A 72,089-nucleotide genomic window follows, 5' to 3' on the forward strand; every position below is an offset into this window, starting at 1 on the left:
TATTTTCAAATAGTTAAAAAAATTATTATATCCAAACCGAATAATTTTATAAGTTCATAAATCATTGACCATCAAATATCATTCTTCAAATATTATTTGAATATTCATAAATTCAATCTTTAGAACTCATAAAGTTTTATCATTATTAGCTACAGTCAATACTATAACCCGTGATAAGGGCTGCATCGACAAATAATTCTCATGATCATTACTACCTATTATAACCCGTTAGTAAGGTCGTATGCGAACTAATTTAAATCAATTTTCGTCATATGAATAAACCAAACAAAAAATAATTATATGCTTGATCTTATTTTCATATATTAAAAATAATGAAATAAAATATTCAATTCTTGCAAGAAATATACATATAAAATGGTTTCAAAACAAGTAAGGTGTGTAAGGATACATACATTTACTTTTAAAAATAGTAAAAGGCCTAATAACAATTATTTCAACATATTATAAACAATCTAGCTTTCTAAAATTTATTTATCACTTGAAACTACACAAAATAATCCAAAATCTCTTAAATCTTGATTTGGACAACTTACACATCACTCGCTAAAATGATTATATCTTGAGATACAAAATTCAAACTTTAGATTCGTTTAATGCTTTGAAAACTATACTTAATAGGCTTTCCATCCATTTAAACCTCAACACCTAAATCAGTGTAGAAAAAGTGAAGAAAGTTTTTAAAATTGCCCTTGGTATTGTTGTTAGGCAATTTGTACAGTCTTTACAACAAAAATTCATATCTATACTTAGGAAATTCGGATCCACTTTCGTTTGATTCTTTTGAAAATATTCTCATGTACCTTTCCAACCATATATAACTCAAATAGTGAAACTTTATAAATTGGTACAAAATCAAAAATAAAGTGACGGGTACAATACATGAAACTTGGTTCTTACAAGCTAATTTTTCTTTTTAATTCATAAGAATTTGGATTTTCCCCATCTAGCCTCTAAACCAAGCATATAATTATGTTTAATTCAGAAATAATTGATCACAACAAGCACAACTTTTGCTAGATCATGAAGAGATGTGAAAACTATGAAACTTTTAGATTTTTCTCATAAATATTAATATAAATTCTTAGCTCAAATTATACAATTAGTTTCTGTAATTTAGCAAAGTGGTGGATTTATTCCTTTTACAATAATTTGTGAAAATTAAGTCCTTATACTTTCTAAAATTGACAATGTTAGTCTAATGTGTTAAAATTTTTTAGTTATCTATATTGATATGATGTTTTGCTATGTTGATGTGATATTTTCTTGCTAATGTGACATTTAATCTGATGACATGGTAATGATGATGTGCCATTTCATAAATGATGCAATAGTAGTGCTAATATGGCGTGACCAAACACTAACATGGATTTTATAAGTGTGAATATGAAAATGTCTAAAGTAAGCTAATGATTTTAAATAGGATTGGAAAAGAAATAGATAAAAAATACAAATAGATTTCTTGGATTTCAGATAGAAAAGAATTAAATTTTTGTGATTCATAATTTAGAGTAGTAAAAAGAATGTTGTGAAATAAATAAAAATGTCATGTCAGTATTAACACATCATTATATCCAATACCATATTAGTAAGAAAATGTTATATCAGCATAAATAATAAAAAATTTTGAACTTATTAGACTGACATCAATTTTTGAAAGTATAAAGGACTCAATTTTTACAAATTATTGTATAGGAACTAAATCCACCACTTTGTTAGAATATAGTGACTAATTAATAATTTAACCTAAATTCTTGCAATATTTTTCTCCAATTAAAAGAATACTTTTACTCACTTGTAATGATAAATTTCAGGTAAAAAATTTGATTTTTTTTATTTTCCAAGCTTGATTTTGAAAATCCTCAAATCTTACGTAAAGAAATTCAGTTCATAGTTTTTATTTTCTCTACCAAAAAGTGGCTGCTTGTTTAAATGAATTATTTTATACTAAATTTAGTTATTTTCTAATAAACCCTAGTATAAGAAAATGGTTTATGCCTAAATATTTATGTAATTATTTTAATAATGACATTATATGTTATTATTCAATTATATATGATTTAATATAATTTAAATATTGGTTGAATAATAAAATATTCATTACAAAATAATTTGGCATTAAGTATTATATTTGTATAAAATCATAATTAATATTTTTAAATATTAAATTTATTAAATAATTAAAATGTTCAATAATTTTTTTAAAGTCATATTATATAATATAAATAATTTAATAATATTAAATTAATTTATATATCATTAAATTATTAATACGGTAGAAAATATACATAAATATTACTTTTTAAACATAACACTAATCTAATTAGATAATATTATTAAATGAATACGGATATCCATAAGAAATAATATAGTTAATATTAAATTATGAATAATTAGATAATTTTAAATATTGTATAATATTAATAAATTATATTTTATTTAATATATATTCATTATATATTAATATTAAAAGTAAATTTATAATTAATTTCAAATGATGAGTAATTGTATAATACTAATAAGTAATATAAAATTATATAATCTTAAATATTATATGATATTAATAAATTATATTTTATTCAATTTATATTAATTATGCTATATATTTTTCATACTTTTTTATATTCTAATATAACATAATAACAACATAATATCTAAAAAATTTCCTAAACTATTTAAGAAAATTCAAATAATTCTTTATACTTTTATTGCATTTAATCAACTACTTATATTTTTATTTTAAGTCAAATAAATTTTTATAATTAATGATTGATTTAGTAAACATAACATTTGTTATGTTATAGCATGTGAAGCTGACGTGATATGTTAACATGTTACAATAGATGATTATATGGTATGCTAACATGTCATCATGAATGATGACATAGTATGCAAATGTGGCATTGTGACTTGGTTATGTGACATTTTAACTTATCACATTAATGTTATTAAGTGTCGAAAAAAATAACAAGTGATATTTTAATTTATAATAATAATTAATTATTAATTATAAAAATTTATTTAATTTAAAGTAAAAATATAAAGATTTAATTGAATATAATAAAAAAATAAAAATTTATTTAATTTTTTTAAATAGTTGAGGGTTTTTTTAACCATTATGTTCATTGTAAATCTTATTTATATATTTTTTTCTCTTTAAGCACTCGTAATAATTAAAGCTAACAAAAAGAAGAGTTGGCAAAGGTTTTTGCAACCTTTTTCCTTATTGGCCAGAAAGGGTTTTTGCACCTTAAACCCATAGCAAGACAAGAAGAAGCCGGAGTTGCTTGGCTTGCCTTCTCATCCACATCGTTACTAGTTCCTTTTCTATTCACCAAGAAGAAGCTGCCATGGCTATGGATAGTGGCGCCGGTGAGCAGTCGCACAAGGCTCACCGCTCTCGCCAGTCGGGCGCCTCCGCTAAAAGGAAAGCCCAAGCCAAAGCCGCAAACAAGAATCAAAACTCTGACCGGAGGCAGCAAAACCCTAAGGTTCCATTGCTTTTCTCCTTTTCACTTCCTATTACTTTGCTGTTTTGCCTTTAGCTAATAATTTTATTTTTTTTAAATTTGAATTTTGAATTAGGCATTCGCTTTTCGTTCCAATGCGAAAGCGAAGCGATTGCAATCACGCGCCGTAGAGAAAGAGCAGCGTAGGCTTCATCTTCCTGTTATCGATCGTTCCTATAGCGAACCGCCTCCCTTTGTAGTTGTCGTGCAGGGCCCCCCTCAGGTACACTTCTTACTTCCGATAAATGGTATATTATTATTCTTTGTTATAATTTGTTGGGAACCGAAGGAAAAATAAAATAAATTATGTTGTTTGGAGCTGAGGAATATTTGAATTTCATTGTGGTTTAGGATATCAAACATGGTTTGTGCTTATAAGAATTAGGCTAAAATAGAGGTTGTTCTGTTTGTTTTTGGAACAATAGTTACCTGTTTCATAGAGTGGAGAAGAAAGTTATAAGAACATAAAGTCCTTTGCTAATACCCTGGAAAAATGAACTATTTACATAAAATTGAGAACAGATATGAAAGGAGATGGAGATGGAGAGGTGCAACTTAATTTTGGTGTGAAAATTAAATGTTGAGGAGGAAAACTGGTACGCCTAATTTCCTTGTTTGGGCTTTCTGGTAGAAGGGATTGCTACTCTAAATTAGAAGTTATTTCATTGTTTTTTAAAGAAGCTTAGATATTTAGGATAACATATTTTCATCCTTGAGTATGTGTTGTATAGACAGTGAAGAAACTTGGGAAAGAGAGATAGAGAAATGGGGGGGGGGGGGGGGGGGGAAGGATGTAGGAGAGAGAAAAACAGAAACTTCTATCCGTTTTGATGGAATTTGCAAGGATAATACTGAAAACGTGGATTTACAATGTTGAATTTGAAATCATTGATCTTTAGGTTACCAAGCAGGGAAATCCTGAAGCTAGAAATGAAATTCAGAAAACCTTGGAAATTATTTGTTCCAAATGCCAATTGATGCCTACTTTTCAGTTGTTTTCAAAGTCAGGAATTTTTTGTGTGTGTGCACAATTAACTCTAGCTGGTACCATCTAGATTTCTTTTCCCAATGATTTTATGGTTAATAATTGTTGAAAGTTTTACTCGGTGGCAGGTTGGAAAGTCTCTGGTAATAAAGTCTCTTGTAAAGCATTACACAAAGCATAATTTACCTGAGGTTCGAGGACCAATTACCATTGTATCAGGTTGATGATTCCCTAAATTTAGTAGTTATTCCTATTTATTATCTGGTTTAGAAAAGTTGCGGAGTTGAGGCTCCTTGTCTGATGTGGAATTGATTGAATATGTTAGGAAAGCAACGGCGGCTGCAGTTTGTTGAGTGTCCAAATGATATCAATGGCATGATTGATGCCGCAAAGTTTGCTGATCTAGCATTGCTTCTCATAGATGGAAGTTACGGCTTTGAAATGGTGAGATATTGAAAATTTTGGTATGCTTCCCACAGCTTTTAAATTTTGGAAGATGATAATCAGCTTTTCTGGAAATTATTATTCTATAAATCTCCTATTTTGAAAATTAGTTTTACATCCTCATGCAAGAACAATCTCCTTTTCCTTTTTTCCTCCATTTGTTTTATTCTGTCATAATCATGAACTTGCTTCCTTAATGATGCTATCTGCACCCTATATGTTCATTTTCCTCCCTGTGCATTTTAAGCATATCAAGTTTTCGATCAATGAGATTTTTAATGCATTTGAATTCCTTTTTATTATCTTGTAGGAAACATTTGAATTCCTTAACATATTGCAAGTTCATGGCTTCCCAAAGGTGATGGGGGTTCTTACTCACCTTGATAAATTTAAGGACGTAAAGAAACTAAAGAAAACAAAACAGCGTCTTAAGCATCGTTTCTGGACAGAAATATATGATGGCGCTAAATTGTTTTATTTATCTGGTCTCATTCATGGGAAGTAAGCATCTTACCTAAGACTTTATTTTGATTACACTTAATGATGAAATTCCATGGTAGCTCATCCTGATAAGTTTATTTGTTGCTTCTCCCCCTTATCTGACAGATATCCAAAGCGTGAAATTCACAATCTTGCAAGATTTATCTCTGTTATGAAGTTCCCTCCTTTGTCGTGGAGAATTTCTCATCCTTATATCTTGGTTGATCGTTTTGAAGATGTTACTCCCCCTGACAGAGTGCAAATGAATAATAAATGTGATAGAAATGTCACACTTTATGGTTATTTGCGGGGTTGTAATTTGAAAAAAGGAACTAAGGTATGTCTTATGAATCTTAAATAACAATCATTACTATGCAGCAGTTTAAGTTGATGGATGCTTTAAAGATTTAAAAGCTTTTGCCTGTGAAGGTCAGAACTAGAGTCTTTCAGTAACTGGTGATCTATTTGCCCTACATGAATGGCCTACGTTATGACCTCAAACTTGATGATGCATATGCTCTAGCCTTCGCCATTTTCTTTTGCAAGAATAATTCAATGATTTTTTAGAATCTTATTTTCTAATCAGTTGTCCTAAGACCATTTCTTTGGTCAATGATATGAATTTGAGCTTCCTATGTGCTCATGTTGGTTACTGTCCACTAATGTGTTTCTCTTTTCCTCATTTCTTTGTTCAATTTTATGTGGGTTATATATCATGTCAACTAAATTGGTGTAAATGAGTATTTTCTTTCAGTTCTTGGTCACCAAACTAGTATTTTGTGTTATAAATTTTATTTAGGCTTTGGGGTGAAATTTAATTCAGGTGAATAATTATTCAAACAATGATTCTTATAGTTGTTAATCTTAAAATACTGCATTTTATAATGCCAGTATTTTAAAATTCATTGGAAGTTTCAAAACCTCTGAAAAGCATCCTAAGAGTGTGTTTGGATGAGGGATTTCATTTGTAGAGAGCATTTCAAAATTCCAAAATAAAGTCATTTTGTTTGGTGAAATTGGAATTTTCAAAATGATTGGAATTTAGATGAGAGAATTTGAAGGCCCAAATTTCTCAAGCGGTGGAATTTGTGAAAGCCCATGGTTTTGTACTAGGTCATCAATATTTATTATGCTTCTTTTTTAATGCAACTTTTTTTTTCTTTTAACTCTAACCATACCAAAACTCATTTTTAATTATATTTCTTGATTTTTTTGTATTATTAGTAATATTTATATATTTATTTTCAAATTTGATGACACTCATAATGCCATTTTTTCCCCTTTTTTTGTTTTCCTATCCCTAACATCATTATTCTTTTATCTTATACACTCAAATTTCATTTAAAAAAATGCTTATTCAAACAATGCAATTATAAATGATTTATTTTAAATTCATGCATTTTAAGAGGCCTTCTTTTGGAAATTTTTCAAGATTTCAAAACTTCTTGTCCAAATACACTCTAAATGAAGCTCTTAGGATGGGTTTGATTTTTGTTTAAACATTATGTAGGCAAATATTCTGCATTGCTGGTAATCTGGCTGTTTTACATACTTGCTTTCATTATGTTTGCTCCATTAAGTAGTTGTAGCAAAGCCCACTACCTATATATGTACCCAGAAAAAAAGTCCACTACCTATAAATTATTACTAAAACAAAGGTAAAGTTTCCATTTTGAAACAAGTATAAAAATAGTCATTACTAGGTAGGACTGCAAATGGATTGTGCCGTTTGGTTGTTTCAGTAGATCTGTTTTAAGGACATTAAAAGTAACATTGACAGCAAATACCTTTTTCCATTTAATCTTTTAAAGTAATATATTGTTATCCTAATCTATGAGAAATGACTTATCGTAATTTTTGCTGTACTTAAGTTTCATATATAATTTGTGATCAGGTCCATATTGCTGGTGTTGGAGACTTTAGTTTAGCTGGTGTTACAGGCCTATCTGATCCTTGTCCTTTACCATCAGCTGCAAAAAAGAAGGGATTGCGTGACAAAGAAAAACTTTTTTATGCCCCCATGTCTGGACTTGGGGACCTGTTGTATGACAAAGATGCGGTCTACATAAACATTAATGACCATTTTGTTCAGTATTCTAAAGTTGATGAAATGGGGGGTACACTACGTAAAGGTTTAAAATCTCTTTCATGTTCTCAGTTTCTGTCTTTTGTTAAAGGTATATTTTGGGTAAATCCCTCACCCATTTCTTTCTGTTTTTATAGGGAAGGAACGAGATGTTGGGGAGGCCTTGGTGAAATCACTGCAGAATATAAAGAACCCAATTGATGAGAAGTTAGAAAAAAGCAAAATTTCCCTATTCAGTCAGAATCCTAATGGCTTGTTGGAAACTGAAGGTGGCAAAAAGGATTGTGACGAATCACCAAAGCATATTCGTGATATAGAGCCTTTGGAGCAATACCAGCCTGGTGAAGAAGATGATGCTGCTCAGTTTGATGAAGAAAGTGCTCACAGTGATCTGGATGGTTCAAAGTCTTCAGATCTTGATGACGAAGGTAGCAATTTTGGTGAAGAAAATGCTGATGCATTAGAGAGACCAGGTCGAGTTATGGAACAGGTTGAATTTCACAATGGTAGGAAAAGGAGAAAGGCAATCTTTGGAAACAGCATTGATCATAGTAGTCTCAAGGTAATTAATGCTGATTCTTATTGTTTGTTCTGAAAGAGCCATAATTTTATTCCACAAGGTGTAACTGGAAGAGTCATATAGCAATATCCTTTCCCTCTCTGCAATGTGTTATTAAGGCTGTATTGGTGGGAAAAGCTTTTGTTTTTTACATTCACTTTATTGCAGGTTGTAGATGAAGAGAATGCAGATGATGAATATGATGATGATGATGAAGATGAAGGTGAAGATGATGGAAGCGATGAAGACACCCAGTCATTTTTAGGTTCAGAGTTTTCAGATGGTGATAACGAGGATCTGAAGTCTGATGGTACTGTTTATTATTTATTAATTTAAGCTTAAATTTGTGTGCTGGTGATTACTTTATTAGCAGCTTCTGCAAAATAATATGGACTCATCCATCACTGATAGCCATGATTCTCTGAGCTTGCATGTAGGAAGTTATGTTAAATATAAAGCAATATAATGAATTTTGGGTAGATAACATCTGAGTTGTCCAAGGGCTAGGCTACCCAACTTGGCCCATAGGCCCTGCCAATTTGGGCTGGAGTTGGGCTTCATTTTTGGGAGTGCCCAACTTGGTCCAAGATTAACTTATTAGTAAATAATAAATTTTTGTTTAATTGTAATTGAAGAATATATTTAAAAATTCTAAAATATTAATATAAAAGACTTTTTCATTATCTTAATAATAAAAAATACTATCTAGATGACGGGCTGGGCGAGGTTCAGGCTTACTTTTTCAGAATGTTGGCTCGATCTGGCCCAGCGCATGGACACCTCTAGATTCACAGTCTATCAATTGTGTAATTTCTAAAGCGGGTATATCATTATGTTAGACTTGTATTTTTGCAAGTTTTTGTTTTTTTTTGAAAGATTTGCTAGTTTTTGTTTTGATTGTAAACTCCTTTTTCACGATGTCCTTCCAGAAGATGGCATGGGAAACATATCAAAGTGGAGAGCATTGTTGGTGGAAAGGACGGCTAAGAAACAAAATATAAATCTTATGCAGCTTGTATATGGAAAATCTGCATCAACATCAAATACTTTTATTAATGAAGTGCAGGATGATAGTGAGAATGAAGAGAGTGATGGTGAATTTTTTAAGCCAAAAGGAGAACAGAAAAAGGTCTGTCCTGGACATAACTTGTGGCATGACTGTTTTTTAATCTTTCAAGTGTTGCATACTAGAGATGCTCAAGTGTGCCATCCCGTTGACCATCATATTTTTACTTATTTTCACCCCTCTCATTGTTATTCTCATTATTTTTTTGGTATTACTGTAGAATTTGAAAGAAGGATTAGACAGTGATAACATCAACACTGAGGACTGTTCCAAATCCACAAATTATTCAGCGCTTAAGAACTGGAAAGAGGAAGAAGTATATGGGAGTGTTCGTGATCGTTTTGTCACTGGTGATTGGTCTAAAGCTGCTCTCAGAAATCAAATGTCAGAAGCTAAAACTGAAGCAGAAGATGATGTGTATGGTGACTTTGAAGATTTAGAAACTGGTGAGAAGTGCGAGAGCCATCAGAAAGAAGATTCCAGTAATGGTGCAATCCAGAACAAAGATGATGCTGCAACTGAGGAGCGGAGGTTAAAAAAGCTAGCTCTCCGTGCAAAATTTGATGCTCAATATCCTTTTCAGTTAAACTATTTTGAATATAGTGTTTTATTTTCTTATTTTATGCTTGCTTGTCTTGATCCCTACCTGTCCCTGGTGGTAAATTCTATTAATTAGAGGGGCTCGGTTTGAATTTGCTTCATTCATCAGCCATTTCTGTCCATGTTCTCATCTGTGCCTGAGATTGTTGCTTCCACTTGTGCATTTCTGTAGACAGCATGATTTTCTTCTTTCCTTATAAGAATAGTTTAATTTTGGTTTCTGTTCAAATGGGATGCATCAGCTGGAAACTGTTTAAAGTTTCTTTTGTGACCTTAACTTAGGTTTACAGATGATGGGTCTGAATCACCAGAAGAAGAAACTGATGCACGACATGGGTTCAAATTTCACCAAAGTCAAGCAAATGACAGTGGTTATTATGACAAGGTAGACTTTGTGGCATTTCTTTTGATCAGATATATAATCTAATATCAGGTTTTAAGCATTAAATTATTCTTGGTTCTTCCAGTTGAAAGAAGAGATTGAACACCAGAAACAAATGAATATAGCAGAACTCAATGATCTTGATGAGGCTACCCGGCTGGAAATTGAGGGATTCTGCACGGGGATGTATCTAAGATTGGAAGTTCATGGTGTTCCTTTCGAGATGGTTGAATATTTTGATCCCTGCCATCCTGTTTTGGTTGGAGGAATTGGTCTTGGTGAGGAAAATGTGGGATACATGCAGGTTAGAATATGCTAAAGATTATTAATATTGTGCCATTGCAATGCTGAATAATTTTCTGCTCTCCTGTTATATATTGGGGTATTTTATTGTTTTCAACTACCTGCTGGGAGATGTTTTACTTTGGAATCTAGAGTTCTATCTTGCATGCATTTCTCATGCCGATATCTTCCACTAGCTTTAGGTGCTTCCTTTATGTGTTCACTAATTCAAATGTCTTTAACATTGTGAGTTATGGTTCCTGCTATGGAATTTGCAAGAAACTAAAGTATGTAGTGGAAGTCTCATGATTGTCTGCCATACCAAGTCATTGGTGCTTCTGGTGGAAGAAAGGTTCTTACCACTTCAGTGACTATCTGAATCTAAAAGAAACAAGTTTTTTGAATTCCAAAATGTGAACACTGAATCAGTTAAAAGCTATTTCTCAGTTTTTAGTGAGGTAATTTTAATTTTATATATATTTCTATTTGGTAAATTTACGCTTTCCCCCTTTTTTCTGTTTTCCACTTACCTTGTGTTTCTTTCTTTCCTTTTATCTGTTTTTTTTCGCTTGGCATTTGACACTCTATGACATCGATTGAGTTTAGGCTTTTCATGTATGACTCTTTCACCTATTGCCGATTGGTTTTATATATAATGCTTAATGTTGTATTAGAGCTCAAGTTGTTTGTGACCCCTTATTATTGTCCATGTATTCAATTCATATCTTTCAGTTGCTTATATGGGGTTTAAAAGTGAGGGGGAGTTAAGTGGTAATATCCCACATTGGTTCTGTTTAGGGTTTGGTGTGGCATTATGTTCAAGTTGGGCCTCTCCCCTATTACCAATTGGTTTTAAACTGGATCTTAACAATTGGTAATTTGTTTTTGGTAGTAGACTTTAAAACTAAAACATTATTGAATAAGTAAAACTTAGATTTGAACTGAAAGGTTGTCAAATCATAGAATTCTACAAGACTTGGTGCATATTTACTTGATAAATTCTTGATTCTATAAAATAACAATTTGGTAGAAATATCCACATTGCACTCTGATTAAGAGATTCTCTTGTAATTCCAATGGTTTTTGTATTTTGTCTTGTTGAAGAAAGTATATGTATTGTAAAAGCTCCTTTTTTTCCCCTTCCAGACAAGGCTAAAACGGCACAGATGGCACAAGAAAGTGCTGAAGACTAGAGATCCAATAATTGTTTCAATTGGATGGAGGCGTTACCAGACCACCCCAGTTTATGCCATTGAGGACCAGAATGGAAGGCATCGCATGCTCAAGTACACTCCAGAACATATGCATTGCCTTGCAATGTTTTGGGGCCCCCTTGCCCCTCCCAAGTCTGGAGTGCTTGCTGTTCAGAGTTTATCAAACAATCAGGTGACTTTTCTCAATTGTACTTTTCATGTTAAGAGCTTTTGCCTCATAAAAATATGGAGCAGGTGGGGGTGATGAAGGGATAACATGTATGGATCTTGATTAAACTTTTTCACTATGGTAGTTAGAATTTCATAGTTCCTATATTGAAAATAGTATTTCAAGTTATTGACATACTTGGACTTGTAAAGGGAGGGTATGAGGATCTGAAAATTAAAACTATATTACCATTTATTTATTTTTTTGGTTCTGACAGATCAGTTGTACACATAGCTACATATTTTTCTTTAACTAAATTACATGCAGCCTTAGAGTCCTTTAATTTGTGTATGGCATGTAAAACTAGAAAGTGAATTTTTAACAAGGGTCCTGATGTTTCTGCTGGTTGCTGAATTGAAAGTGTCAGAACAGAGCTAGTTGTGTTATTGTACTTTCTGGAAATGATAATATATATTGCTAATCTTCTCCTGAAACATAAGATTTGAGTTGGGGAATTTCAAGGTGTTGTCTTTATTTGATGTTTCCATGATTTAGGAGCTTACATAGGCTGCTTAATTCCTGTTTCAGGCAATTCTAATAATTCCAGGTTTCCTCAAAATTGCTACAGCTGTAGTCATGAGTCTTCAATCAGTACTTTTATTAATGTCTTTGAGGTTTTATTAACGTTCCAGGTGTTTAGCAGTCAACCTTTATCTTATTTTCTATCTTAGGTTTTTAAGTTCTAGAATCAATACTACTAAAAGCCCCTACATGTACATCCTGAGAGTCTCTATATGTGCATGTAATCTTTCAATTAGTGGAGAACAAGTGTACTTGGAAAAATTTCAGCAAAGCCTTGAACTATATTTTAATCTTCTTATTTGAGATCCAGCTCTGTTTGGATCTAATTGCAGCCCCATATCATTTCCTTTAAACCCTAGAAAGGCCATCTATAAGATCCCAACTGAACACTCATTATTTAACCATCAAACTTTACCTTTGATACCAAGGTTTATGTTCACGACTCAAAGGTGAAATCCATAGATAAAATTCTTGGCTGTGGCCTAAATGTTGCCCTTTTAATTTGATGCAATCCTCTGCTGCTGTTGGCATAGGAATTTCAGATGTTTAGTCTTCCTAAGAAACAACCTTTTTGATATTCAAGTAATGTTTAAATTTCTTTATTTTTGTTATTTTCATGATGGTAAACCAATCTTTAATAAGCCTAATTGTAGACCTTTACTGAACTACAGTCCACAGTTGACTTGGTAAAGTTGGAGCCTTAAGGCAATTCTAAACCTTTGTTTCTGTCGGGTTCTGTTTCTTCTCCTTCTTTCCTTTATTATCTTATAGTTTTCACTACTCACCAAGTTGCTTTTATTTGGCATGCCAGGCAGCATTTCGCATCATAGCAACAGCATATGTACTTGAGTTTAACCATGCAGCACAGATAGTGAAAAAAATTAAGCTGGTTGGTTGCCCCTGTAAAATATTCAAGAGAACAGCCCTCATCAAGGATATGTTTACTTCAGATCTTGAAGTAGCTCGGTTTGAGGGTGCTGCAGTTCGAACTGTCAGTGGGATCCGTGGGCAGGTGAAAAAGGTATGTTTGTTCATGTAGAAGTTGATATTCTTATGACTATTTGTATTATGTCCTCATAGATTCTTTTAGTTGCATTTACTTTTGATTACACATGCTTGCCTTTTGCGCTAGATTCTTTTAATAAATGAAGAAAGTGAAGGGCAGACAAGTAAGCCAGCCCAGCACTAGTCTTATTTGAGAGTGGCTACTCTAACTTTAAGTTGGTAAAATGTGGAGACATGTCCCGCTATCATAATCCTTCCCAGGATCTTTCTTTGGCAAGACCATAATAAATCAGGGTTTTTTGTTGTCTTTAACACGATCCAAATAGACCTTACTCCTGCTAAAAAGAAAATATGCTGAAAACTAATGGTGTTCATCCTCTCAGGCTGCGAAGGAAGAGATTGGTAATCAGCCCAAGAAAAAGGGAGGGCAACCTAGGGAAGGAATTGCAAGGTGCACCTTTGAGGATCGGATTTTGATGAGTGACATAGTCTTTTTGCGTGCATGGACTCGAGTTGAAGTTCCTCAGTTTTACAATCCATTAACTACTTCATTGCAACCTCGTCAAACAACCTGGCAAGGAATGAAAACTGTAGCAGAATTGAGGAGGGAACACAATCTTCCTATTCCTGTTAACAAGGATTCCCTCTACAAGGTTTTTTTTTTTTTTTTAAATTGTTTCTTATTATTATTAATATGACGCTGGTGATTAGAGCTGGCTATTGGGAGGTTGGGATTTTAGGTTTTGAGTCATTTCAGGTTCAGATTACATTAAATTTATTCCATTGACTTTTTAGTTATTTCTGGGGTATCGGGTTTGGTTTTGGGTGGGTCTTTCAGATTCAGATGAATGTTTGCTACATTTACTTTGCATTTAGATAGCAGTGGAGTTCATGTGCCAGATTTGGGAATGTTGGCTTTTTGAGTAGATAGACTGGAGTTGGGTTGGCTTTTGGACGGGTTTGGTGGGTCATTAAAAGTCAGCTGTTGCTACCTCTACTGGTGATTATGTTGGACCTTAGGTCTTTCTGTCACCTCCTGCCACCTCCCAAAAGAGGTTTCTCTTTGTTTGGAATCTGTTAATGTTTATTGTTTTTGTTGTGCTTATATTTGTGTTTACAGCCAATTGAGAGAAAGCCAAGGAAGTTCAATCCCCTGGTCATTCCTAAGGCATTACAGGCGGATCTTCCATTTGAATCAAAGCCCAAGAATATACCTCATCGGAAACGACCACTTCTTGAAGATAGAAGAGCTGTTGTCATGGAGCCTCATGAACGAAAAGTTCATGCTCTTGTTCAGCAACTTCAATTGATTAGGAATGACAAGGTTTGTGATTCTAGATATTGGCTCAAATATCTTATTTTATCCCTTGTAATTTCAAATAAGTCATTTGCTCAGAGTAAATGTAGAGCTAGGTGTGCATCAGCGATAGGAACAAGTCGATGAGCTCTCAAGGGTTTGCTCACCTGCTTGATTAGGCATTTATTACTGATGTTAATTCCCATGTTGAAAGGTTTTGTATCATCATCATTATTGCGAATTTGCAGATGAAGAAGCGAAGGCTCAAGGAGGGGCAAAAGAGGAAAGAACTGGAGACACAGAGAGCAAAGGATGAGCAGTTATTAAGAAAGCGCCGGAGAGAAGAAAGGCAGGAGAGATACAGGGAGCAGGACAAACTAAAGAAGAAGATCCGGAGGCATGCAGAAGCCTGATTGTTATTATGCAGGAATGTTTTGAGGAACATAATGCTATTGGATCTTGCAGACTAAATTTGATCTTTAATCAGTTTTCTGCACATCAACTATGGCCTTGGTGGTTTCTAACGAGTTGACATTGGTGTGTACTGGTTGATGTGGATGGTTCTTGCTGACTGCACCTTCTGGGTTTTGCCTTCCTGATCATTTCCTTGCAGATAAATCTTGCTACTTACTTAAAAAGGTGGCTTGGTGGGTAGTTGAGTAGCATAAGCTTGTAGGAGGCCTAATATTTCTGATGTAAATCAGGTAGTTCCTGCATATGTGCTAGCCAAATTTTGCCCTAAAAATTTTGATGAGATGTTTGCTTTCACCCTGATTTGTTATAAACATTGCAAAAATGCAGATCATTGGATGCACGCATTTCGATTCTACGTCTGTACCATCTATACACATAGTAGCTTATAAAAAGTTCCTAGTCTTGTGAAATTTAAGAATTGGGATTTATCACATTCATATCAACATAGTGTATATCTTTCTTTCTTGTTTTTACCATTTATTCCACCAAAAGTTACTTGAAAGCGTATTTGTGAAAATATGATTTTAGTTACAAATTTTCAATGTCTATAAGATGTTATTTATTCATTAAAAAATAGAAGAAATTGAACTTGAATATGAAAGGAAAGCTGGGGGGCAATTGGAAGAGTGGTGAATTCAAGTCGGATAATTTTGAGTTTGGATTTACGTAAGCTTCGGGTTATGGTACAGTTATTGTCAATTTAAGTGGTTTTAGATTTCAGCATACAAACATTTGATTTAATAGTAAATGTATGAGTTTTTTATTCAAAAGAGTTGGGTTAAAATCTCTCATTGCAAATGTAACACTCCAAATTTGACATAGTTGATCCTAGGCTGCTAGTTCAGCTAAATTTGGGCTTAGAAGCCTCAAAACTCGATTTTTCATCATTTCCTCTCTGCACCTACATTCTCCACCCATTTTCTCTCAACTCTTACATCCTTCAAACCCATTAGATTCCTTAACAAACCAAGGATTTTGAGTGTTGGAAGTAAGAGTTTTTACCTCCTAAAGGCTTGGTTGATGATTTTCACTTTCTCTCTCTAAAATCCAAACCCTAACTTCCAAGAATGGATTTTGAAGCACTTGGAGTTATTTGAAGTAAATTTGGAGCTTGGGAAATGCTTCTAAAGGTAAAATTAATCGTTTCTACTGATTGATTTTCAATTTAAACAGTTGATAACTTAGATTTTTATTTGGTCTAGCTTGGAGAGATTGGCCCCCTTAAAGTTGACAGGAGATTTGGGATAAATAATTGTGCAATTTAGCTTCTTAGGTATGGGTTTAGCTCATTATTGAAGGATTTGAGCTTATAGGTTGGATTGCTAAAGATTTAATTATTTTTAGAAAAGCTGGTATTTTCGAAAGCCATGATTTAATTAGTCACATAATGTTTTGATGTGTTCTAAAAGGGAAATAGAGTAAGTTGACTCGTTAGCAAGCTATAGGATGATTGGAGGCTGAAGCTAAGCTTGGTAGTGGGAGAACTTCCAATTTGTCATTGTGAGTGGGTTAATTAAGTGCATGTGATGCATAACGCATGGAAAATGCATTGCATTGGTATTATATTATGAATGTAGGCTTAGTTGAATATGCCTAGGCTAGAGAACTATGCATGTATACATGTGTATGTGATTGCCTAGATGGGTGTGCCTAGGCTAGTATATTATTAATGTACATGTTGGTATATTGTTGGTCCTAAGTAAATGTGCTAGAGGGGGGGTGAATAGCACAATTTGACTCTTTCAAAAATTAACTCTAAGTGGGAACAACTGCAAGTGAAAAGAAGGAATGAAAATAAGAACAAAAATAGAGTAGATAACATAACAGAATTTAGAGTGGTTCGGTCCAAGACCTACATCCATTACCTTGATTGTTCAACCAAGGATTTTCTAATCAATCCACTAAGAATGGTGAAATTCACAAGATTTCACCAAGCTTTACAATGGCTTTTACCAGGCATAGCCAAAACCTTTCACAATAGTTTTTATCGGGATCAACTAAAACCCAAAGTGATTTTTCAAAGGCTCAACCACAACCCTTCACAATGATTTTTAATGAGCTCAACCAAAACCCAAAGTGGTTTTTCAAAAGCTCAACCACAACCTACAACAATGATTTTTCTCACGGGATTAACCAAAACCCAACAACTAACTTTTCAAGGTTAAGTTAGAACCTATACACTCAATCAAGCAATCCAAACTTGATCAACCCCTTAGAGTGCCTTGCACACTCTAAGTAATCAAGAAATGAAAAAAAGATGAAGTACAATTGATCACCTAGTTGATCTAAGATGTACAAAGCTAAGCTCAAACACTTTTCAAAGGATAAGAGTGAAATACAAGTGAAAAGAGAAGGTGTTTGGTCTTCTAAGCTCAAAATCACTTTGGATAACTTCTCTCTCTTGTTTTTGACTATTGGAGAGGCTTTAAATACTTGCAAAATCAATTCTGTCCATTGGAGATAGAAACTAGCCGTTTCTAATTGTTATTTTATCTTCTAGTGCTCAATTCAAAATTTCTGGCAGAATGATCTTAGTTGACTAACTGCGCTCTTAGTCGACTACGTCGTTTTTGTCTTCTGATCTTAGTTTCTAGCAGTAAGCACTTAGTCGACTAACTTCCTTCTTAGTCGATTAAGTTGTATCTATCTTGAAGTTTAGATTTCTAGCAGTAGGCTCTTAGTCGACTAACTTAGTTCTTGGTCGACTAAGTCTTCTCTGCCTTTCGATGCTCTTGAGCCCGCCAACTTATAATTTGAATTTTAGCTAACTAATACCCTTCATTATCCAACTAAAAGGCTTCTGTTTTGTTGATCAATTGTAGCTCCCTTATTCATATAATTTTTGATATGTGCCTATGAATGATTTATTTATTCTTGGCATACAATTTTTGTCCTGCACACTCAAGTAGAGATATTAGACATCAATGAAAGAGAATATTTTGCTATCATAAAAAACATTCAGAGTCAACATTCTTTATCTCTTATTTTTGATGATCACAAAACACTCCAAGATTAAGAATGCAATGTCTATGTTCAATATGAATGCTTCAAATCTTTATGCATAATGAGGTGCTCCCCCTTAGTCAATGCATCTACTTTTCTTTACATAATATTCAACAAAACCAAAACTGAGCATCACACACATAAATTAAACATGAAGACCTATTTAACTCTATTTGATTTAGTATTCATTCTCTCTTGTTTTTTTCATCGTTAAACAAGATATTCAAAACTCCTCCTTAATGAGTGCATCAATATTTTTCTTTAATCTTTAAATCAAACTTTAATGAATGAGAATCATAAGCACTCATACACCTAAGTCATACAAGCTTATAGATATAGTTCAATAACTTCAAGAGTCAAGCTTGTGTCAATGTAAGAACAAGTGTATGGGAGTTAAATCATTTCAATAAATTGTCAAGAATTACTCAAATAATGCTTAAGAAAATTTGATCATTTTGTTATAATCAAAACTATAATAATGTTAGAGCTAACAATCTCCCCCTTTTTGATATGACAAAACTATGAGCATAATTTGGATTTGAAATGATTTTAAAATCTCCCCTTCAACATAAGCATAAAATTAAATTTGCTCATAAACCTTCTCCCCCTTTTTGTTTTATCAAAAAGGTTAAGAAGAGTGAGCATTAAACACTTAAGCTCAAGAAATAATGGTTAGCAAAATCCATCAAGAATATAAGCGTTAAGATCATGAATATGTAACCATAAAGTCTCCAAGTCATCATATATATGCACTTAATATCTTCAACCAAGTCATTAAGAAATATACCCATTAAGCACATTCAACTGTTAATTCATCAAAAGAATCATCAATAACAAAGCCACATGTATATATACCTGTAAGCGAAATGTGGACATAATAATTATGCAGTTCAAGAAAGATAATCATAAAGATGTTCAATAAGCACATAAGCCATATTTGAACTCCAATACCGAGTGTTAAAGCTCAATATACCAATTGATAGATATAAGTAAAATCTCCCCCTTTGTAAAAGCACAATATCAATTCTGAGAGATGGAATTTTTTTAAAGCTCATTATATCAATTAGTAAAGCACTAGTAAAGACTTCCCTTATCATTAAGCATTTTAAGCATATCAACTTCAAGGCTCAAAACATTTAAGAAAGATATGATCAATTTAAAGCTCAAGAGAGAAGAGACAATTATAAAGCTTGATACTAATTTTAAAGCTAGACAATAATTGAGAAAACTTAAGGCTTGATACCGATTATGCATTTCAACATTCAAGTTTAAGTGAGAAGCAATATAAGGCACAATATCTATTTTGGTGTTTAGAAAGATGTTACTGGCAGCGAAGAACACCAAATGTGGAATCTCACCAAACCTTGTTGTTGAAGATCTTAATTCCTTATGATATCAAGGACAATGATTGCCTCCCCCTTAAGAAATCATAAGCTCAACACAAATTGTTAGAGATCCTCAATAAATCAAGCATTAGGAGAGAAATCATGAGCCTAGAATAAATGAGCATTCAAATGGATATTCAATCTATTTTCTTAATACTCAAGTATTCATGAAACTAAAAAAGTATGAGCATTTGAATAGATGTTCAACATATGCATCAAATACTCACATTTCAAGAAATATTTGTAAAGTAGTTCCTAGGCATGTCTAAGATATCATTAGCTTTCAAGCATCATTCTCAATTATCATTAAGTGTTATCAATCATCATCAAGCATTCATTATTTATTCTCAATATCAATCAGCCAAGCAGTATTAATCAAGCATTTCTTGGAAATTCCCTAAAAATAGCAACTCAAGGAGAAATTAAAAAATATCATCATTAAGCATTTTTAGCAAGTATTCTTCCAAATCAATTTCAAGCAGTTATTCATCCAAGTCATTTTGAACCAAGCATTGCAAGATGTATTCTCCAAATTATATATGAAATTGTCAATTCAAGGAGAACTTTCACAAAAGGCATATCATTATTAATGAAGCATGACTAAAGCATTTTGCATTTATTGCAATCTTTTATGAAAGTTATGATCTAGTAAACACAAACATGATTACAAGAAATAACATGGCTATCTTCCTTAATCATGATTCCAATTTTGTTCATCAAAATGCAAGCATGAGTTCAATATAGACATATACCCATTGAAAAAATATGCAACCTTTGAAGTTTAAGGTACATGCAATTTTTTAATAATTCTTGATTCATGAGTGATATCAATTGTTATAGAATTGTGAGACCTTGACCTTTATAGACTCGTAGATAGAAGTACACGCGATATCCTTGATCAGGGATAATTTCGTTATTTCCTTAGTAAGCCCATAAAAGTAAGATTTGAAACAATATTATGGACTAAGTAGGCCTAAGGCATAAATAAATGATGAAAATATGGGTAAAATGACAAGGAAACAAAAATTTTGATGATTTTCACGGTAGGGGCAAAATGTTCATTTTTCACCTCAGGTTAGAATTTTTAAGTTTTCATGAACCCGAGCATTTCTAGACCATTATGGACTTTGTCCCAGTGTCAAAAGAGTAGAAGATTTCATAAAAGATTGGAGGGGAATAAGCTAATTTATGGAGGGGTAATTTGGTAATTTAAGTGGAGTGGATAAGCTTGGGCTATAAATATCTCTTTCTTTCAGCAGCTTTTACATTCTCTAGCAGCTTTTCTTCTTCTTCTTCTTCTCTTTCACGTTGCTTCCCAACCTCCATGAAAGCTTGATATAAAGCTCCATAACCTCCCTCAAAATAGCTCCACTTTTCATGCTTTTGGTGCATTTCATAAACCCTTGTGCTCTTCCATTCTCTCACTTTAAAACCCTTGAAAAATCTTGTTTCCATACTCTCTCTCACTAGATAGGTGTTTTAGAGAGAGAAAGATGAAGCTGTACAATAGTTTGGAGAATTGTTGGAAAGAGTTTCAAAGTTTCAAAGCTATTAAGGTGAGTAGTAAATTAGAGTTGAAATTTTAGTGTTGAGAATGACTAGAGAATTGACTTGTGAATACTTTGTAGTTGAGATTGTTAATTCACTTTAGAGTGATAGGATAATGAAAATGGATAGCCATTTAATGGCAAATGGAAGCTAGTTAAGAACAAGCTTTTAGAATTCATAAGTGTGTGGCTTGACTTAGTGGTGATACTAATGTGATGATAGATTCCAACGAAGCCCCATTGCCCCATTTGGACAATTAGAGAAGTTAAAGTCGACTAAAGGATTCAACAAATACCGGTGAGTGAACTTGCATTTCAAAATAGTTTTGGGAATGTAAATGATTTATTCAATCTTTCTTAAAAAAACGGGTGCCTTGGGAACAAGCCTTTGATAAATTGTCTCTATGTGTGACATGTGGCTGTTATGGATTGTTGTATTACTACATTATGTTGATATATTTATATATATGAATAATGTTGTGTAATGATATTGACTCGGCTATGTACGAGTTGGAGTGTGCATAAGCCGATGCTGACCCTGCTATGTGCGAGTGGGAGTGCGCATAAGCCGATGCATATGAGCTGATGATGATGGGAGGGTGTGTATGATGATTGTTATATATATATATATATACACACATATATGGTATATGGTTGTAATGAAATGTGAGAATTTGACATGTTGAATTTTGGGAATTTATATGTGTTTCATGTTGTTTTTTTTGTCATTTTAGCAGGATGGCTTTCTCTTGAAAGAAAGGAAATTTTTTTTATGCTACTCTGTTTCTCGTTGCAAAGAGAAACTCTAGGGTTAGAGGGGTAAGGCTGGTCGAAAATCTCACTGCAGCGAGAAACTTTATGTTTTGTGACCAAAATTTCGCTGTAGCGAGATTAATTCTCGCTGCAGCGAAAAACTTTCTATTTTGCTCCTCATTTGGTTTGGTTGCTATCCTATTTCCATTTCTTTGGTACCATAGTTGAGCATGGACTTCCAACATTAAGGAATAAATGAATTAAGTTTAAAATGAGGAGGTTTGGTGAGAAACCCTCGGTCAGTTAAGAAACCCTCGGCTAGTTGATAATTTAAGTCAAGTGTCGCTGCAGCAAAAATTCATTCTCTGCAGCGAAGACCTATCTTTTATTTGACCTGATTCGCATATATGCTATTAAAGTTTTCACTCTTCAAATCCTATGTTGAGCATGGACCTTTTTCATAAAATGATTTACTCATGTGGGGTTTACATGAGGGGTTTTAATAAGAATTAAAACAAATTTCATTGTTTTGAAAAAAATGAATACATTATGATTTCGTTAAACATTCCTTATGGTATGCTTGTTCCCTTTTTGTTCACTCACTAAGTTTATACTCACCGTTTTCAACTTCATATTTTTAGATCAAGAGGCAGCCGGTAGCTAGGTCAAGGTGTCTTTGTAGATTCGTACCTTTGGTACGTATCAATGGCATTCAGTAGCTACACCTTCACTGTGGTCACTCCGCTGGAAACCCAGAGTCATTTTGTTGTAAACATGTACAAGTGATGTAAATTATTAAATTGTATGTTTAGACAATATATATACATTTGATTTGTATGCCACTATGAGTTGGCAATGCTTTGTATTATTTTGATTCAAGTTAAAAAATGTGACTTAGCAATTTTGATGGAATGGTGAACAGGTCATATTAATAGGCTTGCTTGGGCTTAGTGGACTACATCCATTGAGCCCATGCACCGGTCATGGCCCGAAATTTGGGTCGTGACAAGAATATTGAAAGCAAAGCACTCAACTCATGAATGTATTCAAAGTGAACATTCAATCATCAATGAATACCAATTATCAAGATTCAAGAAAGAGATATTTAATCAAAGCACATTAGGCATTCATTGCTAACTAAAGCTATAGGCCATATTTTATTTGACATGTCAAGTTGTTTATGGTGACCTATAAGCTAAAGTTGGATGCACACAAAATCTTTAGATCATGTAAACGTTAAGGCTCAATGAAGACATAGTTAATATTTAAATGCATATTTAAAATAAATTTCAACTATGTCAACTCACAATATATGCCATGATCAAACTTGACAATTAAATTCATATTCAAATGCATAGCTCATGTCAAGTTTTAGACTTCAAACCTTAAGGTCAAGCATAAAGAAAAATCATATAAGCATGTGTCTTGACCAATATAGTAGATGAACCAAGAATATTTTCATTAAGTTCAATGAGTTCATCTTAATCGAATAAGTATGCATAATCAAGAAATCAATTTTGAAACAATCATTTAAGCACAAACGTAAATTATATTTCAAGAATTGTTCCTAGATTAGCATTTGAACATTTCAATTTTCATGAGAAGATATTTTCTATATATGCACATGAAAATCCAATCGGATTAATAAATTCAAGCATTGATGAACAATTTCTCATATTTGTATTTTGTCGTTGTAAATACATAAGAATTTATGGAATCAATATGAGTGTCATGCTTGGGAATAGATAGATTTATGTCATCAAAAAGGATTTCCCATTTTTCAGCAAGTTTTGCAATTTTAGGAACATGTACTTGCACCAAATGATCATGCAAGTATTCATAATGCATGTTTTTAAGAGTCAAGAATCATCTTTGAAGAGGAAATTTAGAGAAGAAAATATTGTAATGGACAAGAAGTAAAGTAAAAAGACATTTTGGAACTCAAAACCTGTCCATTTTGGATTGAGAGCACTCAAAAGTCCACTACATATCCCTTGGGTCCACTTTTTATCATTCTAGAAACATTGTTTGCATTTTCTTCTACAATAGTCAACTAGCTATGCTAAGAAGTCAATTATGCTTGATTCCTACATATTGAAAAGCCAGAAAAAGGTGCAAAACATGCAATGTTCTAAGGTATAATTATCTCAAAACATGGATTAGTGTGAGAACAATTTAGAATTTCATTTTAACCATGTTAAAACATCATTCTAGACATGTATGATCAAAGATTCTTCAAGAAAAACATGTGAACTCAAATTTTGGCTTTTATTACTCATTGTTCACAAGTGCTAAAAGTTGAAATGCTCATTTGAAGAATCATGCCTTTAATATGCTCAAACATACTCAATTTACATCATAATGCGTAACTATGACTTATAACATGTACAACAAGCATTTAAACAAAGTTTAAGCATAATAAGCATCAAATTTAGCATTTTCAACAATTTTCCAGCATATGGATAAAAATGCCCTTGAGGTCATTCAAGCATTCATTTGCAATAAGATCAAGTTATATTAGCATTTTCAACATAAGGCACACTTCTTCAAGTTTTATATCATTGAAATCATTGTAGCCTCAAGCATTACAAGAAGATTTGTTCCTTTGCTTGAAAAATGACATCAATGCCAAATTATCACACTCAAAATCATGCTTAAGAAATCATTTTCAATCAATTTCATCAATCATGAGAGAAATGCCAAGCAAAATGGGATTTATGCAATTCATGTATCAAATCAATTTTTCTCAACCATGCTATATCATCAAAAACAATGAATCAAATTCAATCAAAGAGAATAAAGAGATTTCGCAAGAAAATCAATTGATAAAGATTTAATCTTTCTTTGTAAACTTTTTAACTTGAAACATTCGAGATTAGACTTGCTTTGTGAAAAATCATGAGCTTAATGTCACTCAATTTGTTTCATTATGCTCTAAATGATTTATGAAATGTGTAATGAGCATAATGAATCATGTTTATGCATGTCAAGGGTCATTTGCAAAAATCTCACAATTATGTTCCAAAAATACCCTTAGACCATTCAAGTTTACAAGCAAGTATACACATCCAATAAGAACAAGTCATAAGTATTTTTCATTATGAAACAAACTTGTTCAATTCATAAATCATTCTAAACTTAAAGGATGGCAACATTTTTTTTCATATAAGCTCATTTAGCTTTAAAAGTACTAATTAAAGTAGTCAAACTTTCAAGTTCATTATCAACCATCTTGAACTATTCAAACAAGTTGTAGTATGCAAATCAAGATTGTTCAAATGGTCGACTTATGTTAGGCATAAGGAAATCAAGGACAATTTTTTTTTAACTTAACTTTCCTTGTTTTAGGCTACTTGAACAAATGTAAGTGTAAGTCATCAAGTATGCTCATATTTCTATCACATTATCCAACCTTTTATGTTTCAAAATTATGTGAAAAAATCATTTTTTCTCAAAGAAGTAGTATGGAAACAATTTCATAAATCATGAGGAAATTTTATAGAAACAATTTTCCATAATCAATCAATCTTAATAAAATAATTTTCTCAAAATAAGAATGATAATATATTCAAGATCAAATATAAGTACATACTCAATCATTTGATTCTTACTTCCTTGCAACTTATAGTATGTATCATATCAAATCAAGTTACATAGCCAAGTTTGATCAATAAAGCCCAAAGAATTGTGCACTTAATATTCAAGTAAGAATAGGCAACTAAAATTTTCAATGTAGCAAACAATTTTAGAAACCAAGCCAAATGAAGGAAACATTCAATAAATAGGCAATCAAGATTCTCATTAAAAAAAATTTTAGCATAGAAATCACACATTTTCCTTTACGTGTGACTAAAGAGCATCCATTTTTCAAGAATTGTTCCTCCTTGCTCTAGCACACCTACAAGAGACATTTTTCATTTGATCTTTGGTATCCAAATTGCTTTGGATCCTTGAAAGTTAGTCTCATTGCATAAAGTTCCTTTTGGAACCCACACTTGTTTAATTTTATAAAGTAAACATTTTCTAATTAGACAAGTGTATGAACAATAACTATAAAATGTGCAATGATTGCCTTTAGTTATTTTGGAAGGTGAGGAATTCATGAAAGCCTTTTGTTTCTCATTTAATAAATCTTCAAATTTTCTCTTCACATTAAAATTTCCTTTTTCCAAAATATCAATTTTCTTTTGGTAAGCATGAAACTCCTTTTCCAAATTTTCATTTTCTATTTCCAAGTCAATTTTTGCTTTCATCAAAAATTCATTTTCAACATCGAGTATGAAAATAATTTTCTTGTGCTTCATATTCATTTTCTCAAATTCAAATGCTAAATCCTCAAAAACATTATGCAATTCATTAAAAGCATATGAATTAAGTTCACAAGATGAATAACTTACCTTTATCTCTTCAAGACCCATGAGGCATAATTCAATTTGATTTGAGGATTCATCTTCACTTGATTCCTTGTTTGCATTTGCCACGTTGCTTGTTGAGCATTGATTCTCAAAAGAGTTGTCTTCCAATTCCTTTTTCATATTTGTTTCTCCATATAACTCTTCTAATTTTTGCCAAATTTCCTTCGCACTTTTGCACATGAACACTTTATCATATTCTCTATAATCAAGTGCACAAATGAGAGTGTGCATGGCCTTAGAGTTGATTTGCGCTCTCTTTATTTCAGCTTCTGTCCACTTATTTCTATCTTTGGGAGTTTTCTCACTATTTACCGAATTTGTGATGATAGGAACGAAAGGACACTCGATAATGACATCCCATATCTCATAGTCATAAGCCCTAACATAAATGGACATTTTAGTACTCAATAAGGATAATTTGATCCATCAAATTGAGGAGGCATATTTATGTATTGACCCTCAGTATCAACAGATTTTTCTAGAGCCATTTGAATCTCCCATAAGGATGTTAAGCCTTAAAAATGAGGGTTAGGCTCTAATACCACTTGTTGGTCTTAAGTAAATGTGCTAGAGCGGGGGGTGAATAGCACAATTTGGCACTTTCAAAAATTAGCTTTAAGTGGGAATAAATGCAAGTGAAATGAAGGAATGAAAATAAGAACAAAAACAGAGTAGATAACACAACAGAATTTAGAGTGGTTCGGTCCAAGACCTACGTCCACTACGTTGATTGTTCAACCAAGGATTTTCCAATCAATCCACTAAGAACGGTGAAATACACAAGCTTTCACCAAGCTTTACTGTCACGACCCAAATCCCGAGCCATGATCGGTGCGAGGGCTCAATGGACATAGCCTACTAAGCCTAAGCAAGCCTAGCTATATTATCCTGCTCATTATTCCATCAAATTACTAAAGTCACATTTCATAATTTAGAATCCAGTTAATGCTATTCATTTCCAACTTATAATGGCATTACCAACTAATATACATGTGTTGTCTAAACATATGTCTTAATAATTTAAATTGGGTTTGTCTATACACAATAAAAGAGTACTCAACTTCCAGTGGAGAGACTAGGACGAATGTATAGCTACTGAATGCCGAGACACCTACCAAGGGTCGAATATACGAAGACACTTTGACCTAGTTACCAGTTGCCTTGTGATCTGAAAACATGAAGTTGAAAACGGTGTGTATAAACCTAGTGAGTGAACAAGGAAGGGAACAAGCAACAGTATGGAAGGATTTAAAAATCATTATGCACTTATTTCAAAACAATGCAATTTAATTTAGTGCTTATCAAAACCCCTCTGGAAAACCCCAATTGATTAAATCACTTAATGTAAAGGGTCCATGCTCAACAAAAAATTTGAAGAATGAAAACTTTAATAACTTTCATGCAATTCTAGTCAAGTAGACGATGGGTCCTCGCTGCAGTGGAAAGGCATTCTCACTACAGCGACATTTGACTTAAATTATCAATTGGCTGAGGGTTTCTCACCAAACCCCTCATTTTAAACTTAATTTGCTTATTCCTTAATGTTAGAAGTCCATGCTCAACTATGGTACCAAAGAAATAGAAAATAGCGCAGCAATAGATCAAGATACTAAGGGAAACAGAAAGTTTTTTGCTGCAGCGAGATTCAAGCCATAAAACACAAACTTTCTCGCTGCAGCGAGAACCATGTCTGGTGAAACCCTCGAAAACTCGAGAGTTTCTCACTGTAGCGAGAATGAATCTCGCTACAGCGAGAAACAGGGTACCAGCAAAAATTCCCCATTTTCTCAAGAAAAGGCCACGCTGTTCACATGTCAAATGAATCTCGCTACAACGAGAAACAGGGTACCAGCAAAAATTCCCCATTTTCTCAAGAAAAGGCCACGCTGTTCACATGACAAATGCAACATGAAACACATATAAATTCCCAAAGCTTAACATGTCAAATTTCACATGCATTTCAACCATATACATATTCATGAACTTTCCATGACACACATATCTATATATGTATATATATATATATCCATCATCATGCACACTTGTCAGTTAAAATCCTACTACGCAAGTATATGTATCGAATAGATAGTATATTAGCAAACAAAGTATCTAAAACTTTACTAAGTACTAAAATTAGAACAATTTAATCTTATCCAAATAATCAAAATTAATTAACTAAAACTAATTAACTAAAATTCAAATCGAAAAGAAAAAGAAAAATAATAATAACTTTAGAAAATATCAAAACAAACAAGCCTAGGATTACAATATCCCTCACACTTCATCTAAATCTTACCTTTCTTCCTTAACTTATTTCAATGGGTTGAATTGCTAATCTAGAGTCCTAAATTATTTATAAGGGTCTCCCGACTCATCTTATGAAAATATCTATTTTAACCAAAACACTATATCCCTATGTGAATTGAAATTAAAACAGACTCATTAAGTTCAGGCTCTAATCTGGTTACATATGGCCTATAGGTATATCCTTATCCTATACGCAAATAAATTAATATGATCATATGCTATCCCAATTTTAGTTTACTTTAGACTCTCTTTCCCAAGTTTGTTTAGGTTCCTAGATCAATTTAATTGGTGGCCAAGCAATTAAAAGCATTAAGAACAAATTGGAATAAACAATTCAAATCCCAATAAAGATAAGTAAGAAAGAGATTAAAAATTTAGACTACATGTGGTTCAATTGCAATCCTAGAAAAAGAAATTTAGCTACTCATAATTGTAAAATAAAATAACATTGTATAAATTTCAACCATTGAAACTATCAAGAAAGATAAAAGCTGAGGAAGAAAACAAAACAATATTTTCCGCCTTGATCTCCAAGTTTCAACTTCAACTTGTAACTTCTTGAATCTCTCAAAAGTTGTGTGTCTAATGTTGTTAAACATATCTTATTTATACTAATAGACTAAACCTAAAGTTTGTTAAGCTGACCTAAGGTTTAATTGGGCTTAAGAGTGTAATAAAAGGCCCAAAAATCAATTATCAGTCTTTACAAATTTTCATTCCAGGCACAGTACGTCCAGCCATTTTCCAACACAATTTTCTTTATCTTCAAAGCAGAACTAGGCAAAGTGATCTTCATGAAAGTTGTAGCTCTGTCTCGTAGCTTTCCAATGGTTGAAGAATCGCATCATTGGAAGTTCTATAGCTCGAGATATGGCGAAAATACTAAAACATACGCAAGCAGATTCTGGGTCTTTCAACACCTTACTTTCCAAAATTAAGCCCAATCACTTTTAATCCTACAAAAAAATATAAAAACCAATAAATAATAACTAAAATAAAAGGAATAACATAAAATTAAAATAACTCACTAAAAAGTAACTTAATCATAAAAACAACTAAAAATAATTAAATTATAATTAAAAATTGAGGACTTAGCTAATATTTAATAACAAAATTAGAATAAAATAATTCTATAAAATAGAATTATCAACACTCTCCCATCATCATCAGCTCATGTGCACTCCCCACTAGCACATGACTGGGTCAGCATTAGCTTATACGCACTTCTACTCGCACATAGCTGAGTCATCATTGGCTTATGCGCACTCCTACTCGCACATAGCCGGGTCCACATCAACATACGAAAGAAACACCCAATGCATATTATACATATCATCATATTGTGATAACACAAACCATTTATATAGCACATTTTCACAAGATAAAAACACTTCACCAAAGGCTTGTTCCCAAGGTACATTTTTAAAGAAAAGCTGGATAAAATCTTTCAAATGTTTGTACAATTACATTCACATTCCCAAAACAATTTTGAAATGCAAGTCCACTCACTGGTATTATTTGAGCCTTTAACCGATCTTAACTTCCCTAATTGTCCAAATGGGATGATGGGGCTTCGTTGGAACCTATCATCACATTAGCATCACCAACTTGTCAATTCACATACTTATAAAGTCTAAAGCTTTCTCTTAGCTAGCTTCCAATTGCCATTTAAATGGCTATCTATTTTCACTACCCTAATCACTCTAAAATGAGTGGATAACCTCAACTACAAACATTCACAATTCCCTAAAATATCTACCAGCACATGCTATCCATAATTTTTGTAATTAAAATAAATCATACTTATAGGTATATATTTATGAAAATTTTTAAAATTGACACCCCTTACTCACTTTGGTAGCTTGAAACTTTGAAATTCTTTCCAATAAATTTTTCAAGCTATTATGGGAGCTTTCTCTCTTTTTCTCTCTCTAAACACCTAGCTAGTGAGAGAAAGTATGAAAGTGGGATTTCTCAAGGGTTTTAAAGTGAAAGAGTGAAAGAGCATAAGGATCCAATTCCCCTTAAAATTACGAAAATGCTCTTTAGCAAGTTAACTTGTTCTTCTCCAATCCTTTGTGCAATTTTTTTTCTTTTGACAATGGGACAAGGTCCACAATGATCTAAACTACTCGAGTTTATGAAAACTTAAAATTTTGACTCGAGGTGCAAAGTGATCATTTTGCCCCTGTTGTGAAAATTATCGAAACTTCTAGTTTTCTTTGTGTTTTCATTTTTACACATTATTTATTCTGTCTTATGCCTATTTAGACCTTAAAATATCATAAAACCTTTTTTTGGGAGCTTTTTAGAGGAAATGACGAAACTACCCTTGGCCCGTGTTATTGCGTCTACGCGTAGTTATGAGCCTATAGGGGTTGAGGTCTCATATTTGCAATGGCTTTTACCAAGCCTAGCCAAAACCTTTCATAATAGTTTTTATCGGGATCAACTAAAACCCAAAGTGGTTTTTTAAAGGCTCAACCCCAACCCTTCACAATGGTTTTTCACGGGCTCAACCAAAACCCAAAGTAGTTTTTCAAAGGCTCAACCACAACCTACAACAATGGTTTTTCTCACGGGATCAACCAAAATCCAACAACTAACTTTTCAAGGCTAAGTTAGAACCTATACACTCAATCAAGCAATCCAAGCTTGATCAACCCCTTAGAGTGCTTTGCACACTCTAAGTAATCAAGAAATGAAGAAAAGATGAAGTACAATTGATCACCTAGCTGATCTAAGATGTACAAAGCTAAGCTCAAACACTTTGCAAAGGATAGGAGTGAAATACAAGTGACAAGAGATGGTTTTTGGTCTTTTGAGCTCAAAATCACTTTGGATAACTTTTCTCTCTTGTTCATGACTGTTGGAGAGGCTTTAAATACTTGCAAAATCAATTATGGCTGTTGGAGACAGAAACTAGCTGTTTCTAACCATTATTTTGTCTTCTAGTGCACAATTTAAATTGTATGGCAGAATAATCTTAGTTGACTAACTGCGCTTTTAGTCGACTAAGTTGTTTTTGTCTTCTGATCTTAGTTTCTAGCAGTGAGCACTTAGTCGACTAACTTCCTTCTTAGTCGATTAAGTTATTTCTGCCTTGAAGTCTAGATTTTTGGCAGTAGGCTCTTAGTCGACCAACTTAGTTCTTGGTCGACTAAGTCTTCTCTGTCTTTCAATGCTCTTGAGCCCGCCAACTTCTAATTTGAAATTTAGCTTACTAATACCCTTCATTATCCAACTAAGAGGCTTTCGTTTTGTTGATCAATTGTAGCTCCATTATTCATATAATTTTTAATGTGTGCCTATGAATGATTTATTTATTCTTGGCATACAATTTTTGTCCTACACACTCAAGTGGAGATATTAGACATCAATGAATGGGAATATTTTGCTATCATCAAAAACATATAGAGTCAACATTCTTTATCTCTTATTTTTTATGATCACAAAACACTCCAAGATTAAGAATACAATGTCTATGTTCAATATGAATTCTTCAAATCTTTATGCATAATGAGGTGCTCCCCCTTAGTCAATGCATCTACTTTTCTTTACATAATATTCAACAAAGCCAAAATTGAGCATCACACACATAAATTAAACATGAAGACCTATTTAACTTTATTTGATTTATTATTCCTTCTCTCTTTTTTTTTTCATCGTTAAACAAGATATTCAAAACTCATCCTTAATGAGTCCATCAAGATTTTCCTTCAATCTTTAAATCAAACTTTAATGAATGAGAATCATAAGCAGTCATACACCTAAGTCATACAAGCTTATGGATATAGTTCAATAACTTCAAGAGTCAAGCTTGTGTCAATGTAAGAACAAGTGTATGGGAGTTAAATCATTTCAAGAAATTGTCAAGAATTACTCAAATAATGCTCAAGCAAATTTGATCATTTTGTCATAATCAAAACTATAATAATTTTAGAGCTAACATATATGTGTTTACTTGTGAATGCCATTGGGACGCCTGAGCTGTTAGACATCTAGGTGATGTATGATTGGCTACTTGACATGTTGTCGTTAGCTAGAGTGATGGTGATACTGTGATGTGGTATTCAATCACCCATTTGTTGATGGAATATTGATGTATGATGCTGATGTGATATTATTCATGTATATGCGACTATTAGGCCATGATTAAATTAAAAATCAGGTTGTCGATGTACATGTACCCATTTAGCCATCACTATTGAGGCACTATGTATGAACATATGGAAGAATAGAGACATGATGGTCTCATTGTGGAATTGTGTTCCATCCAAGGAATGAATTCTGGACGTTGACTTGACTTGAGGTTGAGTGGGTCCAATTACTCTGTGACTATGTGTATGCATGTAGGGATGGTGGTGAACGGGGGCTGTGGTCTAATCCCGCCTATGATTCCCACTTGCAGTGTTGTGATGCCACTATTGACTCCATATGTTTTTTATGATAACAAAACATTCCTTATTTATTAACGTCTAATTTTGTTATTTAAGTGTGCAAAATTTAATTTAATAAACCTAGCAAAGTTATCTATTAGAGGCAGGTCAAGAAGCTTGCTAAACTTAATGCGTAGTTAATCAATTAAAGAGGCAAAGTGCAAGTAGTGAACAAAAATAGAACCTTAGTAATTGATTAACAAGGGAACTTAATCAATTAAGGCTTGGCTATGTGATAAACTGAAGTAAAATAGAAATATGCTAATCGGTTAAGAAGTCTAGTTAATTGGTTAGAGCACAAGGTCCTAGTATATTCAAGCGCCAAAAACAAGTTTGAAAATATAGTTAATCGTTGGAGGGAGCCAAAATGGAGAAGTTCAAAATTCAAAGTTTTTCTAGCTGATTAGAGTTGATTTTAATCGGTTATAGTTGAAGGAAGTAAAGCTTCAATCAGTGAAGGGAAAAGCTAACCAATTAAAGGAACACTGTTGTGTAGAGAAAAATGAAAACAGAAAGTTTGTAATCGATTAGAGCCTACCGTAACTAGTTAGAGGAAGTTTCTTGAAGAAGAGAAGCCTAAAGATAGAGAACTCTTAATCCGTTAAAGCTGCATGTAACCGGTTAGTCGAAGTCTATCTCTCTTTTTAAATTTAAACACTAAAGGATAAAATAACAGCTAGAAGTGCATCAGAGTTGTATCTAACGGCTAGAAACTGTCTCCAATAGAAAGATCTGACTCCCCAAGTATAAAAGGAAACTCCAACGGTAAAAGAAAGTAAATTTGAAGACAGAAAAGCCATTTTTAGCAAAAAACAAACTATTCTTCACCAAAAGACTTGATCCTCATTCTAAATCCAGAAAAAGTGTTTGAGCTTGATTGTAATCTGTCTAGACTTGAAAAGGTACTTAGCTGTACTTCTTTTTTTTTTCTTTTTCTTGAGAAATTAGAGTGTGGGAAGCATTTAAAAGCTTGTTGTAAGGGATTAAAGCTTGGGTTGAGGGCTCACTTTGTAAAAGCTTGGTGGAAGCTGTTAATTGCACAAGTATAGTGAAGTTTGGTTGAAAATCCTTAATTGGGAGATCAAGGTAGTGGATATAACTTAAGGGAACCAAGCCACTATAAATAGTCTTGCAGTATCCACTTCTCTTTACCTTTCCTTACTTGGTGTCTTTTAACCACTACAAACGTTACATTCATTTTCTTCTAATTAGTTAAAAGCTCTATCATTCAAAGCAGCTGAGCTTAAAATTTTTAATGCTATTCACTCCCCCTCTAGCACTCCATTGGGATCAACAAGTGGTATCAAAGCCATATCCTAAAATTTAGGCTTAACATCCATAGGGAAGATCCATATGGCATTGTAAAAGTCAGTTGTTGCTGAGGGTCAATTCACAAATAGGCCTCCTCTATTTGATGGATCAAACTACGCTTATTGGAGCACTAGGATGCCCATATACATTACAGCTCTTGACTATAAAATGTGGGATGTTATCACAGAACGACCTTACATTCTCACCTCACCTAGTTTTGTAACTGGTGAGAAAATGCCTAAACCAAGAGCTGAATGGACTGAAGCTGAAGTCAAAAAGGTCTAAACAAATTTCAAAGCCATCAACACCTTTCATTGTGCATTTACTCTCTTAGAATTAAAAAAAAAAATCTAGCTGTACTACAGCTAAAGAGATATGGGAAAAACTTTAAGTCATTCATGAAGGGACTTCATAAGAAAAGGAGTCTAAAATTGCCTTACTCACCCATAATTATGAAATGTATAAAATGAAACTAGGTGAAGATGTCACTACCATGTTCGGTAGGTTTACCAATATAACAAATAAGCTCAATCAACTTGGAAAAAGCATCCTTGAACATGAGTTAGTTAAAAGGCTACTTAGATACCTCCCAAAAAGTTGGAAACCAAAGGTCACTACTATTCAAGAAACCAAGGATCTTAATGGGGTCGCACTTGATGAAATTTATGGCTCCGTCCTCACATATGAACTTGAAATGGAGGAAGAAGAAAATGAAGAAAAAAAGAAGCCAAGGAGAAAAGGAAAAACCTTGCACTCAAGATTAGTTCATTTGAGGAAAAACTTGAAGAATTATTAAGTGATAATGATGAAGAGTTAGCAATGATGGCCAGAAGGTTTAGGAAGCTAATGGGAGAAAATGGCAATAGGTTTAGAAAGAGAAATTATAAGAAAAACTAAGGTCATTTTTGGAAAAATAAGCACTAGGGTGATTTCAACATGAAATATGAAATGATCTGCTTTGAATGTACGAAACCAAGACATTTCAGATCTGAATGTCCAATGCTGAAAGAAGAATCTTAAAAAAGAATGAAAAAAACCAAAGAAAGCAATGGTGGCAGCAAGTTGGTCTGATAGTGACTCTTCAAGCTTAGAAAAAGAAAAAGAAAAGCTAGAAAAAAGAGCTAATTTCTGCTTAATGGCAAAAGAAGAAGAAATTGAAGTAACCTTTTATTCTTGTGGTATCTTTTATGATGATTTGCGAGATGAATATGATTGTCTATGTGCTGAATTTGAAAAACTTACATTAAAGTATAAGATTATGAGAGAAAAGGTTGTTGCATTGAATAAAGAATTTGAAAAAAATCAAGCATGAGTACAGCTCTATGTTTGATCAAAAGAACATGCTTCAAATTGAAATTGAACAATCCAAAAGAGATTTTGAACTCTTGAAGCTTCAATTGGAAAGCAAAAATTTAGAATTGCAAAGAGTTGTTGATGAAAATGTTGCACTTAAAGTTGTTGGTCTTAAGTAAATGTGCTAGAGGGGGGGTGAATAACACTTTTTAGCTCTTACTCAAATTGGCTCTAGGTTGAAGACAAGTTTAAGATGAATAAAGTCTGGTTCTATGCAAGATGAGGGAATGTTTTAAAAAGGAATAAAAATAAAAACAAAAGTAAAGTAGACAATACACCAAAATTTATAGTGGTTAGGTCAAAGACCTACATCCACTACCTTGATTGTTCAACCAAGGATTTTTCAAATCAATCCACTATAAAAGGTGAAATTCACAAGCTTTCACCAAGCTTTACAATTGCTTTTACTAGGCTCAGCCAAAACCTTTCACAATAGTTTTTACCGGGATCAACCAAAACCCAACAACTAACTTTTCTAGGCTAAGTTAGAACCTACACACTCAATCAAGCAATCCAAGCTTGAATAAATTCCCTTAGAGTGTCTCGCACACTCTAAAAATACAAGGAGAAAAGAAATAAATGTGTACCTATGATCACTGACTTGATCTAAGTGGTACAAAGTGAAGTGCTTGAATTTTTACAAGGATAGGAGTGAAGTGCAGAAAGTATACTGAAGGTTTTTACAATTTTTGAGCTCTATTTGGACTTGGAAGCCTTAATTACATTTTCTAGCCATTTGGAGCCTCTTAAATACTTGAAAAATTAGCTTTGATAGGTGTTAGGCAGGTTTTGACCATCGAAAATAGTTTGGTGGCAGTTCTGACCGTTAATTTGTCTTCTAGTGCTCAATTCAAATTTTCTGATAGAATGATCTTAGTTGACTAACTACGCTCTTAGTCGACTAAGTCGTTTCTGTCTTCTAATCTCAGTTTCTTGCAGTGAGCACTTAGTCGACTAACTTACTTCTTAGTTGATTAAGTTGTTTCCATCTTGAAGCCTAGATTTTTGGCAGTAAGCTCTTAGTTAACTAACTTATTTCTTGGTCGACTAAGTTTTCTCTATCTCTCAATCCTCTTGAGCTTGCCAACTTCTAATTTGAATTTTAGTTGACTAATACCCTTCATTATTCAATTAAGAGGCTTTTGTTTTGTTGATCAATTGTAGCTCTTTATTCGTATGATTTTTGATATGTGCCTTTAAATGGTTGATTTATTCTTAGCATACAAATTTTTTCTTGCACTCTCAAGTAGAGATATTAGGCACAAATGAGTGAGAATGTTTTATTATCATCAAAAACTAATGGAGCCAATGATCTCCCCCTTTTTGATGATGACAAAACATTCCTTGATTAACAACATAGTGTCTATTGGTTCCTTTTTGTTCTGTAGAAAATGAAGGTTTTCCTCCCCCTAAGTGTGTGCATATTTTATTATTCATTTTAGCAAGTTTTTATTTATGTCATACAGATAATGACATTATATATTCAGAATATATTTATGCAGACATATAGAATAATCAACAATAGGTGACTGATTGACATAATATCATCAATATTTCAATTAACTGTTTGTCATCAGCATATTGTTATCAGATTTTATTTATGCCATTAATCATCCAACAGATATAGTATAATCAACATCCAGCAGAAGAAATGGCTGATAGTCTAGCTTTTTCAACTATTCTGGAGGATTTCCTTCTCTTGAGGAATTTGGTCTTGGTTGCCATTGTCTTCTTGCCATTACCAAATTGTTTAGGCTTAGCTTGTGGAGTTGTAGCAGCTTTTTCTTTTCCTTTCCCAGATTGTTCCTCTGTAGCATAAGCTGATTCAAAGGATTCTCTTGAAGATACTGATTTTTGTACTTTCCCTTTAGTTGCTTCCTTTTCAGCTTGTTCTTCTCTAACCATTTGGTGGAAACATCTATTATTGAGACTTCCTTTGAAATGAGGGGAGATGGCTGATCTTACTATGGTTCATGATGAGATGGAGAATTTTCATTAATTGAACCAAGCACCTTAGTGGCTTGATCAGATTCATCTTTGTTCTGAGGATTAGGAGTTAGAGATTTTCTTGGTTGTTCAACTTCTAGCTCATGACCCTCGGCTTGAAGAACTGAATTTGTAACTTGAAAAGTTGATCCTTTTGCCTAAATGGTAGGGCCTTCAATAGCTTGTCCTGTTGGTGCTGAGGTATTTGTAGTATCAGGTTCATAAGTCGATTTCCTTTTTCCTTTCATCATATTTTCAAGTTCTTCTAACTCTTCTTCTATTTTCTACAACCTCATAGTTTGGTCAGTAAGCTTTCCATCAATTCTCATGAGCAGATTCAGAACCATTTCATTTGAGAATTGGGAGAAAGCTACCTCAGGTTGTGCAGGGAGAGAAGATTCTTTTCCTAGAGTGAATTTGGGGGTCTTAACAAAGTTTTGTCCATCCATTTTATACTCCATCTTAAGTAGACTGCCAAGATATATAGCCTGGTCCCTGTTTTTTCACTAAATCCATTTCATACTTGGAATTTCATATTCCTTTTTTCTTTATCAGTGATGTGATAACATTCCCATATGGTAGATTTACCTTGTCAACTCTACAGGCTCCCTTCTTCCTCTCTATCATGAATTGGCCTACATTGAATGGAGCACCATTGAAAGCATGCTCCATCAGCCTTAAGTCTTGAAGACTAACATAGCTAAGACTGCCACTTCTTCTATGAATGTTGGCAGCAATAAAGTAATGCAAAATTCTGATTTGGGGGCTTATAATGAGACCAACATTACTTTTGGATGAGTGTTTTCTTTCTTTCCTGTGATAATCTCCCATAAAGATAACGGATCATAATTCTCAGGCATTTCATAATCTCCCTCTTCACATTCAATTTTAAGCAGACTTCCTAAGTCTGCAGCAGTCACTACAAACTCTTTTTCATTTAAGAAGACATTCAGACCATCTTCAATGAAATCATCTGGATCTTCCAGTTCATTTTCATTTAAAGCTATGCTAGCATAAAATTCTTTTAGAAGGTTAGGACTATAGGTTCGGTTCTTGAAAGTGCTAAATTTTTTCAGTTTCATTTCCTCAAAGTAATCTAATAGAACTACTTGAATTTTAGGGTTTTCATCGAAGCTCTCCCAGTCAATAAATTTGCCACATGTAATCGAAGCATTTTCAATTTTCTTGAACCTATCCTCATGGGTTTTATTTCTAAACTTTGAGGACAGAATCTTAACTTTCTTGGAGGATTTTCCTTTCTCTTTCTTTTTCTCCGCTCTATGTTCGTTCTCCGTCTCCTTTTTCTTAATTTTTTCAACCTTAGAGGCGGACACAATCTTCTTTTTCTTCTTTTGAATTTCTGCTTGAGGTCTCTCTTCCATTGGCCGTTTGCCCTTCTTCTTTTCCAGAATTTCTTTAGATAGAGAGGATTTTGCCATTTGATTTTGAGATGTTTCTCGCTTGGGGTTTCGTGGGTTTGAGAGGAAAGAGTTTTAGTTTAGAAAGGGTCAGTTTCTGATGAGAGAAAATGAAGGGAAAATGAGTTAAGAGAGGTTAATTCTTCTCAAAACTGTTTGACTCCCCCTCTTTAAATGTGGTTGGTAACCTCCTCTTCAAAATTCAAAAATTTGCCTCTCCATTTTATTTTCCAGTTAGGTGGTTTTTCTCTTCTTTTTCTTCACCCGGTAGACTGTTTCTTTTTACTATTTTTTTCATTCTCTCTTTATCTGACTGAGTCTTATTATTTAAAGAGACAGAATACTCTTAGTTGATTAAGAGATTTTTAATCGACTAAGTCCCTACTGTTTTATGAATCGAAAACTCAAAAATTTTCTTACAGCTCCTGCATATTAACCATGCCTAAATTTCTTCTAATCTCACAGAATCTTTTCTCATTTAGGGGCTTGGTAAATATATCAGCTAATTGTTTCATGGTGCTAACAAACTCAATTTTAATGTCTCCTTTAATTACATAATCTCTAATAAAGTGATGCCTAATTTCAATATGTTTGGTCCTAGAGTGTTGGATAGGATTATTTGAAATGTTGATGACACTTGTGTTATCACAGAATATTGGTACATTATGCAAGATTATTCCAAAGTCTTTTAATTGTTGTTTGATCCATTAAATTTGAGCATAGCAACTACCTAAAGAAATGTATTCAGCGTCAGCTGTGGAGAGTGCAACTGAGTTTTGTTTTTTACTCGACCAAGATACAAGCTTATCTCCTAGAAACTGACATGTTCCACTAGTGCTCTTTTTATCTATTTTGCTTCCAGTAAAGTCTGCACCTGAATATCCAATAAGATTGAAGGATGTTCCTTTAGGATACCATATTCCTAAAGTTTGTGTATCTAAGAGGTATCTAAAAATTCTTTTAATAGTAGTCAAGTCTGATTTTTCGGTTTGTGATTGAAACGTGCACGCAAGCATACATTGAATTGAATATCAGGTCTGCTAGTTGTTAGATAAAGCAATGATCCAATCATACCTCTATAGAGCTTTTGATCAACACTTTTTCCTTTTTCATCAGCATCAAGTTTGGTGGGTGGATTAATTGGTGTGCTAATTGATTTCAGCTTCAGCATGTCAAACTTTTTCAGCATGTCTTGAATGTATCTTTCTTGGTTGATGAAGATTCCTTCCTCACTTTGTTTGATTTGAAGGCCAAGAAAGAATTTTAGCTCACCAATCATGCTCATTTCGAATTCACCTTGCATCTCTTTAGCAAAGTTCTTGCATAAAGCCTCATTAGTTGCACTAAACACAACATCATCCATATAGATTTGAACAACAATTAAATCATTCAAGCATTTTTTAACAAAAAGTGTTGTATCAATGCGTCCTCTACTATATCCTTTTTCAACTAAAAACCTAGAGAGTCTTTCATACCAAGCTCTTGGAGCTTGTTTTAGTCCATACAAGGCCTTATGAAGTTTGAACACATAATTTCGTTTTTCATAGTCCTCAAATCTGGGGGGTTGTTCAACATATACTTCTTCTTGAATGAAACCATTTAAAAATGCACTTTTTCATCCATTTGGAATAATTTGAAGTTTATGAAATATGCAAATGCAAGCAATAATCTAATGGCTTCAATCCTAGCAACAGGTGCAAATGTCTCATCATAGTCAATGCCTTCCTCTTGGTTGTACCCTTGAGCTACTAACCTAGCTTTGTTCTTGATAAAATTTCCTTGTTTATCTACCTTATTTCTATAAACCCATTTTGTGCCAACAATGGGATGATTTAATGGCCTAGAAACTAGTGTCCATACTCGATTTCTCTCAAATTGATCAAGCTCTTCTTGCATGGCCAATATCTAGCTTTCTTCTTTTTGTACCTCCTCAAAGCTTTTAGGCTCAATTTGTGAGATGAAAGCTGTGAATTCACATGTTTCTCTAGTTCTTCTCCTAGTCTTGACTCCTTGAGAAATATCACCTATGATTTGCTCTTGTGGATGATCCTTGATATACTTCTAGCTCTTTGGAAGATCATTGTGTTGATTTTCAGTCCTTTGCAAGGTTTTTAAGGGTAGAGGTTCTGTTTCTCTTCCTAGGGAATTTTCTTCACTGTTTTTCTTGTCATCTAAGCTCATTTCTTCCATTTGTCTTTCAAGGTCATTCGTTTCATCTTCATCAGCAGGAATTTCCTTTAGCAAGGCATTGGATTCATCAAAAACTACATGGATTGACTCCTCAGCGGTTAAAGATCTTTTGTTAAAGACTTTATAAGCTTTTAAATTCAATGCATATCCTAGAAATATGACCTCATCACTCTTAGCAACAAACTTTCCTAGAGGATGTTTTCCATTTTTCAACACAAGGCATTTGCAGCCAAAGCTTCCAAGGTGAGAGATGTTTGGTTTTCTACCTTTATATAGTTCATATGGGGTTTTTGATATCATGGCTCTTATTGACACTCTATTAAGGATGTAAGTTGATGTGTTTACAGCTTCTGCCCAAAGTACTTTGGTAAATTATTTTCACAAAGCATAGTTCAAGCCATCTCCTTCAAGGTTCGATTTTTCCTTTCTACAACTCCATTTTGCTAGGGTGTTCTAGGTGTAGAAAAATTATGATCCAACCTCTTTTCGTTACAAAAGTTTTCAAACTCATCTCCCTCAAACTCACCTCCATGATCACTCCTAATACTAACTATGATCAGTCCTTTTTCATTTTCAACCTTCCTACAATGATTTATAAATGCAGGTAGAGCATCATTCTTATGAGCAAGAAAATAGACCCAAGTATACCTTGAGTAGTCATCAACTATCACAAAGCCATATGATTTGCCTCTTAGGCTAGTTATGCTAATAGGTCCAAATAAATCAATGTGCAGCAGTTCAAGAAGTTTAGAGGTGGAGACAACCTTCTTGGTTTTGAAAGATGTTCTAATTTGTTTACCTAGTTGACATGCATCACAAATTTGATCATATTCAAATTTAAGCTCATGCAATCCTATAACCAGATTTTTTCTTATCAATTTTGAGATGGTATGCATGCTCACATGTCCAAGTCTCCTATGCCATAACTGGCCATCATTTTCAACATTTTCCACAAGACATGTTTCACAATTCACCTCAAGATCTTTAAGAAATATAACATACATATTCTTAATTCTTTTTCCTATAAATGAAACTTTGTTAGTACTTATGTCTATCACTTCACATTTATTTGAGTCAAAGTATACTTTAAATCCTTTATCACATAATTGGCTAATACTTAACAAATTATGTTTCAAACCTTTAACCAGCAACACATGATTAATTCGAGCTTGAGAGTTCTTACCAATGAGTCCTATACCATAAATTCTACCTTTTGAATCATCACCAAAGGAAATAGTACCTTCTTTTTTCTTGTCCAGCTGAGCAAACAACATTTCATTTCTAGTCATGTACCTTGAGTAACCACTGTCCATATACCATGGTTGTTTCTCCCTTAGTTGAGCTCTTGAACATGTGTCTTTTAGGTTCAACTCAACCTGTAAAAAATTTTTTCAGTTTTTCTTAATAGGTACGTATACTTTGATGGGTCCTCGAAAGTCAGCTACAACATAGGACCCTTTTGGAACCCAAATTTTTCTTGTTTTCTGCATGCTTCCTTTTTTATAGCAGTCATAGGATAAATGACCAACTCTATTACAAATATAACATCTAGATAAAACCTTATCGGAATTTTTCTTGAAGTATGTATTTCTTTTTGAAGTTTCATTTCTCATATTCTTAAGAGCAACATTTTCTTCAATTACTTTTTGTAAAGCTTCTGTTCTGTTTTCCAATTCCAATTTTACAGTTTCAAAATCTGTTTTTGAATGCTCTAATTCAATTTGTAGAAAATTTCTTTGCTCAAAAATAGAATTGAAGTCATGCTTTATCTTTTGCAAATCAATCTCAAGAAATGTAGTTTTTCTTTTTAAACTTTTATATTTTGATGCAAGTTTCTCAAACTCATCATAAAGATATTCATACTCCTCTTGTAGTTCATCAATTGAAATATCGCAAGGGGATGAAGATACCTCGGATTCATCATCCCTTGCCATCAGACACAAATTAACTCTTTCTTCCGCCTTTTCTTCTTCAACATCAAAACTTGAGGTATCACTATCTGACCAGGTGGTAGCCACCATTGCCTTCTTTGATTTTCTGTTTTCTTGGGAGTTTCTTCCTTTAGCAAGGGGCATTCTGACTTGAAGTGTCCTAGCTTCTTGCATTCAAAGCATATAAGCTCTTCTTTCTTGTTGGACTTGTTTTTATTTTTGGTTCTCCATGATGAGCTTTGATCTCTTCTATACCCTCTCTTAGCCAATCTCCAGTTTCTTTGGCCCATAAGCTTTCTGAACCTTCTTACAACCATAGCCAATTCCTCATCATTATCACAAGATAGACTATCCAATTCTTTTTCAAGGATACTAGCTTTTAAGGCAATGCTTTTCTTTTTTTGCTTAGCTTCTCTCTTGTCTTCTTCTTCCTCTTCCTTGAGTTCCAGCTCGTAAGTGAGAAGAGACCCACAAATTTCATCAAGGGTTATGACATTTAGGTCCTTGGCTTCATGAATGGCAATCACCTTTGGCTTCCAATTTTTAGGTAGGCTTCTAAGAAGTCTTTTGACAATTTCATGTTTAGGAATTGGTTTGCCTAGTTGACTGAGTTTATTTGTGATGTTAGTGAACCTATCTAGCATGCTGGTGATATCTTCACCGGGTTCCATCTTAAACATCTCATAGTTGTGGGTTAAGAGAGCTATTTTGGACTCCTTGACTTATGAAGTCCCTTCATGAATAATCTTAAGTTTATCTCATACTTGTTTAGCTATGGTACAGCTTGACACTTTGTTGAATTCTGTGGGAGTTAAAGCATAATGCAGTATATTGATTGCCTTAAAGTTTGTTTGGATTTTTTTTGTTTTAGCTTCGGTCCATTCAGACCTCGGCTTAGTAATCATCTCGTTGGTTACAACATTTAAGGTTGAAGGAATAAAGAGACCATCAGTGATGACATCCCACATCTCATAATCTATTGCCCTAATGTATATTAACATCATAATACTCCAATATTGGTAATTCGAGCCATCAAACAGATGTGGTCTATTTGTTGATTGTCCCTCAGCAACTACTGATTCTTGAAGAGCCATTGGGATCTCCCATAGGATGTTAAGTCTTGACAAAGAGGGACCTGTTTTGATACCACTTGTTGGTCCCAAGTAAATGTGCTAGAAGGGGGGTGAATAACACTTTTTGGCTCCTACTCAAATTGGCACTAGGTTGAGGAAAAGTTTAAGATCAATAAAGTCTGGTTCTATGCAAGATAAGGGAATGATTTAAAAAAGAATAAAAATAAAAACAAAAACAGAGTAGACAATACACCAGAATTTATAGTGGTTCAGTCCAAGACCTACATCCACTACCTTGATTGTTCATCCAAGGATTTTTTGAATCAATCCACTATAAAAGGTGAAATTCACAAGCTTTCACCAAGCTTTAAAATGGTTTTTACCAAGCTTAGCCAAAACCTTTCACGATGGTTTTTACCAAGATCAACCAAAACCCAACAATTAACTTTTCTAGGCTAAGTTAGAACCTATACACTTAATCAAGCAATCCAAGCTTGAATAAATTCCTTTAGAGTGTCTCGCATACTCTAAAAATACAAGGAGAAGAGAAATAAATGTGTACCTATGATCACTAACTTGATCTAAGTGGTACAAAGTGAAGTGCTTGAATGTTTTACAAGGACAGATATTAGACACAAATGAGTGGGAATGTTTTATTATCATAAAAAAAATAATAGAGCCAACAAAAGTTGATAGAGAAGAAAGATCAAAACTAAAATCAAAAAATGAAGAAAAGTTTAAAAGGAAAACAAGCTTTAGAAGGAAATTAATGTTGGTTAATGTCGCTGCTATGTGTTTGGTAAAAAAGGTCATTTGTCTTATGAATGCTATCATTATAATGGAAACTTTCCTAGAACCCAATTGGTTTATGTTCCAAATGTCACAACCCAAATTTTGGGCCATGAACAGCATATGGACTCAATGAACATAGCCCACTAAGCCCAAGCAAGCCTATCTATGTGATTCTATTCATCGATTTCATCATTCGTTCCCATAACCGTATTTCGTAATTCTTAACAACAAGCATTTCAATACTATACTATAAAAACCATATATTCACATTTATATGATTCAAAATAATGTCATCCGTGCCATCTCTTAGTGGCAACATTAATCAACATAAACATCTATTGCTTAAGATATATGTATATATATATATATATACATATAAGATATATGTATATATATATCTTAACAATTTACATCAGGGTACGTATGTTCAAGCAAAAAGGACTCTCAACTTCTAGCGGAGTGACCTTGGCAAATGTATAGCTATTGAATGCCGAGATACCTACCAAGGAGACAAACTACGTGGACACCTCTGTAACACCCCGTAACCTCGTTTAGTAGTCAATAAGAATCTATAGACAAGACGAAGGGTCACTTGATGTAAATTTAAGTGTCAAAGAGCGGTTAGGGGTGAGAAAAATATTTTATAATAAAATATTATTTTATAAACAAAATAATATTAAAATATTAATATTTTATTAATTAAGGGAATCAGTTTGAAGAAGGATTATTTGATCAATTTAAGTAGGAGAGATGAAGAATGAATGAATTTTGGAGATAAATGACGTAAATGAGATCCGCGTGTTTTACTAAATCAAGCTAGTACGGGTAAATAAATATTTAAATATTATGGTGATACCGCGTTGAAATGCAATTTTGATATTTTGGTTGTATACGTGTAAAGGAGGAAAGATAGAAGGAAATTATAATTTTTAAACAACCAAATTTTAAAATATGAAAGTTGGAGTGTTGTGTAGTAAATAAAATGAAATTGAGGATTTACATGTAAATTTTAATATTTGGAGGGAATAAAATAAATAAATAATAAAATAAATAATAAAATAATAAAAAAATAAAAAGAATTGGGAGGTGGTAGATGGGAGTGAAGAAAAGTCAAAGACAAGTAAGTAAAAGAAAAAAAAAGGAAAGAAGATGAAGAAAAGAGGTAGGGGCCGGCCAAGTAAACCATAAAAGGAAGAAAAGATGTAGTGGCCAGCCAAAACAATAAAGGGTGAAGAAAAAAATAATAAATAAATAAAGAAAAAGGGGGACATGACAAGCATGCTTGTCATGTCTGGCTTTCGAAAAAAAAATGCAGCCATGTTAAGCAAAAATTTTATGTGTTTTACCCTTTGCATTGGCGGTGTAAGAGAGAAAAAAAGAGAGAGAGAGAGCTGGTGAAAAAAAAATTATTTATTTTCTCTTGGCTCTGTCAATAGTCACTTATGGAGTAAATAAAAAGGGAGGAAAGAAAGAGCTATGTTGCTGGGTTTGAGAGAAGAAAGAGAGGCTGTGTTGCTGCTAGTTTATGAAAGAAGATGGAGGCTGTGTTGGTTGTCGATTTGAGAAGGAAAAAAGGGGGGTTGTAAGCTGTTAGTGGAGAGGATGGAGCTTGGGTATTCGTCGCCGGTTAGAGAGGATAGAGCTTGGAGTAGTTGCTGTCAGTTTAAGGCAGAGAAAAGGTCAGTTTAATCAGAGAGAGAAGGCCAATCGGGCAGTGCAAGTGAGGAGGAGGGAAAGGCCGACCAATTGGAAAAAAAAACAGATAAAAAAAAAAGAAAAAAGAAAAAAAAGAAGTGAAGAAGAAAAAGAAATGAAATAAAAAAATGGGCATAGCCCAATAAAAAAAAGGGCATGGCCTAATAGGAAGAAATGGGAAGAGCCCATGGAAAGGGCCCAATGGCAACAAGGAAAGAAAAGTCCAAAAGAGAAAATAAAGGTGAAGACTTGGGCCTACTTAGCCCAATTTAGGAAGTGCCTAAGTAAGATAGTGCACTATAATGGCGTGTCGGAGGAGGTGATGAACGACTGACAAGTAGAAATAGCGACGTAGCGTCCCACTATTGTGAGGTGAGTGGGTGCTAAATTTTAAAACTATATCCCTATAACATATTATTTATGTTATATTTGATAGTTGACGAAATTGTGGACAGCATGAGTTGGTAGAAAGCTTTAGGTTGTTTATGTTTGTGACAAGGATTTTAAATCCTTTTTCTTTTATAATATATATGAATATATATATCTACATGCTTTTAATTACAGGAAAACAAACCTTTGATTGGCTTTGCACTTCAAAATCATACCTTGCAAGTTTGTGTGATGTTTAAGCCAATGGCCTTTGTATTGATTCATAAAATTTGATGATAAATTATTTATTTCACTTGGCATGTTGATTTGGTAAATATGCCATGCTTTGAAATAAATTATGCATAACATTCAATTTATGATTATACGACTTTTAATCTGTCATGTTATGCAAATGTATTACATTGCAATGATTTTATTTTAACGTGATTGAGATACTCTGGGTAGGACTTGTTACCACACCAGGTCAAGTGTGGTCTTTATGCACAAAACAGTAACTGTCGATTATTGATATTTAATTTAAAAAAGGGGACCTGAAGCCCCGATTTATATTGGGTGACGTGGGTAGTTCCCACGAGTAGGTAAAAGGGAGACTTGAAGCCCCGATTTATATATGGTGGCGTGGGTAGTTCCTACGAGTAGGTAAAGGGGGACCTGAAGCCCCGATTTATATATAGTGACGTGGGTAGTTCTCACAAGTAGGTAAAGGGAGACCTGAAGCCTCGATTTATATTGGGTGACGTGGGTAGTTCTCACGAGTAGGTAAAAGGGGGACCTAAAGCCCTGATTTATATTTGGTGGCATGGGTAGTTCCCACGAGTAGGTAAAGGGGGGCTTGAAGCCCCGATTTATATATGGTGGAGTGGGTAGTTCTCACGAGTAGGTAAAGGGGGACCTGAAGCCCCAATTTATATTAAGTGACGTGGGTAGTTCCCATGAGTAGGTAAAAGGGGGACCTGAAGCCTCGATTTTTATATGGTGGCGTGGGTAATTCCCACGAGTAGGTAAAAGGGGACCTAAAGCCCTGATTTATATATGGTGGCGTGGGTAGTTCCCACGAGTAGGTAAAGGGGGACCTAAAGCCCCGATTTATATATAGTGGCATAGGTAGTTTCCACGAGTAGGTAAAAGGGGACCTGAAGCTCCGATTTATATATAGTGGCATGGGTAGTTCCCACGAGTAGGTAAAAGGGGACCTGAAGCCCCGATTTATATGGTGGCGTGGGCAATTCCCATAAGTAGGTGATAATGTCTGAGAGAGTAAGCCTAAGGGCTATATTAAACCTACTCAAGGATGATACTCACTTGTGGATTTTATTACACAATGCATGGCATTAACACTTGAATTTTACCAATGAATGGCAAGTGAAATTTACATATTTATTGGTGATCAGTTATTTCACATTTTTATGTTTGAGATTCTTTATTCTACACTCGCCATTGGATTCACTATTGATTGGATATCAAAGTTGAAAGATTTTCTAGTACCTTAAATACAACCATTTTCATATATGTTTACTTGTGATTCATTATTTTTAAGACTTGCAAGGTATAAAAATAAAATCTCTCAGTTTAATGGAGTGTGTTTTCTATGCTTGCTCTTGGATTTATAAATATTCCATCTTTATGTTTGTTTCCCCTCTTCGCCTGCTCATGGGGTCAATGATGATCACTAAGTCTATGAGACTCACACCCCTTTTATTTTCCCTTTTTACAGATAGAGATAAGTCCAACATGTAATCATTGGTGCATACGGTCCACCACAGAGTAGGTAAAGGCATCTCCTAACTTCACTCCAAGTCGCTCCGCTATTTAGGGTTGTGTCAGAATAAAATTTGCTAGATGTTGAAAAATGTTGTTAACTTATAAACGTGAATTGTTATTAATTTGAATGGAGTAGATAGTAATTTAATTATTAATATTCGCTTACGCTCGTGATTATATGTATTTAATGAATCTAGCGAAAGTCTTAAATGAGGCTTGTTTGGGACTTAGCGAAAAATTCCTTGAAAGTCTCGGATGTCGGTAGTGATCAAAGGAGGGATCATTACGACCTCGACCTAGGTTCCAACTGCTTCCTGATCTGAAAACATGAAGTTGAAAACAGTGAGTATAGACCTAGTGAGTGAACATAGGAAGGGAACAAGCAAATATAAGGAAAGTTTAAAAATCATGATGCAGTTACATTCAAAAACAATGCAATTTAGTTTAATTCTTATTAAAACCCTTTATATAAACCCTTAGTTATTTAATCACTTGATGATGAAGGATCCATGAACAACAAAGAATTTGGACATGAAAACTTTAGTAGCATTCAAGCAAGTAAAGCAAAATAGATTGATCCTCGACGCAACGGAAAGGCATTCTCGCTGCAACAAGAATGCTTTCTCACTCTAGTGAAATTTTGGCAAGGGGTTGGAATGCAACCACTAGAGAGTTTCTCGCTGCAGCGAATACCAGGGCTGGTGTAAACCCTCACCACCCGAGAGTTTCTCGATGCAGCGGAATGCATTCTCGTTGCAGCGAGAAACAGGGCACTTGAGTAAAAAGGATCTTTCTGCAATAAAAATCCATTTTTGTGCTGTAATAAACTCAATTTGCAAGTAATTAGCAATTTTCAAGATTCATCATGCGGGATTCAACATACAATACAATCACATATTATAATCATAAACTTTCTATCACATATACATACATAAACATATATAAACACGTACACCACCCCGCTTGACTCAGCTCATGTGCACTCCCTACATGCACAAGGCAATATCATCATCATGTGCTATCTTTACTCGTACATTTCCATATCATCATCATATGCTCTCCCTACTCGCACATTTCAATATCATCATCATCATCATGTGTACTCCCTACTAACACATGTCAATCTCATCACACAATGATACCATCCAAGGCATAGCATATATATATCAACATAACACAGAACACATGGATTCATCACATCACATTACATATTTCACAACGTAAAATTGTTCCATTAAGGGCTTGTTCCCATGCATTTTTAAAGAAAGTCAAATAACATGTTTCATTTGTTTCCATCAAACTCATAAACCCTAACCCCAAAACATTTAATGCAAGTTCACTCACCGGTCTTTGTTGATGTTTTGGTGGGCTCTAACTTTGACTAATGTTTCGAATGGAGGTGTGGGGTTTCGTTGGAACCTATCACACACAACAACATCACCATCAACCCAACTTGGCATTAATACCATTCCAAAAGCTATTTCCTAAATCAAGTTCTACTAGTCATTCCTAACTAGGTTCCAACTAATATTAAATGGCTATTGTTTACACTACTCTAGTCACACTAAAAATGAATAAACAACCTCAACAATAAAATACTCATAAATCTAATTATTAGACATTATCAACAACTAAAGAGATTAACCCTAACTCATACTCACCTTGATGGTCTTTGTAGTTGAATTATCTTTCAAAATTCTTCAAGCTAATAAGGGAAATCACTTTCTCTCTTTACATGTCCAGCTAGTGAGTGAATGTACTAAAGAAAGACTTTTGAAGGCTGTTGAGGTGTAAAAGTGGAAGAGCATGAGAAACCCTATGAAAGGGTGTAGAAAAACGTAAGAAATGAAGCTAATTTGGGAAAGTTATGAAGGTTTCAAGGGAGACTTCCATGGAAGGTGCAAAGAAACATGGAATGGAGAGAAGGATGGGAGGAAGAAGAAAAAGAGAAGTTGCTAAAAAACTGAAGAAAAGCTACTAGAGATTAGATATTTATAGTTAAAGTTTATCCAATTTTCATACAATTTACAATAATGCCCTTAACAAGGCCACTTGTCTTCCTCCGTTCCCTTATACAATCTTTTTTCTCCTTTAACACTGAGACAAAGTCCATAATAGTCTAAAAGTACTCGGGTTCACGAAAACTTAAAAATTTAGGCTCGAGGTGCAAAATGACCATTTTACCCTAATTATGGAAATTATAAGTATTTCTATCTTCTTCATTTACTTTACCATAATTCATCTATTCTTTAGGCCTACTTAGACCTTAATAACATTAGAAAGCTACTTCCAGGAGCTCACCATGAGAAATGATGAAATTACCCTTGGTCTATGTTATCGTGTCTATTCTAGTAATGGGTCTATAGAGGTCGAGGTCTCACACCAAAAGGATCCCATGTGACTGCTAACCCCCAAGGACCCATCAAAGTGTGGGTACCTTTAAAGAAAAATTGAAAATCTATTTTGTAGATTGAGCAAGGACAAAAGGATCAATGTTTTGAAGCTCAATCAAAAGAGAGGGAGCCTTGGTACTTGGACAGTGGCTGCTCAAGGCACATGACCGAGAATGAAAACTTGTTTGTCAAACTTGATAGGAAGAAGAGTGGTAGTGTTTCCTTTATTGATGACTTTAAGGGTATTATCCAAGAAATTGGAACCATTGGTAACACATTTAAAACTCAAATCAGGCATGTCTTATTTGTTAAAGGTTTAAAACATAATTTGCTAAGCATTAGTCAGTTTTGTGATAAAGGTTTTAGAGTATGCTTTGATTCCCATGCAGTCAAGTGATTGATGTTAACATTAACAATGTAACATTCATTGGTAAAAGAATTAAGAATATGTATGTCATTTTTCTTGATGAAATTAAGTCTAGTGAATCATGCTTTATTGCCAATGATGTTTGTGATAGTTGGTTATGGCATAGAAGACTAGAACATGGCAGTATGCACACAATTTCAAAACTTTTGAGAAAAGTCTTAATCATTAGACTACTAAAGATAACATTTGAAAATGACAAGGTTTGTGATGTATGTCAATTTAGGAAACAAGTTAGAAGTTCTTTTAAATCTAAGAAAGTCATATCAACTTCTAGGCCACTTGAACTATTGCATATTGACTTGTTTGGACCAAGCACTATTGCTAGTTTAAGAGGCAAGACATATGGTTTTATTATTGTTGATGATTACTTTAGATATACATGGGTATATTTTCTTGCTCATAAAGATGATGCATTGTCAAGTTTTGTTAAACATTGTAAAAGATTCAAAATGAAAAAAGGGCCTCACCATTGTTAGTGTTAGAAGTGATCATGGTGGTGAATTTAAAAGTGATAATTTTGAAATCTTTTGTAATGAAAATGGTTTTGATCACAATTTTTCTGCTCTTAGAACTTCACAACAAAATGGAGTTGTTGAAAGAAAGAATAGGACTTTAAAAGAAATGGCAAGAGCAATGCTTTATGAAAATAACTTGCCAAAATATTTTTGGGTTGAAATTGCAAACACTGCAGCTTATATTCTGAACAAAGTTTCCATTAGAGCCATGATTTCTAAAACCTCTTATGAGCTTTACAAAAGAAGAAAACCAAATATTTCTCACCTAAAGAGTTTTGGATGCAAATGTTTTGTCTTAAATAATGGAAAACACACCTTAGGAAAATTTAATGCTAGGAGTGATGAGGCATTTCTTAGGCTATGCATTGAACTCTAAAGCATATAGAGTGTTTAACAAAAGAACTCTAGTCATAGAAGAGTCAATTCATATTATTATTGATAAGACTAATGTTGCACAAAGAAAGGTAGTGTTTGATGATAATGATGTTGATGACATTGAAAAGAAAATGGAAAAGATGAGCTTAGACAACAAAGAATATGATGGAGAAAGCCCGAAGCAGAAAGATGATGGTGAACCACCATTAGAAAATTTTCAAAGAATTGAAGAATAGCATAACGATCTTCCTAGAAGTTAGAGATTTGTAAGGAATCATTCTCAAGAACTCATCATTGGTGATCTCTCGGAATGAGTCAAAACTAGAAAAGGATTAAGGGAAGCTTGTGAGTTTCTAGCATTCATATCACAAGTGGGACCAAGGAACTTTGAGGAAGCTAAAAGGGAATAGAGTTGGATGATTGCTATGTAAGAAAAGTTGGGACAATTTGAAAAGAACAAGGTTTGGACCTTAGTTCTAAGGCCAACCAACCATCAAATTATTGGGACAAAATGGGTATTTAAGAACAAGATGGATGAGTTGGGAAATGTGGTAAGAAATAAAGCAAGGTTAGTTGTTCAAGGCTACAATCAAGAAGAAAGTATTGATTATGATGAAACCTTTGCTCCAGTAACTAAATTAGAAGCCATTAGACTTTTACTTGCTTATGCATGCTTTATGAATTTTAAATTGTTTCAAATGGAAGTTAAAAGTGCATTCCTTCATGGCTTTATACAAGAAGAGGTTTATGTTGAATAGCCCCCTGGTTTTGAAGTGTTTGATAAAATTGATCATGTATATAAATTGCATAAAGCTCTTTATGGACTAAAATAAGCCTTTAGAGTTTGGTATGAAAGACTTTCTAAGTTTTTAATTGAAAAAGGATACTCTAGGGGAAGTGTAGGTAATACTTTGTTTATTAAGAAAAATGAGTCTGATTTAATTGTTGTTCAAATTTATGTTGGTGCTACTAATGAAAGGTTGAGTGAGAATTTTGCTAACAAAATGCAGGGAGAATTTGAAATGAGCATGATGGGAGAACTAAAGTTCTTCCTTGGTCTACAAATCAAGCAATGCGAGGATGGAATATTCATCAACTAAAAGAAGTATACAAAAGAAAGGCTAAAAAAGTTTGATGTGATGAATATGAAATCAATTGAAACTCCTATGAGCCCTTCCACAAAGCTTGATAAAGATGGTAAAGGGAAATATGTGGACCAAAAGCTCTATAGAGGTATGATTGGTTCACTTCTTTATCTTATTGCAAGTAAACCTGATATATTATTTAGTGTGTGCCTATGTGCAAGATTCCAATCATGTCCCAAGGAATCACATTTTGACTATAGTGAAAAGGAATTTTAGATATCTCTTGGATACTCAAAGCTTAGGCTTATGGTATCCATGTTAGAAGAGAAGAACAATTAGTGGTGTCTACTCCTTTAAAAGAGGTATTTGTGGCCGAATGAGAATATGAGTCCTGTGTAGTTCAAGTCAAGGACAAAGACACTTTGGTGAATCTAGTGGTGTTAAATACCTTAGACTTTGACGTGATCTTAGAAATGGATTGGCTATCACCCTGCCATGTTAGCGTGGATTATTATCATAAATTTGTTAGATTTGATTTTCCCGGTGAACCATCATTTAGTATTTAGGGGGATAAGAGTAATGCTCCAACCAATTTGATATCGGTCATGTCTACTAGAAGGTTATTAAGACAAGGTTGTTTAGGTTACTTAGCTGTTGTGAGAGATACTCCAGCGAAGGTTGGAGATATAAGCCAAATGTTGGTAGTGAATGAGTTTGTGGATGTATTTCTTAAGGAATTACCAAGCTTGCCTCCCAAGCGAGAGATTGAATTTTGCATAGATTTGATTCCCGACACTAGACCCATATCCATACCCCCATACCGAATGGCACCAGCAGAGCTTAAGGAACTTAAGGATCAGTTGGAAGATTTGTTAGATAAAGGCTTCATCCATCCCAGTGTCTCACCATGGGAAGCATTGGTGCTATTTGTAAAAAAGAAAGATGGGCCGGTTAGATTGTGCATTGACTACCGACAGCTTAATAAAGTGACGATGAAGAATAAGTACCCCTTTCCAAGAATAGATGATTTATTTGACCAACTACAAGGGGCACAATGTTTCTCCAAGATAGATCTATGATCGGGGTACCATCAATTAAGGATTCAGAATGAGGACATACCAAAGATCGCATTTCGAACAAGATATGGGTATTATGAGTTTTTAGTGATGTCTTTTGGGCTTACTAATGCCCTTGTGGCCTTTATGGATTTGATGAATTAAGTGTTCAAGCCCTATTTGGACAAGTTCATGGTGGTGTTTATTGATGACATCTAGATATATTCGAAAAGTAAAGAGGAGCACGAGCAGCATCTTAAGATAGTGCTCCAAACTTTGAGCCAAGTTCTCCAAATGTGAGTTTTGGCTCAAAAGTGTTGCATTCTTAGGACATGTGCTTTCTAATGATGGGGTACAACTTGACCTAAAGAAAGTGGAGGCAGTAGAAAAGTGGCCAAGGACAACCTCAGTTACAGAGATTAAAAGCTCTTTGGGTTTGGCCGGCTATTATCGCTGTTTTGTGAAGGATTTTTCCAAAATAGCTGCTCCTCTAACTAGGCTGACACATAAGGATACAAAATTTGAGTGGTCAGATGCTTGTGAAGATAGTTTTGAGAAGCTTAAGGCATGTTTCACCACAGCTCCAATATTAAGCCTACCGCAAGGCACAAGGGGTTATATGATATTTTACGATGCATCGCGGGTTGGCTTAGGGTGTGTTTTAATGCAGCATGGGAAGGTGATTGCATATGCATCAAGGCAACTTAAAAGGCATGAGCAAAATTACCCAGCACACGATTTGGAGATGGCAGTAATCATGTTTGCCTTAAAGATTTGGAGACATTACTTGTATGGTGAGACTTGCGAGATATATAAGGACCACAAAAGCCTTAAGTATATATTTCAGCAGAGGGATCTTAACTTGCAGCAACGTAGGTGGATGGAATTGCTAAAGGATTATGATTGTACAATTCTTTACCATCCCCGTAAGGCAAACGTAGTGGCGAATGCCTTGAGTCGAAAATCATACATAGTTCCCAAGCCTAGGCATACTTATCTAGGCCTATATTTTTAATATAGTACCAGTGCATTGCATATTCTATGCGATATGTATCACATGCATTTAATGAATCCCACTCACAAAACTAAAGGATTCCTAAACATGTTTCAAATTTGAGCCATAAATTAAAATCATGATCTCCCCATATTCAAATGCACTTTAGAATATGTCCATCACTAATAATAACAATCACAACTCAAATTTAATCGGGTCACTTATTTGAGTGCAACTAATCATCAAACTGCCATTTTGTGGCTCACATCTTTAATGGAATTCCATTTGAGGATTTAACCGACCAAAGGCTTATCTTCAAAGACATTCGTAACTTCAACAATTCATGTTCAATAGCATTTCAATTTATTGGCCTCAATGGACATTATTATCAAATCTCCCAAAGTGTCCTTATCCTTAATCTGGACCATATTGTTAGTACAAGCCCTTCAAGCTAATCTGTGGTTGTATGGGAACTACAATTTTGAGATATTCATGTATGACATTTTGTTATTCATAATAACATTGAGGTAGTTCTTTATCCATAAGTTTGTAATTTAATTACTTTTTGTACTTATGTAGATAAAGCCCATGGAACTATATATGCTTTGCAAAGGAATTGTATTGGGATACAATTATAAGATCCTTATGCATTAAAGCACTATTCCTAAAAGATTCAAAACACCAGGTTGTTTTGTATGGGGAGTACTATGCTTTGATTTCATCCTTATAGGTGCCTAATCAAGGATGTCAAAACAAGATGTTTTTTAGTATAGTATGAAACATATGAAGGCATATTAGTGGTCAAGATAGGAATCATCACCCCAAGTGATTCAAGGGGAAATATCTCATTAGTTCTTGGTTGATATTAGCTTAATCAAATCCTTGGCCAAGGTGATTAGGAGATTATGAAATGAGTTTCATAAGTCTCCATAAAGCTAATGATCTAACTGCAAGAACAAATATGAAGATCAATAAGAGTAGGCACTGCACCAAGCTCTTATTATCTTCGGGATATATGATGAGGGAATGAATTGCACTAAAAAACTGTACACTGAAAGGCTGTCAAAGAATCCTTTGACTCTCCTAATAATTGGGTGGCCATGATGCATTGCTAGATGCCAATCATGGTCTATGGAATTGAATTAGTTAATTTAAAATTAAATATGATTCATTTAAATTAATTAATTAATAATATTATAATTCAATTCCATTGCCAACATGTTAGTAACCTAATGGGTCACACACAAAGGTTGCAATTTGGATTAAATTGAGAGTGTGATGATTTAAGTTAGACTTAAATCAAATTCTAGGTTTTAACTACTAAGGACCTAATTAAAAGAGTTTAATTAGGTATTGGTTAAATATTATAATTGGTATAATATTAAGGACTTATTTTGCAAATTTCAATAAGTTAAACCTAGATATAAATATTACATTATAGCCACTCTTTTTTTTTAAGGAGAAAAAAAAATGGATTTTTCTCTTGAGTGCTGCCACTCTTGAGAAGTTTATTTTCTTTTGAAAACTTCTCTTTTGATTCTTTGCTAGAAATCAAAGAAGAAAAGAGGACAAATCGTTGTCCACTTGCTAGCACAATCCCATGGTATAAAGCTCTCTCATTGAGAAGGATCCGTTGCAATCATGTGTGCATCATTGGAGGCCAAGCGATTGAGTGACTAGGATTCTTTCACACAAAAAGTGTTCACATTTTGTCACCAAAAGGAATCCATTTGATTACGATATCATTTGAAGAGAATTTTTTTTTTATATGATGCTTAACTTTGCATTAAACAACCAAGTTGATCCAAAGGTGGGAAGCGTGGGTTTTATTTTATTTCAATTTTTTTTATTTATTCTGCTTTGTTGATGCTCTAATCATGTTTTTTCGAGCAATAGTATTAGAGCCTCTCTTGGCTTGTTTTAATGCAAAGGTATGTCTTGTTATTGTTTAATTTCAATTCTGATTGGATGTGATGTATTTGGAAGAGAGCAAGTAAGTGTTAAATTTCGATTATGTTTTAAAGTAGTTTATCACATATTCGAGTTTTAATTTTTAATACTTATTTGTTTCAGCAACTAATCTTGTTTAAGTGTCTCAATTTTGTATAAAAATATGTGCAGGAGATGCACAAAAGAGTTTGGCAAGAAAAGGATTCGAATTCATGGGAAACAAGATGTAGTTTGGTGTTAGAATTCGATTCTATCCAGATTTGCATATGGTTTGATTTTCACTTTTTTAACAGGGGTCTAAAACCCTCCAAAAATTCTGAAAAAATTTGGAAGTAATCTGCATTGAAATTGTTTGAATATGATTAATTACCAGCTGAAAATGGTTGTGAGACCTTGACCTTTATAGACTCATAGATAGAAGTACACATGATATCCCTAATTAGCGGTAATTTTGTCATTTCCTTAGTAAGGCTATAAAAGTAAGATTTTAAACAATATTATGGCCTAAATAGGCCTAAGGCATAAATGAATGATGAAAATATGGGTAAAATGACAAGGAAACAAAAATTTTAATGATTTTCACGATAGGGGCAAAATGGTTATTTTTCACCTCGAGTTAGAATTTTTAAGTTTTCATGAACCCAAGCATTTCTAGACTATTATGGACCTTGTCCTAGTGTCAAAAGAGTAAAAGATTTCATAAAAGATTGGAGGAGAATAAGCTAATTTGTGGAGGGGCAATTTGGTAATTTAAGTGGAGTGGATAAGCTTGGGCTATAAATATCTCTTTCTTCCAGTAGCTTTTCCTCTTCTTCTTCTTCTCTTTCACATTGCTTCCCAACCTCCATGAAAGCTTGATATAAAGCTCCATAACCTCCCTCAAAATAGCTCCACTTTTCATGCTTTTGGTGCACCCTTTCATAAACCCTTGTGCTCTTCCATTCTCTCACTTTAAAACCCTTGAAAAATCTTGTTTCCATACTCTTTCTCACTAGTTAGGTGTTTTAGAGAGAGAAAGAGGAAGTTGTACAATAGTTTGGAGAATTGTTGGAAAGAATTTCAAAGTTACAAAGCTATTAAGGTGAGTAGTAAATTAGAGTTGAAATTTTAGTGTTGAGAATGACTAGAGAATTAACTTGCGAATACTTTGTAGTTGAGATTGTTAATTCACTTTAGAGTGACAATATAGTGAAAATGGATAGCCATTTAATGGCAAATGGAAGCTAGTTAAGAAAAAGCTTTTAGAATTCATAAGTATATGGCTTGACTTAATGGTGATGCTAATGTGATGATGGGTTCCAACGAATCCCCATCGCCCCATTTGGACAATTAAAGAAGTTAGAGTCGACTAAAGGATTCAACAAATACCGGTGAGTGAACTTGCATTTCAAAATAGTTTTGGGAGTGTAAATGATTTATTCAATCTTTCTTAAAAAACGTGGGAACAAGCCTTTGATAAATTGTCTCTATGTGTGACATGTGGCTGTTATGGATTGTTGTATTACTACATTATGTTGATATATTTTTATATATGAATAATGTTGTGTAATGATATTGACCCGACTATGTGCGAGTAGGAGTGTGCATAAGCCGATGCTGACCCAGCTATGTGCGAGTGGGAGTGTGCATAAGCCGCTGCTGACTTGGCTATGTGCGAGTGGGAGTGCACATAAGCTTATGCATATGAGCTAATGATGATGGGAGGGTGTGTGTGATGATTGATATATATATATATATATATATATATATATATATATATATATATATATATATACATATACGGTATATGGTTGTAATGAAAAGTGAGAATTTGACATGTTGAATTTTGGGAATTTATATGTGCTTCATGTTGTTTTTGTCATTTTAGCAGAATGGCTTTCTCTTGAAAGAAAGAAAACTTTTTTTATGGTACTCTGTTTCTCGCTGCAGCGAGAAACTCTCGGGTTGGAAGGGTAAGGCTGGCCAAAAATCACGCTGCAGCGAGAATGTTACTATAGCTTCTCGCTACAGCGAGAAACTTTCTATTTTGTGACCAAAATATTGCTGCAGCGAGATTCATTCTTGCTGCGGCGAAAAACTTTCTATTTTGCTCCTCACTTGGTTTGGTTGCTACCTTATTTTCCATTTATTTGGTACCATAGTTGAGCATGGAATTCCAACATTAAGGAATAAATGAATTAAGTTTAAAATGAGGAGGTTTGGTGAGAAATCCTCGGCCAGTTAAGAAACCCTCGGCTAGTTGATAATTCAAGTCAAGTGTCGCTGCAGCGAAAAGGTATTCTCGCATGAATGCTATTAAAGTTTTCACTCTCCAAATCCTATGTTGAGCATGGACCCTTTTCATAAAATGATTTACTCATGTGGGGTTTACATGAGGGGTTTTAATAAGAATTAAAACAAATTGCATTGTTTTGAAAAAATGAATGCATCATGATTTCGTTAAACATTCCTTATGGTATGCTTGTTCCTTTCTTGTTCACTCACTAGGTTTATACTCACCATTTTCAACTTCATGTTTTCAGATCAAGAGGCAGCCGGTAGCTAAGTCAAGGTATCCTTGTAGATTCGTACCTTTGGTAGGTATCAATAGCATTCAATAGCTACACCTTCACTGTGGTCACTCCGCTGGAAATCCAAAGTCATTTTGTTGTAAACATGTACAAGTGATGTAAATTATTAAATTGTATGTTTAGACAATATATGTACATTTGATTTGTATGCCACTATGAGTTGGCAATGCTTAGTATTATTTTGATTCAAGTTACAAAATGTGACTTAGCAATTTTGATGGAATGGTACCCAGGTCATATTAATAGCCTTGCTTGGACTTAATGGACTACGCCCATTGAGCCCATGCGCCGGTCATGGCTCGAAATTTGGGTCGTGACAATGGTGAAGGAAAGGCTATGAAATCATGGCTGAAGCCATTGCTGCCAGTAGTAGTTTTAGGTCACGATTTTGCTGAGAAAGTCATCTTCAAAGAGTCCTAAAATTGTGCAATTGTTGTACCTTTTTGGATAAATTATGAAGTTTGAATATGTTCAAAAGATGCTTGGAAAGATCACTAAAATTAAGGGATTTAATTCCTTTATTTATGCCATCATAATGCCACATATGCAACCCAAAAACTGCAGCTATGTACAAAATACATAGGCTACGTTTTTTTAGGGTTTTGACTAGCTAAATCAAGTCCAAAAATTATGAAATTTAGTATAGAAAGGTTCCATATGTTAACTGCCCATGGTTAAAATTTGGAAATTAAATTCCCATATTTGATGCCGCATCAAGCCATAAAACTGTGACTGGTACACTGCTATTAGAATTTTGTAAAGTCATGGTTTTTGGGATTTTAGTGTCCATATTTGCAACCTAAATTCGTGCAATTAAAGACTCTAATTTACTAAACAATATCTTATGGAAAAGTTCCAGAAAGATAAATTTTGATATATTTAAATTAGGAAATTTGTTTCCTTAAAATAAGGATATCAAGATTTAATTAATCACATCCATAAATTTAGGAATTTGATTCCTACAAATATGGGAGTGTGATAAATATGGACAAGATAAATACCATGAATTAATTTCCTTCTTTTAAGAAGTGAAATTCGAATAGGACACTTAAATATAATTAAAGATAATGTTGTCTTAAATATTATATTTAAATTATCTAATGAGATTAGATAATTGAAGACACATAATCTTTAATTTAAAAGGATTAGTAAAAGTTACTTAAAACGTTTAAAGATTAAAAATTAAAAATGTTTTAATTTGTAATAATATTTTAATTCTAATCCTAATGAGATTAGGAATGGATAATATTACTAATACTGATTAGTAAAGACTTTTCATATATGGAAAATTGTTTCCATACATAGAATTAAAAAATGAACTCGAAATTAGTTATACACTAATTTCGAATGCCTCATATGATTAACAATTAGAATAAGACATAGTTTTAATTTTATGTTCATGTGGATGGATGAATGTGGATGATTTTGGACTAGGCCCAATATGATTGTGGATGTATGGTTAAATTGGATCATGGTATTTATTTATTAAATAGGGTCTGCGCACCCTGCCTTTCTCTTGATATTAAGGGATTGTAAAATTCTTTCCTCACCTAACTCCCCTCGGATGTACCACGAGGTTTCTTTACTAAAATGTAATTAGTTACATATAAGTGTAGAATTAGAATTAGTTTAGGAGTTATTTTACAATTCGAAGATGAAGACTTAAAGGCGCCATGAAGACACAAGGAGGAAGATTACAATATGTTGTACGTTATCCCATAGGTTTGACCAAGCTAATTTCCTTCGATGGCTGAAGAAAATTAGTATAGATAAAGTCCATAATCATCCAGAGTAGTATGCATGAGATTGATTTATTTATGCAATTAATAAATGCTATGCATGCAAAGATGAGACCTTAACTGAGTTAAAAATAAAAAAATCCCTCGGTAAATATTGAGTCACATGCCATGCATGATTAAGTTGCCTTCCACCATATAGCAATATAACCTGGCTGCTCTTTTAATTTGAGACTTGTTGAGCACACTCAAGGTCACACTTTTACATGAATATGTTTGAGCTATTGGTGGGTCTTACTCAACTAGTTTCATAAAATTTATATGCTTGGAAACTTGATTATTATGGAAACTAAAGGCAATGGCTAGGTGAAACATCTATGATATGTTTAGGAATTGTGTTGTCATCTAGCTGATCTAGGAGTTGTATAGAGATACAATTGGTAAGCTCAATTACCTACCTAATCCTACTATCATGGCTTGTTGAGCACACTCAAGGTCATGATTAGAATGGATAAGGATCCTAGTCCACTAAGAGAATCCTTGTAGAGATCTCTCGAGGTGATATGGAGGGTTATCATCTTGAAGAAAATAGTGGGAGCAATCAATTTAAGATTTAGTATCTCATCTGAATTGATTATAATACATGATCACTCATAAACGTTTTTTAAATGTCTACGTTGTTAGAATGCGAATACACATTACTTTGCGTGGCATACTTGAAGTCATCATGAAATTCGGGCCAAAATGTTTAGACTGGTATATCAAGTTGAGAAATGTTCTCAAATATCTATTTAGAATAGATGTCATTAAGGAAGATATCCTTGCCTTCTTGACAAGGTCAAAGAATGAGAAACATGTAGAAGTTTCACCTTTGACCATGTATATGATTGAAGTAAATTTGTCTACTATTGATCCGTCATCATGGGTATTAGATACTGGATGTGGGTCACACTTATCTAATGACATAAAGGTGTTGGAAAATAGTAAAAGATTAACGAAGGGAGAGGTGGTCCTAAGAGTAGGAAATGGAGCAAAGCTTGCTGCATCGGCTGTGGGGACAGTTACCATACCTTTACCTTCTGGGTTGATCTTGGAATTAAGAGACTATTACTATGTTCCTTCCATATCTTGAAATATCATATCTGTGTCATACTTGGCATTATATGATGATATGGAATCTTGCATTAAAGGCAATTATTGTTCTTTCTCGAAGAGAGAGATGCATTATGGTGCAGGGGTACATTCGAACGGTCTCTGTATTCTTGATCCTAAGAGACCTATACTAAATAAAGAGGTCAAGAAAGCAAAGAAAGATGATCCAAAACTATCCTACCTCTGGCACTGTAGGCTTAGACACATCAATGAGACTCGCTTAACCAAGTTACACAAACGAGGTTACATCGATCCATTTAATTATGTATTTTATGGAACATGTGAGTGTTGTCTCCTTGGTAAGATGACCAAGTCGCCTTTCACTAAGAAGAGCGAATGAGCTAGGGTGTTACTAGGACTTGTACATTCGGGTGTATGTGGTCTTATGAATACTAGTGCTAGAGGAGGATACTCCTACTTCATCACCTTCACAGATGACCATTCTCGCTATGGTTATGTATATTTGATGAAATATAAATCTGAATCCTTTGACAAGTTCAAAGAATACATAGCAGAGGTTGAGAAACAAATTGGGAAGAGTATTCTTGCTCTTATATCTGAGTGAGGAGGAGAATATCTTAGCCAAGAGTTTCAGGATTATCTAAAAGAGAATGGGATTTTTGCACAATGGACTCCTCTAGGGACTCCACAGCACAATGGGGTGTTTGAGAGAAGGAATCAAACATTATTGGACATGGTTCGATCCATGATGAGTCATGTAGATCTTCCCATATCTTTATGGGGATATGCCCTAGACACTGTTACTCGCATATTGAACCAGGTTCTTACCAAATCAGTTGATAAGACACCATATGAGATATGGAGTGGGAAAAGGCCCAACTTTTCTTATGCTAGGATTTGAGGATGTACTTCTTATGTGAAGCGTACAATGTCTGATAAGCTAGAAATGAGATCAAACAAATGTAAATTTATGGGATATCCTAAAGAAACACACGGATATTATTTTTATAATCCCATTGAGCATAAGGTGTTCATCTCAAGGCATGCCACTTTCCTTGAGAAAAAGTTCTTAAATGAAAGGGCTAATAGGAGTAAAGTTGTACTTGAAGAAGTTCGAGACACATAAATTGACATTCCATTGGAACTTGAGCTTGAAATTGTGACATCTGATGTACAACCACAATGTCAAGAGGCACAAGCACTCAAAAGGTCTAGTAAAATACGTCAAGCTCTAAAAAGATATGGATTTCTCTTGGAAAGGAACGCATTGCCCATAAATGATGAGCCTACAACCTATGAGGAGGCGATGTTGGACATCAATTCTGAGAAATGGCTAGAAGCCATGAAATCTAAAATGGATGCCATAGATACCAACCAAGTATGGACTTTGGTGGATCCACCTGAAGGGATAAAACCCATTGGGTGCAAGTGGGTCTTTAAGAGAAAGACCGAAGTAGATGGCAAGGTGCAAACCTTTAAAGCTAGACTAGTAGCAAAAGGTTACAAACAAAGACAAGGTATTGACTTTGAAAAAACCTTTTCACCAGTTGCTATGCTTAAATCCATTAGGATTTTGCTTGCGATTGCTGCATACCATGATTATGAAATATGGTAAATGGATGTAAAAACTACATTCCTTAATGAAAACTTGCGAGAGGAAGTGTACATGACACAACCTGAAGGCTTTATATCCAATGCTAATGCTAATAAGGTGTGCAAGCTTCAAAAGTCCATTTATGGACTTAAGCAAACTTCTCAAAGTTGGAACATCCATTTTGATGAAGCTGTAAAAGGGTTTGACTTCATCAAAAATGAGGTTGAACCATGTGTTTATAAAAAGGTTAGTAGGAGTGCCATAATTTTCCTAGTGTTATATGTTGATGACATATTGCTCATAGGAAATGATATACCATTATTGTAATCTACAAAGATTTGGCTGTCCAAACAATTCTCCATGAAGCATTTAGGAGAAGCAACTTACATTTTAGGAACAAAGATCTATAGAGATAGATCTAAAAGGTTTCTAGTTCAAGAAGGGACACTTGCCTATGTTGCAAGGCATCTATCTCTCCAAGGACATGTGTCCAAAGAATCAAGAAAAGAAAGATCGCATGGATAAAATCCCATATGCTTTAGCAATAGAATCTATCATGTATGCAATGTTTTGCACTAGACCAAATGTATCTTATGCTCTAAGTGTCACGAGTAGATACCAAGCTAATCCTAGTTAAAGTCACTAGATAGCTATGAAAAATCCTAAAGTACTTACGAAGAGCTAAGGATGTATTTTTGGTTTATGGAGGAGGTGAACTCCAAGTTAGGGGTTATACGGATGCAAGCTTTCAAACTAACACAAATGATAGCAAGTCGTAAAGTGGATATGTGTTCACACTCAATGGAGGTGCAATGAGTTGGAAGCGTTCCAAACAAGAGACGACTGTAGATTCTATAACCGAGGTCGAATACATCTTTGCGTCTGAGGCAACGAAAAAGGCAATTTGGATTAAGAGGTTCATTACTGAACTAGATGTGGTTCTTAGCATTATTGATCCAATACCTTTGTATTGTGATAACAATGGAGCCATTGAACAAGCAAAAGAACCAAGGTCTGATCAGAAATCCAAACATGTATTACGGCGTTACCATGTGATCAGGGAGATCATTGAAAGAGGAGACATTTGCATAGAGCGTATATCCACTGTGGATAATATTGTTGATCCTCTCACTAAATCATTATCCCAACAGAAGCATAATCGTCATGTTGAGAACATTGGTATTAGATACATAGGCGATTGGCTTTAGTGCTAGTGGGAGATTGTTAGTATAAGCCCTTTAAGCCAATCTGTGGTTGTATGGGAACTGTAATTTTAAGATATTCATGTATGACATTTTGTTATTCATAATAACATTGAGGTAGCTCTTTATCCATAAGTTTGTAATTTAATTACTTTTTGTACTTATGTAGATAAAGCCCATGGAACTATATATGCCTTGCAAAGGAATTGTATTGGGATACAATTATGAGATCCTTATGCATTAAAGCATTGTTCCTAAAAGTCCCTGATCATTGTATTATGGAGACAAGGCATCAATAATGCTCAAAGATTAGCACATGTTATGTTCCTTACTTGTGAAGTAAGCAATTGTTTTCATAGGTTGAAGTATAGAGATACTTGGAACTAGCAGGTGGGTGTATGCCATGGGATAGCGAGTTCACTGAACATGACCCGCCATGAGAAGTGCATTTGGTATTTCACTCAAGTGTCTATGCAATACTTCTCACGTGTCAGTTGTGTAACTACTCCCTAGACTTGAGACACCAGGTTGTTTTGTATGTGGAGTACAATGCTTTGATTTCATCCTTATAGGTGCCTAATCAAGGATGCCAAAACAAGATGTTTTTTAGTATAGTATGAAACATATGAAGGCAAATGAGTGCTCAAGATAAGAATCATTACCCTAAGTGATTCAAGGGGAAATATCTCATTAGTTCTTGGTTGATATTAGCTTAATCAAATCCTTGGCCAATGTGATTAGGAGATTATGAAATGAGTTTCATAAGTCTCCATAAAGCTAATGATCTAACTACAAGAACAAATATGGAGATCAATAAGACTAGGCACTGCACCAAGCTCTTATCATCTTTAGGATATATGATGACGGAATGAATTGCACTAAAAAACTATACACTGAAAGGTTGTCAAAGAATCCTTTGACTCTCCTAACAATTAGATGGCCATGATGCATTGCTAGATGCCAATCATGGTTAATGGAATTGAATTAGTTAATTTAAAATTGAATATGATTCATTTAAATTAATTAATTAATAATATTATAATTCAATTCCATTGCCAACATGTTAGGAACCTAAGAGTCACACACAAAGGTTGCAATTTGGATTAAATTGAGAGTGTGATGATTTAAGTTAGACTTAAATCAAATTCTAGGTTTTAACTACTAAGGACTTAATTAAAAGAGTTTAATTAGGTATTGGTTAAATATTATAATTGTTATAATATTAAGGACTTATTTTGCAAATTTCAATAAGTTAAACCTAGATATAAATATTACATTATAGCCACTCCTTTTTTTAAGGAGAAAAAAAATGGATTTTTCTCTTGAGTGTTGCCACTCTTGAGAAGTTTATTTTCTTTTGAAAACTTCTCCTTTGATTCTTTACTGGAAATCAAAGAAGAAAAGAGAACAAATGGTTATCCACTTGCTAGCACAATCCCATGGCATAAAGCTCTTTCCTTGATAAGGATCCGTTGCAATCATGTGTGCATCATTGGAGGCCAAGCGATTAAGTGGCTGGGATTCTTTCACACAAAACGTGTTCACGTTTTGTCACTAAAAGAAATCCATTTGATTACGATATCATTTGGAAAGGTAAAAAAAATTTTTTGATTTTATATGATGCTTAACTTTGCATTAAACAACCAAAGTGATCCAAAGGTAAGAGGCATGGGTTTTATTTTATTTCAATTTTTTTTATTTATTCCGCTGCGTTGATACTCTAATCATGCCATTCCTAGCACATATAGGACTAACTTAGCTACTTGCATTGATTATCCTTAAATTCATTGTGCGTATCATGACAGCATCCATATTACACACATGGGTTCATAACTTACATAATTCCATACATATGCTTACACATTCGATAAGCTTCAAATAGTCGATGGGTATGTATACCACAATTTATAAATCTTGCCTCCCTTTGTTAGTACATACTTCACATTTTCTAAAAGCCAATATTGCTAAATCAGAATTTATATCAAGGACTTAACATATAATTAGTGCTCTTTAAGCATTTAGAATGCAATTCTTGCACATTTCACATATTCTTTCCAAACTCCTCGACACAAAATGTCAGCTAGAAGCATGACTACAAATTTGTCTAATTGTCCCTTCCAACTCAGAAATCACAGAACCAAATGTGATGGGTCACAATCCAACATTCACCTTATCTTATCAGGCACTGCACAAGTGAAGGGAACAATTTTCACATTTTCATGTCCTGTCTTTATAGGGCATATCAAGACTGGAGCATCGTCAGGTCTTTATAAGGACAAGAAATCATTGCCTCAAACCAACATTCTCAAAGTACCCTATCAAGGGCGTTCAAAGACTGGATTCAAATCCATACCTTGTGGTCCAATGCCTAAAGAGGTGACCATACTCTCATCATTAAATGCTACACTGTATCATGTTACCTCAAGTGACAACACCATAATTCTAGGGTTTTACTCTTTGATATTAATTATAGCTCTCTTCATAGGCATATACTCATATACTACTCAGCTACTCATAAGCCACTCATGGCCATTCAAATCTGGCCTCTTTATTAGGCTCAACATTTTCTTATCAGATATATCTTCCACCCTGGTAATCCACCTTCTCATTTAGGCTCATATATGATATTTCAATTAGAATCGTTGATCACAAATCTCGATAAGCTTATTCAAACAGCATTGCTCATCAAACACATTCAAAAGAGCGATCATCCCGGGATAATGTCAAATATTTATTTCATCATAACAAATATGTCCAATGATAAAACCACTGACGCCACATCAAAGTCATCATCCAATGCCAAAGCCATGAACAAAATATCAAAGTCACAGGGTAGGATTCTCCACTCCACCAAACTTACGTTTTACATGCCATCATTTTTCCCACAAAGCCAACACTTAATTTGTTATGATGGGGTTAAGCTCTAGGTACAAGGTTAAGCTTAATAGTCGTAACCTCCAACACTTCATCCTGAGATAACTAAATCAAACCATAATCACCAAGTTCAATTAGAAACTCATATATGGAATTATACCAAAATCAGAATTTTCTAATCATTTGCCTTTAAGTAATCATATTAACAATTAGCCTTGTCAATTCATAGGCTCTATGTCAAACATGGCAAAAGTTAAGCTCATCCTTGGAGCTAATTCATTTATTAGCCTCATCAAGTTGTGACCATTTGTCGTCTATGACAAACACCGAGGCTTGCCCTCTAGCTAATTCATGTACTTTTAGCTTTAAACCACATCATATCAAATCAAATCTTGGAAATAATCAACCACTAGGATAGAGCCAAAATCAACTTCAAGTGGCTGTTATATCCATATTCATCACATAAGTACATATAAAATTTCTAGGGGTTCAATATCAATTACACGTATACGCAATAGTCCCATATAACATCAAAGTGGGGAAACATCTGCTAGTACTTACTTAATCAAAGCAGCAAGGTTGACTGTCTGAAATCCCAAATATAGAATGACTAAGCATTAACACAATGCACTCACCTTAGTGCATATCCAACCATTTCAAATTGCTGCCCGAGGCTTTAAACCATCGCCTTATCACATATTTTAATTCTAATGGACCTGATAGTCCCATCTCATCCACTACAACTACAAGTCGTAGGATCACATTCTCGTAAATATTTTCTTAGGAGCATCTTACCCTAAAATCCTCTTAAAGGTGGCTTGTCCCTCAAGGTGGCTTCCTCAGCCAAACTAGATCAACACTAATCAAATTTTAAACATAAAATTTGAAGGTTGGTTGGCTTACTAAAACTTAGGAGTTTGTGTAGCCTCTTACTCATGAATGGTGTTGCAGTCACAAAACATGAACAAGACTCTACACTATTCCTTATTTACTTCGTTGATTGACACAAACTGACCTAGAACTCTTTATAACCTAGGTTCACTTTGATATCAACTTTGTCAAGACCCATATCCTAGGGTCCGTGATCGGCATGCACAAGCCTGGTAGACAAGCCCACGAGACTCGAGGAAGCTTTTGTAATTAAGTCTTGTTAATCATAATTTATAATCATAAGGCCCCATGGCCAACATTATTTCATTAAACTCTAATATTTAATATTCAACAATAGCCCATCGACTCATAATAACATTCAGGACTTAAACACAACATGCACGTAGCCATACATTGGCTAGTTCATCCAATTGTTTAACATCTCATTACATAACTTAAGGCAACTTCGTGCCAACATATTTCCTTTATGACATACTTTGTCTACATTGCGGAAACGTAAATAACTATGACTTAGACTGTGATGTAGTGGAGTGTTCATCAGCAAAAAACCTACCAGTTGTCAAAATAGTGTGTTTGTCTAAATGACAAAGCTAGCCATCAATCCGTCCTGTCTATTTATCTGCACAATACAACTGAAATGGGTGAGTCACACTAGTACTTAGTGAGTGGGAACATAAAACAATAGCAAATGTGCGGGGATAGTTGTTTCACATATCCTCTAATCATGCATGCCTATCATATATCTTATGCAAATACATAATATGGGCAAGTTGGACATCACCTGTCAATCATGGTCTATCATAATCATGGTAGCCATTCTACGTTGTATACTTATGTCTATTAATATACTAGGGTGGTATACTCATCATCACCTTACGCATTCAATATCGTTATCAACATAACTTTTTATCAGTTTAATATATCGTATGAACCGGCCCACCTTATAGTTGTCTACATACATGGCTTAGCATACATACCCTTAAGCGTTCATTTCGACACCAAATCATAAGCTCCTCGAGCATACAGCACATCATAACCATATATCAATTACATATGGCTCTTAACTTAAGGTTGTGCATTAATCATCATTTCATAACATCTTATAACACTACATGGTCATAACATCATATCATAGAGTGGTCCTCCCTTGGACATCAACAAATCACGCACGGTGGCCAACTAGAGAAAAAGCAAGTCACGCACAGTGCCAAACCAACTAGCTAAATATCAAAGTCATTGTCCAGAGCAATCTCTCCATGGACAACATCACAATCCCCATCCGAGGCAATATCCCAACGAAAGGCATCACTTGGAGTATTCTCCACAAGTGACATCATAATCATCATCTGGAGTAATCTCCCGAAGGATGGCATCATACACAACAGGCAGGATTTCAACCACAGCCTTTGTTTAGCATCATCCTTGAGGCATGGACATAGTCATCATCGTACAACAGGCAAGAATCACAGGTGGGACAAAACCACCATCCCTGCCGACAAAATATACATAGTCAAAGGGACATGGACACACTCAATCTCATAATATCAATTGTCCAACATCGTCTGGAATCATCCACGGATGGAACATACATATCTCACATCATATCATCTTCCAAAACCATCCACAGATGGAACATACATATCTCACATCATATCATTATTCGAAATCATTTACAAATGGAGCATATTCCTTAGCACAATTATCATTCATCATACTAGTCATCATGATATATTCAATCATTCGTAATCATGCCTTATTTCTCATTTCAAGAACATAATCACTGGCATGTTAATTACTTAGCCTAGGACAATCCTTCTAAGCAATTCACATAATCCTCATAACATTCACTAGTCTAGACATGGCATTTCTAGACATATTTATCACATACACATTCGTATTAACATCATTAACCTAGGCATAATCCTTCTAGGTGTTGGGTGAGGGCTAATGTCAAGCCCAGCTTTACAATATGTTTATTATGCCATTCCTACATAAGAATGCATGTTTGCTTTCTTGGGTACCTCGAAAATCGTTAAAGGACGGCAATGTATCAAACGGTACAATTAAGTTGAATTAAGCCTTGAACTAGTCCAAATAAATATTTTAAGATGAAATTGAAAATTTTAAAACCCCAGAATGACTTAAAATGGTGATTCGAAGTTCGATGACCGATTTGGAGTCAAATTGAAATTTTCATGACCTAGGGGTAAAATGGTCATTTTGCCACCTGAGGTTAAGATGTGAGTGTCGGATGAAATTTTTGACTAAGATTGATCATTTGGAGTATAATTTGAGTTTGAGAAGTGAAGAATTTTAATTTCGGCTTTTTTTCGAGGATAAGGGCAAAATAGTCATTTTGCCACCTCAAGGGCAAAATTGTAATTTTACACCACCCAACACTTTTCATGCCCATGGATTTCAGCCATTAGCATTTT

At 34.1% G+C, this 72,089-nt stretch overlaps 1 protein-coding gene across 1 annotated transcript; it reads left to right on the forward strand.

Annotated features, from left to right (window-relative positions):
• Positions 1-3,246: 3,246 nt before the first annotated feature.
• LOC18586836 (P-loop containing nucleoside triphosphate hydrolases superfamily protein) lies at positions 3,247-15,568 on the forward strand. The gene is made up of 18 exons (XM_088802691.1): positions 3,247-3,509; positions 3,604-3,750; positions 4,641-4,731; positions 4,838-4,956; positions 5,267-5,457; positions 5,563-5,773; positions 7,331-7,568; positions 7,660-8,084; positions 8,250-8,391; positions 9,011-9,210; positions 9,368-9,717; positions 10,036-10,132; positions 10,215-10,433; positions 11,558-11,797; positions 13,167-13,376; positions 13,744-14,013; positions 14,481-14,684; positions 14,906-15,568. Exons 1-18 carry the CDS (start codon positions 3,369-3,371, stop codon positions 15,068-15,070), a joined length of 3,660 nt encoding a protein of 1,219 aa, XP_088658817.1. The 5' UTR covers positions 3,247-3,368; the 3' UTR covers positions 15,071-15,568.
• Positions 15,569-72,089: the final 56,521 nt, after the last annotated feature.

The sequence above is a fragment of the Theobroma cacao genome, chromosome 10 (genome assembly GCF_053813885.1).
Source record: "Theobroma cacao isolate CCN51 chromosome 10, ASM5381388v1, whole genome shotgun sequence".
Classification (NCBI taxonomy): Eukaryota; Viridiplantae; Streptophyta; class Magnoliopsida; order Malvales; family Malvaceae; genus Theobroma; species Theobroma cacao.

Excerpts from the sequence above, each read along its gene's own strand:
- LOC18586836 (XM_088802691.1), top strand. The coding sequence starts at position 3,369 with ATGGCTATGGATAGTGGCGCCGGTGAGCAGTCGCACAAGGCTCACCGC. Across the intron at positions 3,510-3,603 it reads GGAGGCAGCAAAACCCTAAG|GCATTCGCTTTTCGTTCCAA; the intron begins GTTCCATTGCTT and ends ATTTTGAATTAG. Across the intron at positions 4,732-4,837 it reads ACCAATTACCATTGTATCAG|GAAAGCAACGGCGGCTGCAG; the intron begins GTTGATGATTCC and ends TGAATATGTTAG.